Raw genomic sequence first — 67,172 nt, 5'->3', positions numbered from 1 at the left:
TGAAGTCCCCAATATGCTTGGTTCTGATTGCATATTAAAATATATCTATCTCCCTTTAGACAGAAACCGAAGTATTAGTTTCCATTGGAATTTGAGATCGCGATGCCGCGGCCGATGTTACTGCGAATTCCTTTGGCAGTTCCATTTTACGGTCAAGACGGTTTGAGAATCTTAATCGATTACAAATCCTTTTAAATATGAATCATATAGCTTTTAATTTATAGCTAAGCATTTAATTAATAAAATAGCTTCTCACCCTGGTTCTGTCCTCGAAGACAAAGAGAAAAATCGTTATTCGTCCATCCGTTTTTGATTTATGTATCTATTTATAATAATTAATGATGTACCTAACGTATGTCATTGCAGTTTTAACTGGAACTTGAAAAAGGATTCTTTTTTAAAGTACTGAACTGTTCTATCTAGTCTTGACTGGCAGAAGTTTTTCAATCTCCCTTACAACGGCTTTTCAGTATTTTACTTGGAAACTTTAACTTCGCATTCCGAAGCGTTTTCTCTTATGAATTTCTAAAATAATACATAATTTAGGACAATAAAAATTTTGAATACACAAAATAATTACTTATCTAGACACGTAATAAACAAAATTACATATTCCTTAAAAATATATACTTTAACATTGCTTTTATATTATACTAGCGGTCCGCCCCGGCTTCGTCCGTGGTACACATTTCGCAATAAAAAGTAGCCTATGTCCTTTCTCGGGTATCAAAATATCTCCATACCAAATTTCATGCAAATTGGTTCAGTAGTTTAGGCGTGATTGAGTAGATACGTAACAGACAGACAGACAGAGTTACTTTCGCATTTATAATATTAGTATGGATTAATTACTATGTAGACTAGAGAATGGCAATTATAGTCGGAACCTTCGGTTGCCATGGGACTAAAGAATTGTGAGCACGTTGTTTGATAATCACATAATATGTATAATAGAAAAAATATGCACAAACAAAAGATGTTAAAGAATTCAATCAAACATTTACGAAGTGGTTTCGAAATATTTTTTTGTTACAATCTTAGTATTAGGTACCTAAATGATATTAATTATAATTGATAGGTGGGTTTTGGGTAAACACACGCCCGCACTTTTATTTTTTAGATCAAACAAATGATAGATGATATGATATTGCAAAAAAGCATTGCAAATCATTTCTACAATTGTTTAAAATACTTTTCTACACAAATTGCAAGAATTCATTGCGGAATCAACATTCCAAACCGATGATAGATTGATCGACTATTCATAAAGTTGTTAAAGTCTGTACAAAGCATAATATTGGAACAAATCGAGCGTTACTTTTAAAATTGGCAAAGGCTGCAATAAACTTTAACATTAATTAGAAAGTGTAGTATGCATTTATGAATATATTAAGTACCTTCTGTTTTGTAGTCTTGAGCTAATTGGACTGTCAAGTGAGTGTCTCGTAGGTGGAATAATATCTTTGCTACGAATATTCTCATTAAGGGCCCTTAGTAGGTGAACACGGAAAAATGGACTGTTTTCTATGAGCTATAATTGAAAATATTGAGGTTTTTTCGCACTGAAATTTCTAATATGTATTACAGAACGTAGGTGTGATGGGATGACTGTTTCCAAAACACGATTGGAAAAATTTTGCTCGATAAAAAAAAATCCTGAAGTTACCTCTAAAATATCATATAAATGCTCATTACAACCGTATTTTACGATAATAATTCGTATAAAATCACAAGTACATAGGCATTTACCTTCTCGATTTCGTGACTGTTTTAGATTTAGAAAATACTAAATATTTTCAATCACTTTTTGATAAAAATGTGAATGGCGCTTACGATTTTTAGTTTCGAGCACGTTGATTCCATACTAAACGCGGACCCCCTCACCGCTTACCTCAGGCCCGAATAGCTGAATTTTCGCTGACCGCCTAACCCCCCTTAATTATGAAAACATTATTATTCATACAAAGCAGTACTTGTAGCTTAGTGACTATCCTCGGGTTTGTACCAAAAACTCGGAATAGAAGTTCTGAGACTAGTAGAGCCTGTGAAATTTTTGTGTAATTTATTTCTTTTCATCAGTACATTATCTACACCAATGTTTCAATCGATCGAGAAATCAAATACGGAAATAAGCATAATATTATGTCTTATTAAACAAGCATGATCTGAATCAAAAAGTTCAAGTTTTTTTAATTATCTGCCAACTCGACTAGGTTGCTGACTCATGGCTGGAAAAAATTATCCGTGTAAGGTAAATAGGTAGCTTATTTATTTATACTACACAAAAAGACAAAACGACGACGTCGACGACGACGACACAAAAAGACAAAACAGATTCATTAAAATTCCAACTGACTGTGCAAAGATAGCGGTCTTACAGCTCTCTATCGAGCACCCTGCACAGAAAGGTGATTAAATTTCGGAAAAATTTTGAACGATTGCAGACAATAAGATAACAAACAATGGAATGTGTGAATTGTACTGTATTATTCTAAGAATATTTGTGATACCGTGTTTCAATATTATACACTAACTTATAATTGATAGAAGTTATTGAGTACAAGCGGTCCGCCCCGGCTTCGCCCGTGGTACATATTAACGTTTTCTCTACATAAGAACCATCCTCGTACTTCAAGGAATATAATAAAAAAAGAATTATCGAAATCGGTTCAGCCGTTCTCGAGTTATGGAATTACAACGAAAAGTGGCATTGATTTTTATATATTAGATTCTACGCGTCGTTATGACTTGTGGTAATAAATCAAAATATCAACAATTGTAAGTATCTCCCAAACTAAACCTCTTCAGTGTTTATCCTTCAATATATCTCTCAAGCGTAAAGAAATAAACAAAGTGCGCGTTTCATTTGTAGTTCTATAAATATATGAAACTAATAAAAACACTATTTCATCTTGTATGATATGGAATCTATCAAACAATCCAACAATCATGAAGCAATGAATGATTTTTCACAGAAATGTGTATTTTCGATACCATTTAATGGGAGAAGGTCGAAAAATTCTGTTACCTAAATTTATACCGTACAAGCTGTTACCCGGCTCTCTCGGCTGTTTTCTAAAATATCCTTTGGGGCTATTTGATTTATTGGTTCAAGGAACATACCTTTAGCAAATAGATACACTATCTATAGTATTTTATTATCTGTGCTACTATAAAAGTTCAATAATTGCAAGGACATTTTGTTCATATCATTTGGTGGAATATTTGTTACGTTACTAATAGATAATTAATCTTTATTATTATTTAGTTCGATGAGTCTAAGGATGAGTCAATAGTAATGAGATAACAGAATCATGGTCAGTTAAAATATTTATTGGTTTTTAAGAAAAATAACTTAGTTACTTATTTGATAAAACAGTTTGATAAAATATAGTAATCCGATTATGGAATAGCCGATGATCAAACTTGTATTGCACCTGATTTTAATTTGTTTTTTTAAATTATTATGTTACTAGCGGTCCGCCCAGGCTTCGCCCGTGGTACATATTCACGTTTTCTCTACATAAGAACCATCCTCGTACTTCAAGGAATATAATAAAAAAAGAATTAAAGAAATCGGTTCAGCTGTTCTAAAGTTATGCGCTTACCAACACATTTTGGGATTCATTTTTATATTATAGATTGTAATTTAAGATTATAGATTTACGAGTAGGTAGAACCCAGCTGGTTATCCAACCTTGTCAATCAAGAGACTTTTGAGACTTTTGACAGTAAAAAATCGATTTTAGTTTCGTTAATTATGATATTTATTTTAATTGGCTAATTACTATTCAATACTAAAACCTTATTTTACTTCAAAGCCTAAAGTAAATATCTCGGTATTTTTATATTTTGAAGTGTATCTTTGAAATTTTGTATAAACAATTCACTGTGAATAAAACTTCTTACCAGATTGCACTGAATTTTAAATGAAATATACGTGCTTATAAAATGTATCTCTAGGTTGTATCCGACAGTAATTTGAAATATATAATTGATTTATTTTTCATAACATATCATTTCTATATAAGTCCAATGTCGGGATAAATAAATTCTACACTATAGAGATTGCTAGAGGAAGTGCAAAACCTACGTGAAAATGTTATCGATTCAGTGAACAAAGTGTTAAGAGCTTTGGAAATTCTTTGTTGAAGGTCTTTAGAAACAATTTAAATACTCATTGTTTCCAAGTGCGGTTTCGAATCTTTTGTCACAGGTTTAAATAATGATGGCTTTAATCATTAGATCTTTGCTTTTTGGTTACACTAATTGCTTTTTTATTGCACCGAAGATTCGAATTTCGACCCTGAAATTTTATGAATATAATGTTACATTTCGCTCTTTAGGTAACCGTGTACCATTTTCTTTTACAACAGACGAAACTTGCAAAGTTTTAAAGAGAATCTCCTATGATAAAATGTAAATAAACTGCAAACATTCTGGTACAAAGAACCGTGTTTTGAATATTTTGAAGCATGTTTTAAACTTTCAGTCTTACTCATTTCACGAGTATACTTCATGAAAGCTTGCTCAATTTATTTCGATGAAAGTTACATTAAAGTCGCAAAAGTTTTGATTCCTTCAGAGTTTAGATGTGTCCTGAGATTTGGATTATATATTCAATTTTAGATAGGTAAGTGAGATATCGTATTGGAATGTCAGGGAGAGCCGCCAGAGTGATTGATAAAGATCCGTAAATGTTGTCATGTGACGAACCAATTTCTGATTTCTGAGACCTTGCGATGGATTGACTGATCTGCCACATTTATAACTGATTAAACTCAATGTATGGGATCAAAGCAGGTTAATAATGTGAATACACGATAATGCTTTTATAGTTGGGATAGGTTATGCATTAAGGTAATGTCCTATTAACATGGGTGAATTAAGTGGCCTTAATTTAATGCGAGGAAATTTGTGATCACAGGTTCTTGAGGTCATGGATAATTGATGAGTGAAATGACATAAGAGTTTATATTGGCGTTACCTTAATGAGAATCGAATTTGTGTAGGAGTATCTTGTAATATTTTATGCTTCGATTACTATATTTGCTAATACACCATGTATGAGTGAATTTAGTAAGTAGTTGTAGTATTATTGTGCGTAGGATAGATAAATTCAATTATAACGAAATATGGGATCACACTTCAGAAAGTTTTCGATAAGTTGATTGATGAGTAGGTAAAATACCTTGGTACATTAGCGAGACCACATACTTAAGTGTTCTTAATTCTATTATAAGGAAATGTGAGACAATAGCCCTTTAGTATGTTTGTTGACGACGGCCATAATGAGTGTAGGTTACGACCCAGTCTACGGTGATGGAGTTTTTGTAAGGTATGTGCCTAATATCTAAAGGGCAGGAAATGTTTATTGCTTATACTTAAGGTCCCGGCCATTCACTGGCCCGTAACAGACCACGAGATTGCCTATTTCGAGCATACTAAACTTATTTTGAAGCGAATATTCTTTGAGGTAATGTTTAATGATCATTTATTTTCACTATTTTGGCCTAAGTGTAAATTTAATTAGAAACAAAAATGTTAAGGTTTCTTAATTGTTAAAGTAAGGTATATGTTCTGCAATGAAACAATGTTATAGCGTTTATTATCCATTTATTTTCATTATCACATACATCGATTTAAGCATGAATAATATTCACACCTAATAAATTACTTAGTTCGTTTGCTCAGACAAAGATGTTTAATATTTACAATACTTAGTTTAGACTTAGGTTAAATATGTACACACCATAATACGTTTACTTACATAAATATTCAGATTTCAGACATTATTATTAGTGTTGCCCAAATTCAGTCTTGGTCTTGCAGTCTTGGTCTTGTTCTTGCGTTTTTGCAAGACCAAGACCAAGAACAAGACCGCGTATTTTTAGCAAGACCAAGACCAAGACTGACCGTGCAAGACTTGAGCAAGAACAAGACATAGCCTGCAAGACTCTTGCGTCTTGCAGCTAGGACTTTGATTTTTCGAATTTCTTATCAAATCTTCAGTTATTTATTAATCTGCTTGATCTTTACCATGGCTATGTTAATTCAAGCTCACAATGTTCCAATTGTAATACGTTTTTCTAAGATTTAAAGTAAACTTTAATAAATAGTAATACCTAGACTAATAGGTAATTGCAAGACTTGCAAGACTCTTGCTGCAAGACCAAGACCAAGACCAAGACTGAGAGCGCAAGACCAAGACCAAGACCAAGACCAGGTGTATTGGCGCAAGACCAAGACCAAGACCAAGACCAGGTGTATTGGCGCAAGACCAAGACCAAGACTGGCTAAGTCTCGTCTTGTTCTTGCATTTGGGCAACACTAATTATTATTATTTAGGTATATTTTAAAACGTTTTATACATAATAATATCTATAAACTTTATATGCAACAGTATTTTCGCAAAATACTATAACAATTCATACATAAATGAAGAAATAATAAATATTTTCGTGGTACACCTGAAAAGCTCGTAAGCACCATTTAAATTAAATAATCTTTCATTCGAGGAATGTTTTTGTATTTACAATGTCTAGTAATATAATTATTTTTTTATGTAATAATGTCTATTCAAGAATTTAATTTTCATTCTAACCCCGTGGAAACCATTTGACTGGTCCTAAATGTTCAAGGATGATTTAGGTACGGTCTATATTAAAATAATTTTTAAATTATCAGTTGGCAGCGACGTCCACATTCTACAGAGTGGAAATGGAATGACGTTTATTAAATTCAAAAGAAAGTCTGATAATTCTTGAAATATATTTTTATGCTACCATTAAAAATATTGCACTGAATAATATAAAACTCTACATAACTTTATTATGACGTAATACATCTTCAAGTGTGTGACAATCTATACAAAATTATTTGCGGTCTTCTACACATAAACTTTACATAATTTATATCGTATAGAATTTACTAAAACGATTTACAAAATATGAGTATTACAATTTAACTATTTACACACAAAACATAGATTAAATGACTAGAAAGTTGCATTTATAAATTTATAATTATGTGGGTACTTCTACACTTTCCAAAAGCTTGAAAAAACTATATATTAACCATAGAGTTCTTGAGGGGTGGGCGCAGGACGCGGGGGGTTTGCTCGTCAAATCCACGTTCTTTCTTCGTTTGCGCGTGTGAGCTCAGTCGCGCCGCGGTCGCCGCGCCGGGCGGATGTGCCGCGCCGCTGTCAGATGCTGCTCATCGTCGTGTTGTTGTACGTGCTGTGCAACGATATGCGCATAGTACCTGCACAAAATATTTATTCAATTAAATCAATATTGCTGCCCGATGATTTGTTTATGGTTGGATTGTGAATTTTGTTTTTTGAATTTTTGCAATTTAATGGATGCTTTCAACATTCACTTGCTCGCAATAAGGCACAAAATAATGTTCAGAAAGCGCTAAACAAGAAAAAAGCAAATGATAAGCAAAGGAATGCGGCCAATGACCAACGCCAGCGGTACAGCGGTCCTAACTACGGTATCAAGCCAATCCACAGTGCAATGGTCGTTCTGTTTATAATACAACTATAAAGTTAATTACCAACTAGGATTGGCCACCGTTCAACTCCTTGTCTATTTTATTTGCATGCAGCAAATGAGGAGTGCCGGGTGGTTTTTTGGTACTCTTTGTAGTTTTGAATGTCGTCTTGAACAAACCTACGAAGAAGAATTGTACTTATTCGTTCAGAGGTACAAAGGAAGCGTAAATGTAGTTGCGGAAAGAAATAAAATAGTTAATAAGCGACTTTTACATATATGCAATAAACTATGAAGAATTAATTTCAAAAACTTCAAAAGATTACGTTAGGCAAGAATAAATATTGTTAGTTTTAACATACTTGTTCCGTTCTTTCGACTTGGGGAGACTGATCGCATGGACATATCGAGTCGATCGGGACCAAAAGCCCTGTGTCTACTAAAATCACCGTTACCAATTGCTCCACAACACCAGAAGAACTGCTTAAAGCCTCGCCGGAATCTGTAAAGGACCATATTATTATAATTAACCCATTTTGAAGACTGATTGCTAGTCTTGAAATATTCTAAAACAATTGGTTTTCAAACTAAAAGTTGTAAAGGTACAACGGTACAAAGTTTTTAAGCCGCGAAAAGCTCCGTGTCTGTTAAACATTGCAGTCAATAAATCTTATCTATTATTATTATTTTTATTTTACCTAAGTAGATTAGCGTAACATCTGCGTAGCGATATATTAGCGTATTGTTATCAATTACTATATTGTTTGTGTGTAACATATTCTATTTCCATTACCTAGATTGCTTTTTACCCGCAAAATAGCAAGAAGTCTCCAGAGTACTTACTCCAAGCATACATTAGTGTCTAAACGTTGCGACTAAAAGCAAGTGTGATTATTATAGACTGTCCTCAAGACATGAGAACTTCATATAACTACACTTTCAAAGTATTTAAGCGGTTGTTGTGTGAGCACAAATGTTTCTACGAAATGGAATGTTCAAATTATTCTTAGAAAACGTACGGTATGAAGCCTTTAAGTGTTACTTTTTTCTAACAATATAGATCAAAGGTTTACATTCATGGATATTTCTTTTCAAAATTTAGGTATGCTCCACTAAAATGCTCAACATCTGTATAACATTTTTAAACATTCAAAAAAATTGCCCAAGAAGTACGTATGTACAATAATGCAAACTTACTTGGAATTCATCCAACAGTAGATGATGGGGTTATACATAGAGTTGCTCATCGCAAGCCAGTAAATGCCGAGGTATATCTCTTGTATGTACTTGTAGTTGACTACATCTGGGTAGTATGACGTCACTATAAAGTACACGTGGAATGGCAACCAACAAACAGCAAATATAACCACAACGACTATCATCATTTTCACGACCTGAAAGTTATTCAGAGAACTTTTAAACGACATCATTTTCTCTAAGTCTTTGTTGAGATTAAAAATGTTTTATTCTTGTTTCAATAAATGAATGACTGAAATATACAGCATTGTAATTATAGCTAATAAGAAATTAATAAAGAAGATTCTGTGAGCTTAGCGCATATTATATTCGTATTGAGTAATATTTGCTAAGAGATTCCACAGGGACTCGTCAAGATCCTTTGTGTAATTATGCGGGGCCAAAAATTATTGAGGTCGGTGAATTTGCTTTCAAGTCGAATTAAGATGGTACAGAATTAAAACCGTCCAATTTTGTCGTCCGTTTTGTATTGTGGGCAATGACTGATCCCTCAAAGGGATTTGCTCAAGTTTAAGTCGAAATCATAGTAAAATTATCACAATTCTGTCTACACTGAAGTAACGAAAGTAGGATGGAAATAATTCAGTGAGAAGCACATTATCAAGATGAAAATTTCGTACATATCTTAATCATATTTTATAATGTGTATAAGGAAAAAGTAAGTACAATATTGTTTTCTGGAAAGCGTTAAAGACCTCGACATTATGCTTTCAGAGTTTCAGAGGCGATCGAATATAAGGAGCATTAACTAAATATATCCTGTCCTTCATAAATTCTCTATGACTGGAAAAAGTACATTAGGAGGAAGTATTCCTTTGTGAATTACCCTTCGTTTGCTTTTAACGTTATCCAACTGTCGCTGCGTGCATTCTCCGATGGACTTTGATCCCCACAGTTCGATTCCAACCTTCGCGTATGTGTAACTCATCGACATTATTGGTAGGAAATACGTCAATAACATAAATATCACATTGTACCTGAAAAACGTAAAAGCTCACATTTAAATCAGTTCCAGGAAAAATTAACGAGCTTGACAATATTTTCAAAGTGTGATAGTAATAAACGAAAACATATAATATAGTAATAACCCTATCTAATAATAGTTTCTTGGAAAGACGTTTAATAAAATTCTGTTATGAGTAAGCATTGATATTATATGAAATAGATTTATCTCGAAGGGAATAAAAATGTATAAAAGAGCCTTTATATGATATTTTTGTTACAAAGATTCCACGGTTTTATTAGGTTTTTAGAATAGAGTTTCATAGATTATTATCGATAAAATATATTCTAGGTATTATATTTAGAAACAAGAGGAGATAGCATTTTATTTGATTTTATACAATTGATGAATTAATAGGAAATATTCATCTTTCTTCTGGAATACAATACGTCTATTGATAATTGTAAAATCAAAATTAGTTAATAATAATTTTATTTTTTTTAATAGGTTTATACTTACATATATTCTAATTGAGATCTCGTAGTGATTCCATCCGGCCAGTCAGGAAAACATATTCGTCTATAAATGTAACAAAGTTATTTCAAAGAATCATATTCGTGTTATCTATACATATAATAAATCTGTAGAAGGGTCAATTCTGTACATTGAAAATATTGAAAAAATAACTAGCAGAGGGTGTTACTGGATCGATACCAAACCCAAATATGTGATTAAAAAAATTTTTGTCTGTCTGTCTGTCTGTATGTGAAGACATCACGTGAAAACTACCGATTCGATTTCGATGAAACTTGGTATAATTATACCTTATTATCCTGGGCGTAAAATAGGATACTTTTTATCCTGGAAAAATACGTAGAAAAAAAATTAATCTAAATTTTTCAGTTATCCATAGACGTTGTTCTGTAGTAGGTACCGCGAACACACGTTGCGTATTATTATAGACCTAGCCGTATTTGGGTCCAATAGATATTTATAAGATGTCATTGTCCGAGTTACTCAAAATGGAGAAATAAACCATCCACGCAAAGACCGACATCCGCGCGGACGGAGTCGCGGGCGGAAGCTAGTTGTTACTATAATTATTAACGTGGCTTCAAGAACCTTTCAAGCACCATTTTGAAGAAATTCACTTTATGGAAATGTAAAAATAAGCTAACATTTAATTTTATTTCACAGGACGCACTCTATTTTTAACTATAAAAGGATTCCCTTTCTGATTTGTAACTCTCTAGAAATATAAATTGTTGAAAAAATATATTTTTATTTAAATAACTGCTTTTAAATTTAATTCATATTATAGATTCACAATATAATGAGCAATATGCGATATGAAAAGAATTTGAAAACAGAAAAATTGATTTTTAAAATCATATTTAATGTGTGTAAATAAATATACATGTTTACATTTTGTGCTAAGTTTCTTACTTGTCTGGGTTCAAGTAAACTCTTTATTATATATATAATTTTTATAGAAACTAGATAAATAGGTCTTATTTATGCATATTATTGGTATACAAGAGTAATGTATGGCAAATGTAAATCGCTTACAAAGTTTCTATTAAATTTATTCTACATATTAAAAAATAAAACAAAATTTCATATATATTTCTAACGCCTTGTTGTTTCAAGCGCGTAAAATATCAATGCTACACAATACACATGCTATCAACGAACCATTGATTGCATCCACCTAAAACAACTTTACAAATTTAAAAATAACACCAACGTTTTCATATTACACTAAAACACAAAATTAAACGGGGTTTTATTATGTTTCCTTTAAAATATAAATAGGGGTATGTAATTACCTTATGCTTCCGTCGGGTAATAGATCAGTTTCGGTTGTAAAATACAGAAAGTTCGGGCTACTAATTATACAGCTGCCAGCCCAAATGGCAGCTGCTATGCCGAGCGTTGCGCGTTTTCCCAACCGCGGTTGTAGAGGACTCATTATTGCTACATATCTGAAACAAATTATAAGTCTTGCAAATACTATCTATATTCTATATTATAACGTAGACACTATGGCGTGGGCAGACATCACATCTGTTTCACTGATCAAACCTCTATAATATGGTCTTTTGTGCTCTGTTATAACTAAAATGTCATGGGTTTATCCATGCAATAATGCAGACGTGTGGGTGTAACAAATATATATTTTTCTTAGTGTTAAGAGCAACATTGAAAGATAAACAGCAGACAATAAAGATTTTCAAACAAATGCTGTAATTAAATAAAACATTCATTGTAAACAAACCCAAATAAATGAATGAACCAAAACAAATGTTGCAACGAAGTTATTAGTGGAATAGTTTAATCAAGCACGTGCAAAGCAATATAACGCTTTTAATATTCTCGTAGGAGGTGTCTGGGAAGGGCGATGTAAAGGTAGACGAATATATACGACCAATATAGTACGTACATTCGAAATGATATAAATAAAGGACTAGGAATATTAAAACATTAAGCTTTATAGTATTCATAGAACACTAATGTTACAAACGATGCAATCCGGAGGGACGAAAATCGAGTCATAAATCGCTCGCGGTCTATGGCCCCGCAAATTATTGCATGAATCGCATTTTGTATTAATACGCTCACATTCTAGATCACTGGTTGAATTAAGATAATTGAAATATTATAAACAAATTCAATTTGAATTCCTAGTGAAGCTGGAAACGAATTTAGTATGTTATACGCAACTTTACTTGTACTTAGATATCTAATAGACAAAACAAACTTAAATATATATTTTTGGTACAAGACCTATTGATTTATTCACAATAAAATCACACAGGTAAACAAATATATTTTGTAAGTTTTATTTGGTTTCTGAGTATTAAGATTGTTTATACCGAACACCGAGCATACAGAAAATTGTCTTTGTTCACAGATACCCCTGTTTCTCAGAAAGTTTCTAAATTATGATTCTAGCCTTAAGTAATAACACCTTTGTGTAACTATATGAAATTCAATTTGCGATTTTAAACACAGACTTCTTCTCACTTCAAAGGGTTGAATAAACTTATCAATTGTCTTTACTTTATCATCTTTCACGTGGATAAAAGGAGCATTTCTATATTTGCAAAGAACCGTCACGTATTTGAAAAGATTTAATAATGTGAGGAAAATTTAGAAATGTAAAATTTTTTTATTCTAGAGAAAGCAACATGGCGCACGTTTTGATGGGAAGTGAACAGCGTCGTACACATGCACCCTCAACATCAAGAGCATATATTTTTTTGCTTTCTCACTTTTATTTTTAGAAAGCTCATTTCTAGTAAATTTGTAAATCTTAACGTTTTTGGAGTGAGAAGACGTGTGAAGGAATATTGTTGTATCCGGGTGGTGTTTACTGTTTCCAAACAGTAGGCAGAGAAAGAACATATCAGGGGAGTCCTTTCAGCAAAGCGGAGTAAAATTGGTTTGCAAGATCAAATTTTTCATGTATTTGCATTATATGACGCTTTTAGAAAAAATAATCAATAAACTTCAAGATATTGCCTAAAAAGTGTGCTAATTTGTTACACAACCACGTGAATTTTGCTCGATCATATAAAATCATAAAAATAGGCTAAAATAAAAATCGAAAACGAATTATTTAATTATTAAATTTCTGATTTTTCAAATAATTTTTATATAAAGATATGTATTTTGATGTACTGCAGAAAACGTGCTTTGGTTTTCAACTGAAGCCCTGTAATTATTAAATACATATTATATCTCAGAACTTAACGTTTCCACGCGTTTTCTTGATAGATAGGGAGGCGAGGTAGCTAAATGGCGTAATTAAACGGCGCCGTCGAGACTTATCAAAATCGATAGATAAAATAATTTCGAAAATAAAAGCTTCTATGGTAAAAACCATTTTAGCGGTGGGTTTGGCGTGTACGGATTTTCAAAAATGTAAAAAAAAATAGTTACTTGGGCATTCTCGAGCGCGTCAGATATTCATACTACGTATGCCCCAAGTGCCTCTGATGACAACGGTATACTAATCTGCCGGTTTGCGTGGTGGGGCTAGGCATATTAATTCGTCAAAAATGCACAAAAAAAAAATTTACTCGAGCGCGTCAGATTTTCGGAAGGGGTGTTAAGTAGGCCCCAAGGAAGCTCCCCTTAAAAAAACTGACGATTTCGGCGTGACGATAAGTTACGATGAATTTTTGAAAATGCAGAAAAAAAAAGTCCTTTTGAAATACTCGAGCGCGTCAGATTTTCATAGGGGAGGTTTATCTCGGTCTCCTGAAAGCATATTTTCTTAATCTGACAAAAATGTTGGTGGGTTCTCTTAATCTGACCGAAAAAGGTTTGAGAGTTTCCTTTTTTTAATCATCGTTATTTCATATCAATTTTTCTTAACACCCTCAGTTTTCGAGATATACTCAAAAAACCGGGAGTTTGAGTTTTTATGATGCTTCAAGTCAAAAAGTTTTAACTTTGGACAAAAATGTAAAGATACCTTTTTTGTGTAAAATAAAATTACCTTTTTTGTTTATTCAAACTTTTTTTTTTGTAAAATGTATCGTTCGCGACTTATATACTGCAACGCGTTTTTCGGAAGACGAAATGGCTCCTCCAGGCTTCCGGTCACGCGGAAACCGGCAGCTTTTGTATTTTTAGTAAGTTTTAGATTATATTCTTCAAAATAAAAATAAAAACAATCGCGCTCGAGAATGCCGGATTAACGTTTTTTTTTTACAAGTTCGCGACCCTATAACTTGGCGGCGTCAAGGACTTAACGTCAGATTAGTTAAATTTAGTCTTAAAACACTAAAATCAACCCCCAATATCTTAATCTGACGCGCTCGAGTATTTCAGACTATCGATTTTTTTTTACTAATCTGATCGTCTATCCTGGGCGCGCGTCACTACTTAAAGAGCTAAATAGTTAACAAGGTGTTTCTATTAGGTCTAAGGTATCTCTCATATCTTAAACTGCCACGCTCGAGTATTGCAGAAAATTCCCCTCTTCGCCTCCCTATCTATGACAAGCCGACGCTAGAAGCGACTCGCGCAAACGGCGCGTTGAAATACCTCGCGCCTCGCGGCCTCGCGGCTCGCCTAAAGGTAGTATTTAAATTTATGAAGGCATCGTTGTTGAATTCAGCGGCTGATAATACTTCAAACCATTCTTCACCGCTCTTTCTTCTATAATACACATTTTTATTATTATGTTAATTATGAGTAGGAGCATAGAGCGTATTTTTATCGTTTTCATTACGATATATTTCAGCACCAGTTAATTAATATCATTTTTCTGTGAAATGTTTTAATTAAACAGACAAATTTTGCTCATCAAAATAGGCGAATGTTGACAAAATTGGAGTGCTAAAAGGGCAATCCAATAAAATATCACATTTCAAATGCCATTTATACTCAATTCGAAAACTTTGTTACATCGAAGTGGCTTTTCGCTTTCATTCGCCTAATTAATTCCTAAATTGTTTTAAGAACATCAATTTGTTCCAACCGCTTTTATACACTTTGGTATTTTTCCCTAATCTTCTTTTAATGTAGATCTCGGGCCAACATTGAAGACTTTTTGGTATGAAATTAAATACCTTTGTCGTAGCGGTCGGTATGATTTAAGATCCTATTAGAAGAAATCACGTTACAGGGACTGACAGATGTTCATTTTAATAGAAGACATCTTTTATAGAATATGCGATCGATTTTGATATAAGGAGCTCTTATCGAGGTTTCTTTGTTATCCAGGTATTGTGATCACAATGTCTAGAATTACATACTACGAAGACGCAGTCAATAAACACAATGGATGCCTAATGGGTTTAAATTTTTAGATGTCTTCAGAAAATTCGCAATTATAAGGAGAATAGCATTTTAACTTAAAACTTACTCATCTTACAATCTAATGCGATATCTGAGTCACTTCCATTTTTTTCAGCTCACATTTTTTGAATTATAAATCATCGAAACCTTCTAAAGCCTGGTTTAAGTGATATTAAAACAAATAAATTATAAAACTATACAACACAAACCAGCCTAAAAGCGCGAAAATAATAAGAGAATTTTTTACTCACCGATCGATACTTATCGCCATGAGAGTGAATACAGATGCCGATATGCTCAGTACTGCTACGAATTGGCAAAATTTGCAATAGAAGTGTCCGAATGGCCAATCGGAGTACAGCATATACGTGAAGTTAAAGGTAACATTCAGCGTCGACATCATTGTATCGGCTATGGAGAGGTTCACTGAAATAAAAACCTTTTTAAGTCGCGTTAAGAGACATTTTTCTAAAAAACATATTTTACATTGTTAGCATGAAATTGAATTCACGCCAAATTCGAATCTGTCGAACATTGATAATGGACACTGATTGTCTGTAAAGTTTTACAAACAATTTGTTAAACTTTAGCTTTTTACTTGCTCATCCTTTGTTAATAAGGGTTTCAAATATTCGTAATTTAAATATTCTGACATGAAAATAACAGTGTTAATACAGGTGTAAAGATAAAGAGGGTAGTACCGTAAGGCTATCATTAAAATTTAAAATTATAATAATGAAGTAATTATTTTGTTGCTTGGTTACGTGGCTTAGTTGGTATCATTTATTTCCCTATATGGTATTTTATAAACTTATTTGTTTGTGCCGAAAGGTATTTTAAATATCATTAATATGTATATGTTTCCGAAAGGGCAAGGAACACATACGCGACTAACCCGACATTGTAACAGCTTTGGCCTGCGGTTTTGTACCGAAACATACCATTGACTTGTTTTGTGAAGTTTCTATACAATATTTGATATGTAACATGTCCTTTTTGATATTATATTTAAGCCATATAATGATTACTGACATAGATAGTTAAGAATTTATTATGTTAAAATTAGCTATTGTTTTTTTTTGTATTCCTGGAACACATAGGGTAATTATATATTTGTTAACGACTCTACTAATAAAGAGACTTACCTAAAAAATAATTGGTCACGCTCCTCATCCGCTTATTGGCTAGAACTATCCATATGACGACGAGGTTCCCAACAGTGGACACCACTACCATGCCCGCAAATAGCACCGTCCATAGTATTTGCCGCCACCATGGTAGTATAAACGATTGGTAGACCTAAAACAAACAAAAAAAATTGTTTCAAGTACAATATAATAGAAGACATTAGGTACATTGATTGTGGACTGTCGGACGGATAGATACATCAACATTAAAGTCGTCTGGGGTTTTGGGCCTTTCACACTTGTTCCACTGATCAATGTTTCATTTATTGGTAGTTCTTATCATTCTTGGTAATCGTTGTTTTTGTGGTACTCTTCATTCAGGATAAATCCCATTTGAGTATGAATAAATTGTAGCTAAAGGAATATTTAAAAACTAATATTATTGCTATATAATATTTAACAAATAAATAAAATAGTCATATGTTTATTTGAAAGCATTAGAAACAGTATCTCAGAATAAACAAGTAATAAAGTATATTTTACTAGAGTACCTGTTTAAAGTTTAAACTCCTCATATGTGTAACATCGCATAATTAACAATTTATTAATTAACACACACCACAAGCGTATTCAAACAACTCTACGTGAAATTATCTAAGCTGTATAGCTTAGCATGATAAATTAATACTTTCTTTGTTTTTATTACAAGTAATAACTGCGTTAAAAACAACCGACTTCAAACTTGCACTTGCAACATTTACAAATACAGACAAAAATGGTCATAAAATAAAAACTACTGGGCCTATCTGAATAAAATTTTTATGGGACCAATTCGACACCATCCCGCATCGAACAAAAAAAGAATCACGTAAATCGGTTCAGAAACCTCGGAGTTATCGGTGTACATACATATAAAAAAACATACCGGCCGAATTGATAACCTCCTCCTTTTTTTGAAGTCGGTTAAAAATAAGACAGAAGGAATATATGAAGTGCTACATTATTAAATTGTTGTCGGAAATTCTTGTCTTGTCTGTATTTTAAAAAGAACAAAGTATCTAGTGTTTGTAGTCACTTTTATATTGTTGGAAACGAGGGAACATAAATTGACAGTTTGACGAATTTTACAACACTTTGGAAAATTCATTTTAAACTGGTGTAGTTATATAGTAAGTACCAAGTGCTGTTGTCACGAAATCTAAGTGCTCTGCGCTGAAATAAAATGCATTAAGTAGAAAGTCATGGTTGAGGTGGAATTGCGGTCTATCCGTGTTTTATTTGCAGTTTATTGAGTATCGATAATGTATTTGTAAAATGCGTGAACTAAATTGACATTGACCCACATCAAGCATTTATGAATGAATTTATCAAAACACCAACAGCATAAGTAGAGCGTTATTACTGCTAATAAATTATTTAATTGGGAAGTCGTTTCTGAATGAGATATAGTGCCAATTAATAATGGAAAACCTTGGATTAAATTTTTAAGCTATTTTTATATAACTAAATATTTAAATCGAAGCACTAAGTAGTTGAAATACAAAATACAAGTTCTAGAAATTCGTTCGCATATGAAAGCGCGCTTTGTTATTATAGTACGGGAGCTAGCAACGTTTAAAAAAAAGTCATTTTAGTATAGTTGGGTTTTTGATATACTGTTTCTCTTGCTATTTCGGTTAGAGTCCGGGCTGTCTGGCTGGCCGCAGTGGTTGCGTTTATTAGTGCGCATCTTATCTGCACAGGAAAATATCCCTAATTTAAAGTCATTTTTTAACGCGTAATTTTTAATCTTTTGCCTTTAGATAAGATCCATCAGACATAATTTTTTTATTGCAAGACGTTTTTTTCGTTGTAAAATAGGTGCCATACGCAATTTTTATTTCAAAATAACTAAAATGTCATCGAAATAAGTGAAATTACATCAACATGAGTCCGCTTAAAAGGTAAGTAATTACTTTATTATTTATATTATATTATCCTTTTTTAATACTTATATTGAATAATTAGTAAACTAATATTTTTAATAGATGGTTTCATATTTATTACACTTTTGGGTATAAATATGAATTTGATGATATTTGTATTTTCTAGTGTTTGATTTTACGCGAGTATTATACATTTTGAAATTAAAAACTTGGGAAAATAATACAATGAATAAATCGCGTTTAAAATCCGTTAAAAAGTCTTTAATTTCTTGATGATATTTGGTTTTTATCAAGTTTACATTAACGTCCTATTTGAGGTTCGTTGGGAAAAAGGAGGCGATATGGTAGATTGTTGCAAAAAAACTGTAAATAGTAAAATGAATATTATATATAGTATAAGTAACACAGTGATTAATTATCCTTCACTGGGACTCATGTTGATGGAATTTCACTTATTTCGATGATATTTTAATTATTTTGAAATAAAAATTGCGTCTGGCACCTATTTAACAACGAAAAACACGTCTTGCAATAAAAAATGTATGTCTAATGGATCTATCTAAAGGCAAACGATTAAAAATTACGCGTTAAAAAATGACTTTAAATTAAGGATATTTTCCTGTGCAGATAAGATGCGCACTAATAAACGCAACCACTGCGGCCAGCCAGACAGCCCGGACTGTAACCGAAATAGCAAGAGGAACAGCATATCAAAGAACCAACTATACTAAAATGCTCACTTGTCAACGTTGCTACCTCCTAGAATATTAAGTGCACGTCATTCTTTTAAAGCCTCGATTTCTTTTATTTGTTTGGAGTGTAGTTATTGCATAATCAATATATATTAAAGTATTTTATAAATTACTAGCTGTGCCGCGTGGTTTTACCTGCTCACCAACACGTGGACAAAATCAAGTATTTCTATGTTATTCTGATGCCTACTACTGTAAAGTTTCATGCAAATCCGTCGTTTACTTTTTGAGCTAATTCGCTGCAAACATACACTTTCCTGTTTATAATATTAGTATAGACAGTGTTCTTACAGCTTACAGATTACACCATATAAGGTGTGCTCCGCGGTTTTACCCGCATTGCTCCGCTCCTGTTGGTCTTAGCGTGATGATAATATGTAGGCTATAGCCTACCTCGATAAATGGGCTATCTAACAACGAAATAATTTTTCAAACACGTTCAAACAGACAAGCAAACAAACTCTCCAGCTTTATAATTTAGGTAGGTAAAAAATAAGCATAGCGCGATGTTCAGTGCCAATATAAATTATCCATACTAATATTATAAATGCGAATGTAACTGTCTGTCTGTCTGTTACTCAATCACGCCTTAACTACTCAACCAATTTGCATGAAAATTGGTATAGAGATATTTTGACACCCGAGAAAGGACATAGGCTACTTCTTACCCCGGGAAATAGGATAGGTTTTATCCCGGAAATCCCACGGGAACAGGAACTATGCGGGTTTTTCTTTGACAGCGCGGGCGACGCTGCGGGTGGAAAGCTAGTGTAAAATAAATTGAATAATAATTAATTTTCCATACTAGCGGCAATGAGTAAATCCGTCGCTGTTCTGAACTTCTGAGTAATGTTTTGCAATAAAATGAAAACGTGTTGTCAAAAGCCGCGCTTGGCTGAAAGCGTCGATTCAAGTGCTTTCGTTACTTTTAATTAGTTTAATTCTTTTATGCTTCCATAATTTGGTCTTGTCTCTTTGATGCTATTATATTCATTGGCATTTTCATTAAAAACAAATGAAGTAAATTATCCAGTTTTAAGTTTATTTTTGATTTCATTAAGAATTTGTGTCGCTATAATTGGAAGTACCGTGTAAATTTTATAAAGATTATGTTGATAAAATTTTATATTACGATTGCGATTTTATGTATCTTAAAAAAATGATATTGTATCATATGCGTTGAATAATAAAACGAGCCCAACGATAGAATGTCCAAATAGATATCTACTGATTAAGATGTGGTAATTATAGCTAGTTTTCATAATAAAACGTAGCTGTTTTTTATTCATAATAATTAATTGAAATTCCACTACTACAGTATACTTAAGTATGCAAAGTATCAATAGAATCACTACAAAGATATGCCTTATACATTTTGGAAATATTTACCTACATCATTGTGAAATCTTCACGTGGTTTAATTTATTACTTGAAAGGTAATTAATCGATTACCTACATTAAGTATAGAGTTAATGGGTGTGGTGTGTTTGAAGTTTATAAATGACCCGTAGAATACAGCTGGCAAACACTTCACTAAATACATTAACATTTTTTCACGCTTTATAGTAGACGAATGAAGAACAATCTGGCTGGTGACAAAACAAACAGGTGCACCATGAGTTTGATGCCATAAAATATAAATTTCTAGAAAAAAATAAATTTCAAGCAGTTCAGAAACATATTTTTATTTAATATGATTTATAATAATGAGTGTTCTAATCTTATGTTTTTGCTATGTTGATAAAGCGTTAGGTTGTAGCCACGTAGGTGTTAGTAAACACACAAATATTATTCTAGAATCTAGAGAATACCCAGCCATACCTATATCCTACACAGTAAGAAACAATAAGGCTTAAACTAACAAAGATAGGTATTAGCTATAATGTTGATCTTTATTATAATCCTGTAAAATCAACTATCATACCTGCGTAATATTATTTGTATGGTTAATGTACTGCTTGTTGATTTCATCGTAGAATGTTATGTAGAAGTCTTGTGTTCCCAAAGTTGAGCTCCAGTTTGAAACCGCAGTGGGACTGAGATCGTCTAGCATCCTTGTACCACACCTGTCGACAAAAACGGTAATGGTTATATAATATACTTCAATCTTGCAAGATCGTGCAACTATATTATTTCTTTAGTTCTTCTAATATTTGTAAAAAGGCAATTGATAGCATGTTAGGTGTGCAAACGGTATTTTACCAATGAAATGTAGTTTCTTTTATAATAAATACGTAATTAACAAAACCCTTCTATTCTTACTGGACCGCTTTGTATGTATAGTTGGTAATTCGCAGTAATAGACCTATAAAATGTCATCTCATCCAGAATTTGATGCCAAAATTATAGACCGCATTAGAATCAATACATGTATGCATGTAGTCGGCGTATTCATTCCCAAATTCCGGGAATGTATTGCATTGAATAAAATATAAAGCGTTGGTTTAATTTAACGTACTCTTTGTTTAACGTTTTATTAACGTTTAATGTATAACGTTATAAAAAAGGATTTAATAAAACAAAAAACTATGTGATATGAATATAGGTAATAATAGAATAATGATTACAGAAAATTAGAGTTTAGGTGGTATATATTGCACGAAGATTCGTTAATTATATTTATTTAAAGTGCCATTTTAATAAATTACATTAGCTATGTATCTATTAAAAATGTTATTTGAAGAAACAACTAAACACTAAAAGAAACCATTAGTCAGTATCTAATATGTGGTATTCTAATATTAGCAATGCCCTTGTTAATGTCTGTTAATGTAAATCATTTACAATATCCTCATACCGTTAACATTAACATAATAGGTCTGCAACGCACAATCAGTTTCTCGAAGCAAAGCAATTGGAGTGAAAATTAGTTGTAAACAATATTCTAGCTGGTAGGAAATGAATTCCCATATTTGTCTATTCCTGGTCTTAAATTATAATAAACTAGCTGCTCCGCGCGGTTTCACCCCCGTGGCTCTACTCTTGTTGGTCGTAGCGTGATGATATATAGCCTATAACCTTCCTCGATAAATGGGCTATCTTACACCGAAAGAATTTTTCAAATCGGACCAGTAGTTCCCGAGATTATCGCGTTCAAACAAACAAACTCTTCAGCTTTATAATAATAGTATAGATAATTAAAATTCCAAGCGAATGGTAACAGGGGTAAAATAATTTGAATCTCTGATAGCGATCTTCAGATTTAATCGTTTTTGGTATAATCCTATGACTGTTTTATACAATAGTTATTAAAGTTAGGATGTAGCATTCCTTTATGCATGCCTGACACAATATTGATAAAAGCTTACTCTATCATTATTTTGGTTTCATATTATCCATATGCGAGCGCGAGCGCTATAATATAATAATACGCTTAAAATTTATACTGCTCTCTTTAGAAGGGCCATTTGAAAAAATTTAATATCATTTTTTTATAATTCACATGCAAGTTTAAAACAGTATAATCAATATTATTATTGTTTTAGAGATTATAATTGTTTTAGAGTTGACACAGTACCGCCGGTGTTTCTCGACCATACACCATTACAGAGGGTCTCTCAATACAAGTATCTGGGCCACTGGGTCACGGATGAACTCGTGGATGACGCCGACATTGAGAGGGAGAGGAGGGCGTTGGCCGTCAGGGGTAACATGCTGGCCCGTAGGTTTGCACGCTGCTCTCGCGAAGTAAAGGTGAGTCTTTTTAAAGCATTTTGCCAATCCTTTTACACGTGCAGCCTATGGGTTAGTTACACCCAGAGGGCGATCAATACCCTCCGGGTTCAGTATAATAATATGTTTAGGATGTTGCTGGGGTTGCCGAGATACTGCAGTGCGTCAGGAATGTTTGCGGAGGCGCGCACTGACGGATTCCACGCAATCATGCGAAAAAGAGCAGCATCCATGATGCGCCGTGTCCGGCAATCGTCCAGCAGCATCCTAGCTGTCTTCGTGGACAGATGGGACAGCAATGTCTTGAGACATTGGGTCAAAATCCATGTCTCAAGCAGGTTGTAAAAGGAAATAAGATTGTTTTTAATATTAAATAGAATTATAATACTAACATAGTTTTTAAGGCAATTTTACTAACAAATATATGGATATTAAATTAATCTGAAATAAATGAAATAAATAAATAAATAAATAAATAAATAGTTACTTTATTTAACTAAGAGGTAGGTACATATGATAAAAATTGTTATAATAGTGGAGTCGTTTTCCTAGGAGCATACATATTGTGAATATCTAATTTGGTGTAGCATAGTATGATATTGTTCCGAATAATGGATCCATTATAATGTCAAATTAATTGTGTGTTGGCCAGTCAAGGGCGGAATAACTAAACGCAAATGGTCTCCCCTGTTAATTTTGATCTAATCAGTCTGTTAATGTAGAAGAACAAATATTGACATTTACATACATTTTCGTGCATATGAGTTTGATGTTTGAATTTAAATTTGACGGTATTATATTCCGTAGACGCTTTTTAACATACTCTACGACTGAAAAGAAGACTTCTGGATGTGCTGTATGTTTTCCTCAAAAAAGTAATTGAATAAAATAAATTTCAAGTACCTAGTTGAGATACGAAAGAAAGTGAGTGAATTCCATGCATGAGTGACAAATGTTTTATAACTTTTTTTAATTTGAACTCTGTTCAATATTGACAGAAACTATGTGTGAGTTAGCTAGTATGGTATTTTTCTATTGATTTTTTTATGGTTATTAAAAAATACTATTAAAAGTATTATTAAAAAATACATCCCTAATACGAATGATAAAAATAGCTGAAAATAATTGAATTTTTGGGCAAGGTGAAGTCGGACCATTACTTATCTATGAAGGAATCTGACGTACATCTACTCAAGTATTGACCGCCATAGGATAGGGACCCCATTAATTGAATCGAAGGCATTCGAACCGCCCACATCCACATCATATTGTCATGTGGAATCCACATTATATTCTCTTTCTAACATTTATTATGTACTAAGTTCGCTTTTTATTTAGTGAGTTCGTAGGTATATGTTGTCTATATAAATAATAAATAAGAGTTTTAAAATGTAATAAGTATATCTAAAGTTACGTTTGCACCAGACTGGATAATTCTTAAAATAGCAAATAAAAAATCAAACGTGAGTGCGCGTGTGTGCTACTGATTAAATATTAAAATTGTAGAATTTATGTCTGTAGAAATATTCTTACAGAAACGTCCTTATAACTTTTCACGCAAAATACAATTAACAGGAAAACTATCTGTTTATTAAATGTACAGTTTACGTCTTACGATCATTAATCAAAGTAGTCCAAAAATTTGGTATAAATTCAATGTTATTTTTGTGTTTTACCCATGTTAAAGTAATCAAAATGAAATGTCAACCCGAGTAGAGACTAATCCTTCATTTTAAATTCAAATTACATATCTTTGAAAACAGAGCGTTGTATAATTTTAAAATAGAGTTACGGTTATCGAATTCCGAGCATATCCCTGAAGAGATAGAAGCTTCTTTGATGAAAATGCAGATAATTGTGTTTGAATTCAACATTGGAAAATATGAATTAGATTTTATAGAGTTGCATTTTGTAAATGTAAAATGCATAAAATCTCCGTAGCGGTGTATCACGAATGTCAATATTGAGAAAAACTTTACAAGCGTCGTCCAACTTTACAACGTCCCTCACGTTAACGGAATGTTGAGATTAGTTTCAGTGTCCTGCAAAAGGAGATTAGACTAGGTTTGCTTCTATCTATTTAGACTCTGCCATTTTTAAAAATACTCAGATTTTCTTGAAAACCTTTTACAACAAAACATTAATTGAAGATAAGTCCATTAATGTTATTTGTAACACACATAAAATATTATTAATCAAGGAATTTTCACAGGTTGGCTGAATACAACCAATAAATAAAATGTAAAGCATCAATTTTAATACATTATTTAAAAAAAGCTCAATTATTAAGTTTCATTTTCGGATGAGCTCTGAGAATATAATTCTGTAAATAATTGTTCTATTAAGTGGAAAATAAATTATACGTGTTTATGGGTATGTAATAAAGTTCGCACATTCTTCACGTAACACTTTATGAGATGAGGTATTAGTGCCTTTTAATGTTCAACTTTTATGTCAAGCTAATAATATTATAAAAACGGAAACGAGTACTGAAATCAGAAAACGATAGTCCTCATATTATCTACTTTGGTAATACAAAAACAGAGGCATTATAATATTTCAGTTTCATGAATACATTTTTGACAGTTATTATTATTTTTTGAACCGGAACTTAGAACCGGAAATAATAAATACTCATGTACTTAGTATGTTATTGTTGAGGTTATTGTGAAAAATGTATTTTAAATGAACCGTAGCGTACCCATTTTAACAAAGTTGATAGAGCCACATGAAGTTATATGACTGGGCTTAAAAACTCAAATTCAACAATTACTTTAATTACTAATGTTTTATGTTATACGTGTTCTCTAAAGTACATGGATATTCTTTGTGACCCCAATACCGCCACATACGTCTTTATTTATTCCTTAATGCTAGAAATAATAGTCACCCGACATAACTAGATCAAAATACTAATCTAATAACGTATTTGTCTATATGATCAACTAGCTTCCGCCCACGACTTTGTACGTGCATCCCCGTTCCTGCAAGAATTTCGGGAAATCCTTTCTTAGGGGATGCCTACGTCCTAACATCTACCTGCATACCTGCCAAATTTCAGCCCGATACGTCCAGTGGTTTGGGCTGTGCGTTGATAGATCACTATATCAGTCACCTTTGAGTTTTATATATATAATTATATAGATATATTTGAGAAGGTCCTTGAAGTTAGCGTAATTACTTTTTAATTATCTTATTCCCCTCAACTTGTGTGAAGAGGCTATTTAACCTCTTCCCACACACGTCGTCGATCGGTATCAGACAGTCATTGAGACGAAGCTTCTCTGGACTTTTAAATAATAAGAGCCCGTTAATTGAAATTATTAAATAACTATTTATAATTATAATTTATTAATTAATGAATAAATATTACATACCTATTTCTGCCAATTACAAGAAATTAAAATGCAGAGTAAAGATGTGTATTGTGTAAACTATGTATAGTTTAGAAAGTACCTACGCGTTATCTTTGTCTTAAAATAGTGAATATAAAAAAAATATCTTATATAAACCATTGAGATAATATTAGTACGTATGGAGGAGACACCACGAACAAAATCTGTGCGCCAAGCGCGGCGGCGCGGGGCGCATTTTTTTGCTCTAAGTTTTAAAAATTATTATCTAGTTAGGTAGGTACTTACCGATGAAAAGTTATTCCTTTGCACTTTTCCCGTTTCCGTATTATTTGTATTTTTTGTGCAATATCGTAACACACACGAAGGCATATTTGATGCGTTTCACTTTGAAACAAAAAAAAAATGAGCGTGCAGTTAAGCCATATGGCTTATGGTGAGCGGAACATTAGTGATGTAGGCGGTGTCGTCTCCATATGTATATCTCAATGATATAAACCCTCATACGAGGCCTATGTCCGTGCAGTGATTATAATTATATCTTAAACTAGCTGTGATTCGCGGTTTCACCCGCATGTTTGTCTTAGCGTAATAATAATATATATATATATATATATATAGCCTATTAAATATATTTAGGCCTTCCTCGATAAATTGGCTATCTAACACCAAAATAATTTTGCAAATCGGACCAGTAGTTGCTGAGATTAGCGCGTTCAAACAAACAAACTCTACAGCTTTATAATATTATCTAGTATAGACATATTAGTACTACGTCACTAGTTCGTCAATTTAAAGTACACCACACTTGTGGGTGTACTGTTTAGTTGTTGTTCAAGCATTGTTTCAAGAAAGTTCTAAACCTCTTATACAAATCGAAATAAGATGCAATGCGTGTAGTATACTTGAGAAGCTCAATCCAGTTCGATAGATTCAACTTTAAAGTGCTCTCTCTAATGCAGACGTGCTTAGTGAAGCTTATTTGAAATGTATTATTAATAAGATTTTGTAAGAGCTTTTTTTATCACGGACCTTAGTTAGCTTATTAGATTTTTTTTAAATGTTACGTTGGTCTGAAATATAAGCCATGCATTGTAAACATTTTTAGTTATTTTATAACTAATTTTGTTCTTTATTCCATACTTTAAAATGTTTCAATTATGTACTTGTTCATTTATTCATAGATTTTCATACCATAATAACTAGATAAAAGGTACATACTCCTCCGAAACGGCTGGACCGATTCTCATGAATCGGGTAAGTCTGAGAATCGGCCAACATCTATTTTTCATATGTACCACGGGCGAAGCCGGGGCGGGCCGCTAGTCTTATAAATATAAACATATTTATGACCTAAGTTATTGCAATACCTGCCAGGAATTTCAAGAACAAAAATATATTATTTTTTTCTCAGTTCATTAATGTTCAAACAATAGCCGTGAAAATCTACCAATGTCTGTAATTATTGAAATATTTTTGTTCCCGCTCTGTATTAAAATAATCAAATTTGTGCCATATTTGCGAAGGCGGACTCATTTAAGTGAAAGGAATGGTACCTGTAATGCGAGTAGATAATGACATAGCTGGGCGTGTCCCATCGCTAAATATATGCAAATAGTATACAGATTTAATACACGCGATTCATTAATGACCGTCGTGTTTGTTCATAAACATTTACCCATCCATTACAGGCAATTGATTAAGTTATCATAGTAACGTTTTGTCCAATGAACCTGGATATGAAAGGTAAAAAGTCGTTTAATAAAAGGTCAATATTTACTATCTAATTGCCTTTATTTTTAAGTTATGCGGTGGCTTATTTCTTCACGATGGTTAACATAAATTTTTCAATTTTACTCATTTTTTATTATTCGAAAACGTGTGATTTGCAATTTTCTAATGTCATTGTTATTTGTACTTATTTAAACTTGTGTTTTTTTTTTATAAAATTGACACTAATTCATTCTTATTTAAATATTGGATTCCTATTTGTAATCCAAGCCTATAAAGATACACATAAATATGTAATGTTATTACTTATTATGTTTCACATTATTTTTACTAGCTGCTCCGCGCGGTTTCACCCCCATGGCGTGATGATATATAGCCTATTACCTTCCTCGATAAATGGGCTACCCAACACTGAAAGAATTTTTCAAATCGGACCAGTAGTTCCCGAGATTAGCGCGTTCAAACAAACAATCAAACAAACTCTTCACCTTTATAATATTATTAGTAAGATTATTAGTATAGATTTATCTTTCTTACTTTCTTGCTTATTGATATCATTTTATGTCCGATTCAATTCAGCGGTTCAGTTCATTAATAAGGCATCACGCGTCTTTGAATTTTGTCAACAACCCACTTCGAAGAATTCGACATGACGCACAAGTGCTAAAAAGTCAATATTTAATTCGAGTGATCCCCTGTAATCTCTAGTAAGTTGGTTACTTTGATTTATAAAGCTTCAATTTATTCGTGTTTTGTGGCAGAATGTTAATATACAATAATTGACCGTTAAGCTGATAAACTATGTGGTTTTAATGAAATAAACAGTTTAATAATCAATTATTCGACATGGATAATACTATAAATTGAAAACGTTTTTAATAGAGTATGTAGAGTCAAACGTAAATTTATTTGACCGAAAAATAGTTATGTAACTATTATCGTGGAAAAAGTCATGAAGTAAACTGTAGCCTGTAGGTATGTGAAATAAAATTTTAACATGCAAATGACTTCAGTGCTCCGCGATGTTACGAGAGGTGAAAAAAATTATTGACATCCCCAGACATTGCAATTTGCAATTTCCCAGCCTAAAAGGCTTATGTAGTATTCAAAATAAACCACAGATACACGTAAATACGGATAATGCATGGATTAAGCATTGTAAATTAGTGTTTTGTCACGCACAAATCCAAATTTTTGCTATTACCTACATTACCGTGCTATTGTTTGATAAACCGGTTAGTGTAGTACTATATAAGTAGTATATATAGTGCAAAATTAGAATTGTTCATCTTAAAATGTTATAGGTATACCTCTAACAACGTAATAAATAATAGCTAATTAGCTATTCATTAGTAACAGTGTTTACAAGTGAAGACGCGGTTACATCAACAAAAAAATTGTTTAGATACGGACAGACAAGCCTACAGCGTTTGCATATTTAGAGAATTACATTTGTAAGTCATTCACATTCCGTTTCAGATTATTTTTATCTCGCTGGAGCTTTACTGTTATTCGCAAAACGTAATGTAAATATGAAGTATTAATTCAGCTTTACTTTTTTCAAATTTGTGTAACAAAATGTATTTGATGGAAATAAGGGATATATGTATAATAAGGGAAGTATAGTCATCGTATTCGGATGACGTTGTATATTTAGATTTAAATGAAAAGGTCGTCCCATCATTAAGATGACAACCCTTGCCTGTTCTTATGTTCTGAGCTCCTGTCAGTTCAGATTTTCAAGAAAAATATTTTATAATTTATTTTCAAATAAATTTAATTAAATGGTACCCTACCTCTAATTCTTTGTTATCAAAGCATACAAATTATTTATTACACTTGGGGTTCATTTACGTACTCAAAATATTGAAGGACCTACTTTTTATGTTTTCATTTCACGCTTTCGCTGACTACTTTTGTGATAATTCCAATAGTCCCTTTTTGCACAAAAATAAACACATAAAAACGTAGTTAACGATGCGTAATTTAATGTCAAACTCGCTTCCTCGACCTATCATTTTAATTTCCTCAATGCAGTTCAGTTGCTTAGAAAGTCCGAAAATATTAGGTGAAGACTTGGTGAAGACAAGACAGAGTTTATCGCTTGTTGATTGTATTTACTGCTCCAATTGATTTGTAGATATCCGTTGAATGCACTATAGTTATGGAATATTAAACATTTGCTCTATACATATGTATATGCAAATAATAATTAATTCACCACCAGAAGCAATCAACCAAAATATTCCCAATAAAAAAAAGAACATAATATTATGAATACTGATTACTGACGTAGGTAAGTATGGGAGTTATTACAATCATATTTTAGAAGCACAACTAATGCATGTGTGCGGATAAAAATGTAATGTTTATGTTACGATAACGGGTGTGCCAATTGATTTATAACTTTTTAACTGTACAAGATGAACGTTCAATTTAGGCATATAACCTACGCAATGGTTATTAATAAAAAAATAATTAATCGTCCTGGGGAAACTAAATATTTACGGGTATTAATGTTATATTTATAAGTGTAGAACAGACGTTAACAGGTGTTTGAGGCTATAAATTTTGGTCTCTAATTTATTAAGTTACGCGTGGTTACGCACAGAGTTAGTTAACCGCAACTACACTATCTATACATTCTATCGCCATTAGGTATAATGATGCTTAAAAATATTTATAACATTGAGTGTGCTTGACGAGTGTAGTTTACCCAAGATGATACATATTAGAGAAACAATATATACAATTTAACACAAATAATTAATATAAGAAGGAAGAATCAATAACACTGTGCATAATAGATATAGGTATTTCAACTCCGTAATCAGGCTTCCAGGAAAATGATACGAACATTTACATTTAAAATACGAAAAACACATTTAATTTATTTGGAAATATAAATTCGTACATAACGTGACATGAAATTCATCATTAGACCCCGGAGCCACAAACAGCGGTTGAAGCGAACCCCGGCTCAAACTTTAGTACTCAGATTGGATCCCAATTTGCATTTCTATGTAGTTTCGTAAACACTTAACGCGCATTAGTCAGCCCTCCAGTCGAAATGATGTAAGGTGCTAGTAAGAGCTAGATAAATAATCCAGATTCTGAAGTATTGGTTTTTAATAAGACATTTGAATTGAAGTGAAAAGTAAATTATGTTTTGAGATATAAAAGGAATAGGCAATTTAGATTACTAAAAGAGCAATCATTGGAAATTATTATGAATATCATTACATAATTGTATAAAGATTACAAAATAAGTTTTAAGACTTTTTCAAAATAAATCTTACTCGTTTTATAAGTTTCTCTATTTGCTTTGTTTTACAGATGGAGATATACAATTCCTGAAAGTACTTACCTATTAATATAATCGTGACATTAAACATTCATAACAATGTATGATTAATAAAATTACCGTTTAGAAATATTTAATTATGATCGCTTTTTTATTCCTATAAGAAGTTTCAATCTTTATTCAGGAGGTAGTTTCATGCCTTCTTTAAATCCAAAAATAACTGCTGTGAATAACTTAATTAAAGGTTAAAACGCAGCGCAGCCTTTCAATACGCTTTGATTGGAATGAAAAAATCCCCCCAGTGTAATTCCAGAGATGAATGACGATTGGCCAATTGGATTTATTGAATCCGAAACTGGTGTGGTCCCAATGTGACAATATGTGTCTCCAAACGGCACTCGAACAACATAAAGCCTTTGAAATGTAAACTCGATACAGTCGGAACGCATACACTTAGCTTTATTAAATTTACTGAAGGTTCGCCAGACAGATAATGGGCTAGTTTCAAGCTAAGGTTCGAGAACAGAATCGAATTTGGACCTAATAATGAAGTAATTTATGTTGTTAATTGGAAACTTAGTGAGGTCGAGCGTGCTGTTGTACAAATTGATCATTGTCCCTTTTGGGTCTACATTCTGGGAGACGATTGGCATTAATGATTTTTTTTAATAATATTAGCTCGTTCTGACATCACCGGTTTTGACTGGGAATAAATTTAGTAAAATATATTAAAAACTGGTTATATAATTTATATTTTTTGGTTTTTATGGCATTCAAATGCTTTATAAATATAAATTTATAAAGATTAGAAAAAATTCGATCACGAGGCGGGACTCGAACCCGCATCCTTCGCGCCATTCCGGGGCGGATGCCTAACCAACTCAGCCACTCGTGACCCGCCTGAGCAATCGAATTTATCCTATTCTTTCAGTTTTATGTGTCTTAAGGGACACACCGCGCGCCATCTATTGAGATGATTTTAACAACCATCTCAACCAATATGAAGCACTTTTCAGTGAATACAATATTGTAACGATGGAACACGACCTTTTCTTGAATTTATATTTTTTGGTTTTTATGGCATTCAAATGCTTTATAAATATAAATTTATAAAGATTAGAAAAAATTCGATCACGAGGCGGGACTCGAACCCGCATCCTTCGCGCCATTCCGGGGCGGATGCCTAACCAACTCAGCCACTCGTGACCCGCCTGAGCAATCGAATTTATCCTATTCTTTCAGTTTTATGTGTCTTAAGGGACACACCGCGCGCCATCTATTGAGATGATTTTAACAACCATCTCAACTAATATGAAGCACTTTTCAGTGAATATAATATTGTAACGATGGAACAACGATTGGCAATCATTAATATAGATAGAAGGGATCATGTGGCTGACAGTGGATAAGTCTGCAATATGTTGGAAGATTTAACAAGTGGAAAATTGGACATAATTCAATTCTCTTAACAATGGCTAGCAATAATTTAATAAATTACGAATGAAGAATGATTTTGAGTCCCTAAAGTTTGAATCTCGTTGGTCTCAGGTGTTGTGAATTTTTCTTAACCCTCTACTATAAGATCCTTCACTATGATTAAGTATATAGCTACGCTAGCTTTTTACAATGTTGGAACAAAATTATAATTATTCTTGTTTTAGAATTACTATCAGACATGATAGAATAACTTTAGGTATTCATTTCGAACAATGAGTCGCATTTAAATCCGTATCAAAATTCATAAGACAATAATGTTTTGGATGACGACAAACATACAAAAAAATGCAATATTATTTTGCTTCTGGTGCTCTAGGTAGAGATCTCTTGAATTTTGTGATTTTTTGTCTAAGCTATAAGTTATAATACGTAATATTCATGTAGGTACGTAAAGTGAATAAATAGACCGATAATAGATTAAGTCAAATATATCTATTTACATGAAGAAAGTCACCGGCGTCAACTAATATAGAAATGTAAATAGACGAGAGCAAATAAGGGGCCCCAAAAATTCCATGATGAATAGTTGCGGATATATTGCTAATTTAAGATGGGGTTGAGGGTTGGGCCAGAGTATATAAATATACCGCGTAGTAAATTCTCGGTCTAAGCATGATTCGATTCTATCTTTAATAGGTACATCATTCTCTATTTATAAGCATAAGTCTACTCTCATGAATGGTTGGTCATGACTTTCATTTGTTGGACTTTGTCATGAAAGTCAAGGATTTATTTGCCATCAACTACACTATCCACTTAGATGACCTGAAAAACCTTTCTATACAAAGTTAGTGAATAAAAAGAACTTAATAAGCTTAGTGGCGAGTAATTTAGTAAGGGACACTACGTTATCCACGGGACGCGGGCTTAACTCCTGACTTTGATAAACGAAACTGGTTTTACGTAGCTAACTCAGCAAAAAATCGTGTTAACTTTTATCTATTTCTAAAGGAGTCTCTATATAGGTGTAGGTGGTGTAATTGGGTGGCCAGCAATTTACTGCAGCGGATATCTACCCATTTTCTACGTACTTGATTGCATTTGGGAAATCGATATTAGATACATGTACGAGGGTTTCAGCGGCTAATGCTAAAATTTGTTCTTATGGACTTTAGAGAAATATATAACATAAAAGGTTGCAAATTTTTAAAATACATAAAAAATCGTTTGTAAAGTAGCTGGTTTATCGTTAGCTTTCATATTATAATTAAATATATATAAATTATTGCGTACAGCAAGGGCCCAGACTTAATTACTACGGTGTTATTTATGATAATCACTATTGAATAACAATAAAATAAACAGTTTCACTTTCTCCTTTGTCTGTCTGTACATAAATACCGCAATTCAGGTTATATACACCAGTAAAAGAGCTCAATACAATTTAACGCACCATTTCGCAAGACTTTAAAATCGGATCCAATAGAATCGAGTACATTTACGAGTTCAGACCGCAATGAAATCAAGCTGAATGCTTGGACAAACAATTTATGAGTGAACACAAAGCTTAGTGCGAGTTTAGTTTTACTACAACGTTGGCTTATGCGGTGTTTGTTTCTTCAATCATTTTAGTTAACTGTTCTCGGTCTTTATGAGTTATATCTATTTTATTTCCACGGGATTATCCTTCTTAATTAAGCTCTTTTATATGGATTAATATTCAATTATTAATTGACAAAAAAAAACAAACAATCATTTAATTTACTGATAACTTTTTACTTATTTAGTAAACATCTTTATCCGAAGGAGAAATCCGTTCAGGAGATAGGAAAACAATGACTGTTTCAGTGTCAAACAAAATTTTCTTTACGCTCTTAAATTTTAATAAAGTTACTATTTTTAAAGTTACTAGATTTACTCAAATCATTTTCGGTTTAAACACAATTCGTTGTTGTCTGACGGTGTATCTAATTCTCGAATTATTTCCCAAAAGGCAGTTCAAAATCTCTAGTAAATCACGGAATAGTCTGAACAACTGTTTGAACGCTACGAACGCTTTCTACGCTATTTAATGTGTTTTTCAAGTTCTCATAACAAATGTTGTGATAATGTTTCAAAGAATAATTAATAAATGATACACATTCATATTAATTATATATAGGTGTATTATGCCATTCTATAAAAAATACGTAAATAACCAAACTTTGTTTGTTTTTTTAGAAATAATTATTTCTTTATTGTAACAACATAAACATCGTATTATATTATTCAATAAAATTCATATACACTGTGTGACATAAACATCACTGAAATAAATTATGGTATAGTTTCTTAATATACTTCTAATTTTTTGGTTATTCATATTGGTACGGTAAACAAACATAATAAAACCGACATCGAAATACAACGTCAATCATGTGTCATGTACTTACTGATGATTATATTATTTGCGTCGGTAGATCCTGGACGATAGCCAACATTAAAATCAATATTATTTTTCTATTTTGCAGTAAATTTTTTACATAAAACAACGGAAAATCATAAACATCGAGGACATGTGCTCATGTCAAGGTAAAATAACATCGTTAATTAATTATGTTAGGAGCGAAACTATATTTTAAGCATATTAAAGTGGCATGTCCGATATATAGGTAAGCAAAGAGAGAATGTTTATTAAATTACTAGAGAATTTGAATACTAAGCTTACTTATTTTTAGACTTAGAAAATCATGAAATGTTTAAAGTCTACCGTAATTAAAAACACATTGGCATAGGCATATAAACTTGACGATTTTACTTATGACCCAAATACTCGTTATGGCATGATATCCTTACCCTTAACCCTAATAAAACTATGTCTTAGAAGATAGTGATTTGGTGTCTAAGATTTTATCATTATAGTATTCGTAGCAGCTATATTTCATACGACATATTTCTATATTGGTTATAAATAAATAACTCTGATTGAATACTTTAATGTACGAATATATTATTACCTAATATTTTGTAATGTGCGTCAGTAAATTCGTGTTAGTTTTTTAGTGTTGGTGGAAATTAAATATGTACATTGGGTTGGCAAAGAATTGAAACATTAAATTATAAAGATATTATATTAATATTTTATTTGAAAAAAAAAACGACATAACTGATTCTCGTGCTTTCAACCACTTGTACTAATTACTGTATGGGCCGTAATGTTAGGATCCATAGGATCGATATGAATGATACTACTTCAATTTTACTCATATTTTTAATCTACTTTCCAAAACAAACACAATTACTCATTTCGAACTAGTAGTAACTGAGATTAACTCGTTCAAACAAACTCTTCCACCTTATTTTATTGGTACAATTATCTGTATCCTTATTGAAAACTGTTAAATTGACATGCTATTGGTTTGGATTTTTCGACAACTCAGATTTATGTCACCCTCGGTATACTCCACGATATTTTTCCCGTCATTGATAATATATGGGTTACAACGCCACCGTTGTTATCGTGTCGAGTAACTCAAGTGTATTTTCCATGATTTATATTATAATTATAACTAAGCGCTGTTGTTTCAAACCTATTTGTAATTTTGAAAGCAAGTAATCTTATAGCATACCTCTACTTTCTAAAACTTATAAGTTTTAATTGATCTGTACCAGTAGATATTTATCAATTCATAATAAATTATTATGTTTCGTAATTGCTCGAACTTACAAGATTTAATAATTATATTAAATACTACTTAGATACTGGAATTCTAACGGTCTTGAATCCACCTTGAAACGTAGTTGTCGAACGCTGTCTTATAAGGATTGAAATGTTACCTACGTCCGCGTCGTTGATCCAAAAATCTCGTACCCAAGTGAAAAGTAATTCCTATGCAACATACTCTTGTAAAATTTAACACAGGAAAATACAATTTTCATTTGATACCCCAAGGAATTTTAAATACATTAAATTTTCCATTACCGAACAGTAGGTATACAATAATGGATCTTGATTTTGTTCGATCAAGTCAAAATTAATTTTAATTTCGAGTTGAGTGAGGCTTTAATACAATTTAATTAAGCGCGGTAAAACAATGTAATGATATTCATTTCAAGTTCTGTATCATTGTCTTTGTCTCTTGAAATCTAGAATGTATAGGAGGCGTGCAAACACGCAAATCCCTCAACTAAAACGTGCGCTCAGCAATCCTTAATCGATTGTTTGACCTCTGATAATACCGGGGTTGGGTCTAAACAGGAATTTTATCATTTTCTAAGACGCAATTATCTTCGGATCTTGAGTTCTGACAGATCCTTAGTGAGTTTATTCATTACGATTCGAAAATTTTGGATATGTATTTTTTGTGTCAATCGCCCAACAAAATACTTTACTCTCCTATGTAGAAAAATAGGAGCGTATTTCAGCGTAATAATAATTAATTTGAAACTAACTGGGCACAATCGGCGAAATTCTTAAAATTTTATTTTCTTAAAAATTAAAAAAGACAGATCCATATTTAACAGCACAGCGGTAAAATATTGATAAGCAACGGATGTTTTTAACGCTCTTCTATCACAATAAATTTGTTGTACGTAGCATAGTATATTATGTACTGCTTTTTAAAACTACTCGATAGCTGTTGTAGGCGTTACCTATTGAAAAAGCACGCTATTTTGTAAGATTTATATTACCGAATAAACAGATCAGGGCATTTACTGATGTTTATTTAGTTTCTTTATAAACTGCAAATGTTTTGTATGTTATTTTCTGTCCTAGATATGTATAACAAGAAAATCAATTGATTGAAATTATTATTGCTTGAAAGTAATGTCTTTAGAGTTTAGACAGTCGAACAAAGAAGCATGTCTATTACGAAGTAGGTATATAAGTATCTCTCATAGGACGCCCATGTCCCAGCATTATAATGTAAGTACCGGCTACCGAGTAAGAGATAAAAACCGATACTCTACATTTAATGTATTGCACATACACCGTATATTAGAATACTTACAATATATCGTGACAACTTCATGCATTTTTTTTCCTTTGTGCAATTTCCATTGCGTAAAAAATAAATTCCAACATGTGTATCCGTGTAGAAGTTTCTAAATATAAATTTTATAAAAACCCACCACGCGTTTATAAATCAGAGCCACGATTACGTCTTAACTTCGCCAGCACTCTCATTCAAAGATGTTTTTAAACCACACATCGATATTTTTGCGTAAAATGTGTTTATAAATATTTGTATTAAACTTTGGTTGTTACATTGTTGGTAAGTACCATCAACCAGCTGTCAATAAAGAACGCCTGTAACATTTTCGGCTAATGGAGTTAGTGTCACTCGCAGTCAATCGCTCTACATATTTTAATATTTCTACCACGAGGCTCTTATTCCTTTTAGGGCTGATTTTTCAATCGTTGGTTAAAACTTATTCATCGAATAACGTATTAAACTACCATTTCAAAAATGTATTCTAATTGTCCGTATTTGACAGATTACAGGTGACATTTTGAAATGTTCGTGTAAAACTTTATTGGACGGATAAATAACCAAGGATTGAAAAATCGGCCCTTAACGATATTTCTGTAACAAGCAATCAATTAAATCTTTTGTGCTTTGTTTTTAGTATTGTACGAGTATAAAGCTCTTTGCTTTCAAACGGAACTAATGAGAGTGGTCGATTTATAAATAAAAATATAATGGGATATCGTTTCCCTTTGTATTTTTTTTTTATTATTAAATTATGTCTAGGAAATACATAATTCCAAAAGTGTATCAAATAGGTAATTCACGTGACCACTTAGGAGGAAAATTCGTGATTTTCACTGATCGATTTTCTTTGCGGACAAGTTAAATTTGATTAATAATAACTAAAGCAAGGTATTATTCTTGTGGTGATGCTTTCTGTATTATACCAGATTGAGACAACTATTTTTTTAGTATTAGTAACAACTACTACAACTGGTATGAGGAGGAGGACATAAAATTTTAAAAATTTGCATAGTTCCTTTGTAATGCGATTTAGGCTCGGAAAAGATGCAAAATTTACTTTCATCCTTATCAAAATCTTGTAACTCATTGGCCTATCTTGACATAATAATGCTGTAAAGTTTGAACTGTCTGAACTTTAATACTTAATCAACATGAATAATCATTTATTATTTCAAACACTTTTTGCAGTAAGAATTTTTTAGCAAAGTGATTTTTTACTTTATAAACGTAACATCTGCGAAAAAATTTGTACCGATCTAGTTTTTTAAACAAGAGTTTTGAAAAGTTGTTTCAGTTTTGAGGACATTAATATTATATGCATGTTTGCGTCTCTTATAAAGTTAACAATGATGATGAGAATATGTGATGTAATATTTTCCAAGAAAACTTTTGAGAAAAGATTTTCTTCATCCAATAATAACCCACGCTAAAAGGCGAGAGGGCAAGTATAGTAAGCCAATATATTGCTAGGTCCGCTTTGTGTATTCTTAAGCCATAAAGAAAACTTTAAGTGCGGTATGGGCCGCATAAATGATTCCCCAGGTCCCTGTTTTATGTAGCTAGTGCGAATCGCGTTCAATATGCTCATACAATGATAATAACACATGTTTATGGTTTAATGTAAAAGAATTTTTATTCATGGATATTTTTGTTCAGTTTTTACGATTATTGATCGACACTACAACCGATTTATCTCTGAATGTACCTAATTGAATTTATATTTCAGTCGTGAACAGACTGTACGGTATATTTTTATACGAATTGAATATTGGGATAAACATAACAATTAACATCGTTCCCAATGTGTATATCTCGTCCAATATTGTCAATCATGTACATGTTTCGTTTAAATAAAAAATATTGACGAAATGCTTCGTGTTCGTAAATACACATAAAGTACTACCTACGAACACTTGACTATGGATGTTTATCAAAGGGACTGTAATTCACTTTACGGATTCAAACAATTTTGCATTCCGTCACAACAATACAGATGCACAAATATTTCATTAAAATTACACTCACCTGAGTTCCACTACCGAAATTAGAAAATTAATTGAAATGTACATATTCGTGTTTATTTGGTTTGCTTTTCATAGTAAATTACGCCCAAAAACCATTTATCAACTAATTAATTGCTTTCGACGCACAAGCACAAATATTGGACATCACGTTATTTGAGTTGGAAAGTCGCAAACAATAATCCGACGATTAAGCCATAGTTAATAGCTGTTTTGATATTCTATTACCTGTAGGTACCTACATCATACATATCAGCAAGCATTTTGTATTAGTTAGACATTGTGTATAATTTATTATTACATACATAGAACTAATAGGTTTACGAACTGAAAACAATTTTCTTGAGAGTAAACATCTACAATCAATTTATCAACCTTCAAATACGCCGTGTGTTAAACCACATGGAAAAGCCAACACCGCTTCTGAGGTATAAAAACAAACGAATAAATACTGAATATTATTTTTATTTAATTGACTGCTATTGCCTCAAGTAATTTTTAAATTTATAGATCTTTTGACAGGGTTTTAAGCTAGCATCAGTTATCTACAGCGCCTACTCCAAAAGTTATAATGCGCATAGAAATCTTCGTCACTGTTCGGCAACTGTATATAGAGTGGTTAAATGCATTTTCTTCATGCAGAATTTAGTGTTTTGTAAAATGTTTTGTGCTAAAAGAGATTAATATTGATTTGCAAGTAACGATTTTGTTTTGATAATTCATTGTAAGTAAATAGCGAGAAAACCCCACGATTGCGAATATATTATCTTTGTTGGATTGATTTACTTCGAAAATTTTGTAGTAGGTAGGTACCTACTTTTAAAGTGTCTTACTGAAGCTGGAGTAATGATGAAAGAAAAGAAGGTTAAAATAACACAAGATTTATATTGTAAAAAATATGGCTTAAAACACAGAAATATAATCATTAAAATCTCAGTTCAAAAGTATTTACAGTACTAATCATTCCACAATATCTACAATTACAAAAAAAAAAAAAAACATTCAGAATCAGGGATTATCTTTATTTCTGACATTGTATATACATCGGAACTTTCGTTATGCTCTTCTTCATTTTCACTTGGCCTACTGCCATCACCTGTGTAAATAATCATTTCATCAATAAATTCACCTTTTAAAATAAAATCAAGAAGGGTACGTAATAGCAGCTCTATATAATTCTACACAGAGAGAACACGTGCAGTTACCACCAATAAAAAAAAAGACGACTGACGGATTTTTGAGTTTTTTGACTGACAGGCTACCGCCCGAATTGTTTTAGATTGTGTATGACTGTGAATTGACTTTTATTTCTTTTGAACAACTAAGGTGTAAAATGCAAGTGCATTGTTTAGGGCTCTTACGATTCAATGATTCGGGTGTTTTTGTAAATACGACAATTAGCGAAGAATTGCATGCGCATTATTAATTTTGGAATACTGTACATCCTTACACAATTTCCTGCAATTTCCAAGCTCAATAATTTTAAAAGATGAGATTAGTACCTGGCCAGGTATCATAAGAACGTTTTCGACTCAAAGTTTATGACAGATTTTGCATATTTATCCGTATAAAGTATTACAAAGTTAAGATACGTTTATCGTTGAGAAAGTGAAAAGTTAGTACTTAATTAAGAAGAGTTATCAAAAGCGAAGTACTAGGTTGGGAAGTTGATAATTAAATTAACCACAAGCTACTTTACCCGTTAAAAGATTGTGACTTTGTCGGAAGTTAGGGTTAAAAGATGTGTCTGTCTTCATTTAGTCTTCAATTTTAGCTTTTAATATATAGCATTCTCGTTGTTTGATTCGCAGTTTGATTATTGTGGATTAATTTATAAAGTTTTCCCTTAAGAAATATTTCACATCGTTCACTTCGTTCCAGAACCTTTAAGGCCAAGTATCAGTCGGTGAGAATCCTTTTGTATTTCATCAGCCTTCTCTAGCAGAAAAAACTACACCAGAATCTAAGCAAAAATTTTGCAAACTTCTCATCACTCTAAATTTATATTTGACCTAAATTAATAATAGAATATAGATAAAAAAGAACAGATTACCTATAGAAATTTATAAATAATATAAATAAATATTTAAATATAGTACGAAGTTTTTAAACCTAAGTTTACTCTTATAAAGAATATTATAGAGTATAAAATGAACAACATTAATAATGCAACACTTCCAATTTACGTACATCGCAAAAGTTCAGACTTCAGGCTTATCAAAAGAATAAAATTACTGGCATCCTTTGTCATATAATTTATGGTAATATTGAGATTGTTTGTACCATAAAATATAAATCGAAACCTACATAAAGAATTAAGTAGGTATAGAGTTAATGTAAGGAAACATCTACATTATATTTAGAATAAGGAAAATAAAGATGCTACAGGAATTCTCAATTTTAAACAAATTGTGTAAATTATTATTAAAGAAATATGTTTATGTATAGCGATAACAGAAACGTGTTCATTTAATAATGGATCGCATTTTAAAATAAGTTCTTAATGCAGAGAACGTTGCTACGTTTAGATACAAATTTAAAAGTTTTCGGACCCCTCCGACCTTATACATATTATGATACTTTCAGTTGGACACTTTTTCATCTGACATCACTTTACATGATGGAGGTTCGCAATTTAGTTTTTTTATATACCGCAACATTAAGAACAAAATCCTTATATCCAATAATCTATATCCTAATATCCTATATCCTATAATCCTATAATTTATATCTATATAATATATATCCAATAAAATAGGCGAGAATTATTTAAATGAACTAATTGATCAATAATTCGTCAAATTGATAACTGTAGAATCGCACCAAGCCGAAATAGCGGGTGCCTTCTACTACACTAGGGAAAATTTCGTTAACACAAAAATATCGATGATCCGTAATTATAGTGATCAGCAAAACAATGCACCGCGTACCTTAGAGATGATATATGCCGATTTGCAATACACGTGTTTTCGAGGGTCGGCGCTCGCGCACAGCAGATGAGCGACCCGGTCGAAGGCGGAAGTACAAGTGTCGTGGTGCATCACAGTTGAAAATACTTTGACAACCTTTGTTTGCATACTCTATGCCACCACTCTATACACACGAGCGAAACAATAACAAAAACTCTGTATTTGATTTTAAAATTTAAAATATCACCTTGACTAACTCGTATAAAGTTACGCATTCAAAACAAACTCTTATAACTTTCAGTGTAATTGGATCGCTTTGAAACATTTATAATTATTAAGAATGCGTGCGTTTATAAAGTTTGAACAGAAATTAATTTTAGCTGCTATATAGCGATCAAATGCTTCGTTATTGGGCATATAATATTATATTGCTGGCCTGGTTAATATAGTACGACATCTATCTTCAAAAATCCTTATTTTTCATATTTTTGAGTAAGAACTGCGGGCATAGGTATACCTACCTAAGGACCTGTAAGAACGTTGCTTAGGTAGGTACAATCTATGACCAAAAACTAAATATTTTATTTTGGGATGCTATAGTTTTAGTTAGTTTTGTTTATAGTTTTTTTTTTAATTTTTGTTTACTTGACGATATATGTATTATTATATGATTTTTTTTCAATTTCTAGAGACAACTCCCATAATATTAAATATTAATTACCGTTACATGCAATGTGTGTTATAATTAAGTATCATTTAATATCCCCCCTTGAATCTAGTATATTTAGATCAGCAGTAAAATAAATAAATGTATTTATATGTAATCCAGGAAAGCTGTTTAAACTTTTGTATATAGATCAAAGATCTTCACGGCTTAGAGTTATCTAACCGCGTCTAAGCAAACGGTCTTACATCCGCATAATCATAATATTTGTACAATGATTGCGCTATAAACATGCTACGGTATGTTTTAATATATATTTTGTAAATAATTTCACAATCTACGCATCTTTCTCTGTATACTATGGTTAATACTGTGTTATACTGTTCGCAAAATTCTGTATTTCTTGAATTTGGATTTAATACACTTGTCATTTATTTATTAGTAGGTAACGCGTGCGGCTTTGGTTTCACAGAACTAAAATTAAAATACAGTGCGCAAGTGTAATCCAGTAAACGTAAACCTCTCTGTATAGATCAGAATACGTATGAGCACCATTTCTAAAGGATTATCTATGTGCAACCTCAAATAATATAATCATGTAATTTCCGAAAACCACTGGAAAATTCAAAAAACAATATCATGATTTATATTTATTTTACATCTAAATTGAAATACATATTTAATGAATTTACTTTGTGTTTAAAACTTATCCTTTATTATATATGTATATTATTTTTTATACCTCAGTAATTTTTCGCAGTATCTTTCTTTTTCCTATATTAAACGTATTAACTGTGTTATATATAAGTATATACTTGGTCTGTAACTTACTCGTATAATAATGCCCTTGTCTACAGAGCATGAGTTGACCACCTAGACAATGGGTAAAGGAATTTGATTCATCTCTTGTCCGGAAGTGTTTGAGCATATGTTGCAATCTGACGTTAAATTGGAGCTACGAATATTGCATGTAATAAAATGGATATTTCAATATCCATTTGCGATGGTTATTATCAAAATAAAAATTATAATATTACATGTTTTGTTACAATTTGGTACGGGCTAAGGTTGCGGGTACATAATATTATAATAATAAACTTAATGAACTATAAAATTGCCTTTTACTTTTTAACCGACTTCAAAAAAAAGGAGGAGGTTATCAATTCGGCCGGTATTTTTTTTTTATGTATGTACACCGATTACTCCGAGGTTTCTGAACCGATTTACGTGATTCTTTTTTTGTTCGATGCGGGATGGTGTCGAATTGGTCCCATAAAAATTTAATTCGGATAGGCCCAGTAGTTTTTATTTTATGAGCATTTTTGTCTGTAGGTATTTGTAAATGTTGCAAGTGCAAATTTGAAGTCGGTTGTTTTTAACGCAGATATCACTTGTTATTTAAATGTTTGATTTGACGTTGAATTTCTTGAAAACAAAGCAAATTTAAAGTAATGCAATATGCGATATCTACTACAACAACTAAAGAATAGTAAAATCTTCTTTCTCGATCCACATGCCTACCAGTAGTATATTAATTCATTTCGGTAGCAGTGAGCTCGAAAATAGAGCAGTTTTATTAAGTTCAGGTAGCCGGCAGCGGTACGACAAATTAAAAAGAACTCTACAAAATGTCCGTTTCGCGTCACGGTGGTATTTGAGCTTATACGGTACATGCTATGGATGCTTAAAACAAAATGCCTATGCCAATTCTATAACAATAAAGTTTTATGTTATTGAGATTATGAGTGAATATAGTTCATCTCGAGTATTTAATTTTACTTGCTGTTCTATATCTATCAACTATGTATATAGATAACTAGCTTACCACCCACGGCTTCACCCGCTTTGTCTCAAATCTAATAAATTATATACTAAAACCTTCCTATTGAATCATTCTATCTATTAAAAAAACCGCAACAAAATCCGTTGGGTAGTTTTAAAGATTTAAGCATACAAAGGGACATAGGGACAGAGAAAGCGACTTTGTTTTATATACTATGTAGTAGGTACAGGGTAATAGATACAGGGTAATAGGGTCCACTCGCGTAGGTACGGTCGCAGATGATAAAAGTATTATAATCAAAACTGAAATGCAGTTCCTTTTCCAGCGATAATACAAATTTTAATTACAACATAGAAAATAATTTATCGAATCCTTTAAAAATTAATAAAGTAGCACTATCTTTAGTAAATTCAAATGTTTTAAATTCCTGCATAGTAAACAAAGCAATGAGACTGCATTTCGTGATCAATTGGAAGTCAATCTGAATATCGAGAATTGTTATTTCGATACAAATTCACCATTAAGTCAATAGCTTTGCCCAATTATCTGCATTTATCTGTGAATAGATATCAAGCCATAGTTACTTTATCAATATCTCATTCCAATAGCAATTACCATAATATTATCATCTACACTTACAGTAGAGACAAAAACCGATGTTTCTGGTGATTAATAAACTAAAAAATATTTTATGAATTTGTATTTCATAGGTTATAATTTAATTCACTTTTGAGCCCCGACAATCCAGTACAACACCATTATTTACGCTATGCAATTAATTTTAAAATTATTAATTACATGGACGTAAATTATTATGAATTAATTGGATTACATATTATTATAAAATTTAATATATTTATAATATTTACCACTGTTTATTTTAACCGTTTATGTTATTATCATATCACATTTTAGCTAAATAATATTGAAATAAATGAAATGATTTAATTCCTTTTTTACGTTCGTACACCACTAACTTTTGAAATAGGGTGTGCTTGAAAGAGATCATTTTTTTAATAATACCAAAATATTTAAAATAATATGATTAAGAATCTGTAGCTATATGAATTTCGTAATTACAAATTCATTAATAGCCCACTCGTAGCTTCTCCCTCGAGTAATGAGAGACCCTCTAATTTATCATTACACCAATTGGTTAAATAGCTCTAGCAAACGTCAATTGCATAAATTCCTAAAGATTCATATGTATTAAAATGGATATTTTGAGTGATATAAATTCTAAGTCGAATCAATAAACTGAACAGTAAAAAATAATTTCAAAAAAACAAGGCCAACAATCGTCAAAATATAGCCTTTTTTCATGTTTTACTGCGTGACAAAAAGATGAACTCAGAGACTATAAGAACTACTTATTGTCTACGGAACTTTAAAAGCAAATTCTCACCATATTTGGTTAGTAATAGGTTTTTTTTTAATTATTAATCAATCACAATATCAAATTAAATATAGGTAGAGAAAAAATAAATGCATATAATTTCTAATTGCTCTATAGTCTATTGTAATAGTGCCAATTTTCCGATACAGGTTAGCATAGAGCTAAATTATTCAAGTCTTATAAATATGATAATGCCTCTGTGTTAATTAATACGTTAAGTCTAAGTGGAGTTTAGTAGAGTGACATTTCCAGAGTGACTAACTGCGAATATGAGGAAACTGTGTAAAGTTATGCAAAGACTTTAGCACTAGTGCTGATCGAAATGAAGTTTAACATTTGATGTTGTTTGGTATAGTTGTCCTCAGAGTCGAAGCGATTGAGTTAATGGATAAAATATCAGAGAGAAAACCTCAGCTATTTAAATAAAAGCTATTCGCGTTGACTACAATAGATACGAAAGGAATTCTGAATATTTGTCGTTTACGTTTTTGCATATAAACAGATATCAAGGACAGTTGGGAAGTAGATATCAACTATTCTTAATAAAAGAGGAGGATACATCCGCAACTGATTGCGATATCATGAAATAGCAGTTTATTTGCATCGTACATCCTACGGCGTAATAAATATAATGCATTCTATAATGCAACACAAATACACTGGCTTATTTTCTTCCACTTTCAAATGTCGATTTTCGGTACCTACAACTGCTGACGGGTCCGCGGACGCGGTTCTACCGAATACCCGCGGCCCCGTCAATAAAGCGGCACGGCGGAACACAGTGGAGTTCGGTAGGTCCCTGCACTCAGCAGGGTGAGTCCGACATAACCCAGGGCTCTTTCCCCGAGTGCCCTGGGTATGCCTAAATGCATTCTCCACTATAAAAAAAAGGTACCTACAACTGCAATTCTTCTTCCTAATAAGAAGCCTGAATAATGTAAAACACATTTTATTTGGAAAGAAAATATCAGCTGGATATGAGCTAGCAGATATTACGTGTTATCCAATAATACTTATAAAAAATCGCTACTCGATGTTGAGAAGTTAGGAATATTGGCCGTTTGAAATTACTGCATTACAAAATGTTACATTTTTTAAAATTGTGTTACTTATAACGCAATTTGAACTATTTTTATATATTACTTTAAGTTATCCAAATTAAAGTGTATTTTATCACGTACATAATATATGAAAAATTACAACGAACTGGTATAAGCCATTCAGCCAAATATAAGAAGTTTATGATTGAGTAATTCTTCACAAATATCGTACTCGCTTTATCAATTGGAGAAATCCTTATTTATGAAAGCATTATTATCGACCAATCTTCAGTTTTATCACAGTACAGTGTACCCTATTAAAGATGGGGTTTCCAAGGCTCATTGCACTCGATCTCACACGATAAGTTGTTGAATAAAAGATACACTACAAAAAGATTTCAAGAGCTTCTCTCCATAAAATCTTGATAGTATCGGTCTTATTTTGGGTAAGTAATCTCTTTAAATTAAAAAGATTTACTTCTTATTTGCTTCTTATGGTAAGATTATTGGTTTAGTCTCTGTTCGAGATACCTAGTAATTGAACTCTCTACGAGTCGTAGACAGCTCTCCTATTAAGTAAATACTTTCCAAGTCCAGTCATAGTTCGAGAAAGATAAGTTTCATCAAATAGTATTATTCAGAAATGTAAATGATAAAATCAGGTTAAAAATAAGTAATAATATTGCATATAATAAAAATCTAGAGAAGTCAAATTACTAGAAAAATAAAATAATATGGTCGTCTTCATTGGCGTGACTTTAAATTTATGACGGTAATTCTACTTTATCGTCATGCTTCGCCAATGAAATCACGTAAAAGTAACCAACATTCTCTACAAGCTTATTATTCAGCAGACACTAGAATTAAGAGAAAGGTGTAAAAGTAACACGTTCAGTCGTTCAACCTATTTTCTGAAAATTAGAAGCGATTCTTTTTTTCCATTGAAATAAGGTATTGAAAAAAGGTTGAAAAATAACACATTTTTCATTTAATAATATAAGTAATATTCAAGTATTTTCCGTAGAAATGGAATTCAAATACCGCTTAAATTATACATTTTAACGAACTATATGAAAGGGTTATAAACGTTGTGTAAACAGGTTTTTCAATCCTCTATTTGCACGAGTTTTCCAGTATCCTGTACAAGTTCAAATAATATCAGTTCATAATAAATGGAAAGATAGTAAAATATATTATTTTACCTACGTACGAATTCAGCGAAAATTTCATTAATATAGGTATGTGTTTAACGTGTTAAAAGAACTAAATTTTTAATGAGCTTATAGCAATCATACCTATTCTACATTTATGAAATCTAGACAGTTTTTATTTAATAATGTTATAAATCAATTTTGTTCAATTCTGTTTCTTAAAAAGTTCATGTCGCTTAATTATAAGAAATTTATTAAGTTATAAGAAATCTAAAGTTATTCAATATTATCTAAGTTTATAATTGTATCGAGTACGCAATGAATTTGAATTGGCACAAACCGAGCATTAGCTAAATTGTCCAAGTTAATGGATTACATTTTGAGGCGTCTTTATTGAGCATGAGTTCGTATTTATATCGCTACAAGAAATTTAATCAAGAGTGAAGAAAAGTTATAATACAAAAATCTTATCTAATTTTATAGGTATTTAAATATAAGAAAAAGTTTGTAGCAATATGTTACTGTCGAATCCTTAATTTCTTACTAATATTATGACTGCGGAAGTGTGTTTTTTCGTTTATTTATATGCCTCTCTTTGTCAATGCAACGAAGCGATTTTATGACGATATTTTTGTGTCTGGGGATATGTAGGAGCACAGAGATCGAAATACGCTACTTTCTACTGCGGTGAAACATCACATTCCTATAGCAATTTCCTTTGATTTAGAATTACGCGGGCGTACTCACGGGCGGCAAGCAAACTAGCAAGTATCTAAGTTTCTAAGGTAACTTACTTTATAAAATGATCTAAATTTTATGCTCCGGTATACAAACTAAGTAGGAAATGTAATCCGTTCTTGAATCTCTTGATCACTGAATTGAAGTGAGGCGTATTGTGATGTCGAAAGGAAATGTGCTTAGCGAATTTCCTATCACCTAGAGATACCGATCTTCCTTATACCCCTGCTGTGAATGCATTCTGAATAAACTTTGAAATTCAATATGTTTTCAATTGATGCAAATATAAGTTTATATTGATAACTACTTTAATAAGAAATGTTATTGAATATCGCGTAGAGAGGAACGATCTACTCTACTACACATGTACACTCTACTACATTATGTAATACATCTTTATTGAATAACGACTAAAATGCATTAAATCTCTTGGTTTATACACAACAATTCTTCAGACTTTAAAAGACTAGGCTCTTGCCGTAGGTATTATTGCAAAGAAAAAACAAGAGCTTAATTTATTATGCTTTTCTAAAGATGTTACAGTTTCCTTAGCAAAATTTATTTTCTTTCTTTTATCAGATTTCTTATGAATAAAGTTTAAAAGCAATAAATCTAGGTTTGTTTTTAAATAATTTATATACAGTCTTCTCAACTTAGTGGCTTAAGAATTCATGTTATGTAATATGAGTTATCCAATATGTAAAAATTGAGAAAAATCTTGGTAAAGATTACCTACTCTCAGAATGTGATAACGTATGAATAACAAATTGTAATACATTGCTACGAGTTTAATATTATTGAATTAATTTTGAGGGCGTAATAATAACCTCTTTAGAAATGTGACTCATTGCGTGTCACAAATTCTTGATAACCACATCTACAAATAGCATGCATCATCTTAATACCAAAATTGATAATAGCAATTAATATTGTGCCCATAGATTAGAACAACTTTTTACCTATCGTGTTATCATAACGTCTCGTCTTGTAATACATAATTGGTAGTATGACTTGCTATTTTCCCTTCGAATATGTAGTGACATCAATATATTATTTAAGACTTTTACGGACGCAAGTTAACATAAAAATATCTAGTAGGTACAAGCTTCTAGCTCATAATATTAATGTTTGAAAATCACGCAATGATGAAAATGCACAATTTTAAAACACGAAGCTTGAAGGAACTTTATAAACATAACGATCGTTTGCAATAATTCAAGTGATAGGTACAAAAGTAATATTCAGACAATAGTTATTTGTGTAGAGTACATTATTATATAGCGTAATCTCCAGTATTGCTTTTTTATTTCTGCATACACCGATTTAGAGGTTTAATATGGTATGTAATACTAGAGAGGTTGTTCATTATGTCCTAAGATATATTAAATTCCTAAAGGTCTGGCCGGCTAGATATTTTATCCCCATTTCATTAATAAACATGAACCAAATAATATGCAGAAACCAATTCATTAAAAGCAGTAATACTGAAAACAAAATGATTAAATTTAAGGGAACTTTAAAGATATGCAACTAAATATAGAACATAAATTATTTTTACTCGTAAAAAATTTTATCAATCTAATATTAACTTTTATTATGTTTCTATTTTTAATTTAAATGAATTCAAAGAAAGTGTCGTCTGCAAATTGTATTATAGGTAGGTTGGTACTCACTACTATAAATAAAAGTAGAGAGTAGAACAGTAGATATTTTTATTCCTTATTATGATGAAATATTATTCATGTTTATATAAGGAGAAACAATACTAATCGTTTAGACAGTTCGATAATCATAAAATTGAAGATTAAATTATTAAATTAAATTAATGTGTCATAATATGTTATTTAACCATATCTTAACATTGGCAATTAAAGTTTCATCTATGTGTGAAGCTTCGCCTTTTTTCCTTCGCAAAACTTTGCCTTCATTTGCGTTAGTAAAAATCATCTTATTTCATTCATCATGCGAACAATTGCAACTATTAAATGAGACACGTGGACATAAATAACTGTTAATATAGGTACATACCACCACATTTTGCAGGAACAATATAACAATAGGATAGAGCCTTATAAGTCATGCGCCACGTAAAAAAAATTATGTGTAAATGGTTTGATAGACACCAAAATAGGAACACAAAAGGAGGTTTATCATATATAGCTCTAAAACGTTTAATTATTTGAGCAAATCGTCGACAAAATTTAATTTGAATACTTTTTGTAACCTTGATGGGATCAGGAGAGGCATAAATACTCTTATATATTTAAGCGGCAAGGGAATATTAACTCTAACGAGAGCTTTATATGTTTTTGGAAATTTAAACACATTATTTAAAAGACAGGTTAGGATTACACCCGTTATACAGATTCCACACATTTATTTATCATTAAATACGAATCTAATCCGCAAACAAATTAAGAAAATCATTATCACTATTTCTTATAGAAAGGTTCTTTCGTATTAGAAGCTATGAAGGATGTTTGGTTCTAATACTGGGGTAAATTAGTAACGGCCAGCGAGAAAATAGACATGTCATGTTATTGTTTTCAATGAGTGGCTCATCAGAAGACCGTTAACGTCGCAATCTTCATGAAATAATGGGCTTGTTATTCGATCATTTGTTTAACTTTTGGTCGTTTGGCTAAATATTCCGGCATTATTTCTAATCAGTGAACAAATCAAATTATTCTAATAGGCTATATCCAATTATATAATAATTCCGGTAATTTAATGCGCCCGTTGGCCCGCTGTATAAACTTTCCAATATGTTAAAACAGTTTAAACTATCTGCATTACAAATTTCATCGGAATACGTTGAAGTTGCCGCCTGAACTATTAAGAAGCATCCATCCACATTGGAATAGAGGTTTTAATATTAATGAAAGTTGTTAGGATCCATTTCTTTCTACTAAATAGAAGATACAAATATCCGGTAATTCAATTTTGAATTTATAAAAGAGATTTTTCATTGATTTATGCTTTTTATAAACAAGAAATGATAAACCTTTTACCATGTTGTACCCAAGTACTTCCAATAAGCTGTTGCAAAATGTGAATTATTATACGGAATCATGTAGACGCCGTATTAATGTCAAAAGAATGTGAAGCCTTCTCATACTTGACAGACTTATCCTATATTTATAAAGAAATGTTGTTGTTTGTTGGAATACCTACATTATACGTAACGTGTGTAACATTTTTTTTATTATAAGTATTTGTTATATTTAAAGCTAAGGCAATATAATTAATAATCATGACAACCAATAGCAAGTTTGCTATTAAAGAAAATGTAATATATTGTAATTTCCTATTTTCTTTCTTAACATACTAACAACATTTTCGGTAACACACACTTTCTATAGCAAAGGTTTAATTTCTATCAATACGTATTACGTAGATATTATATATACATTCAGACCAAGCTAAGATCTGAGACTCATTGAAATTGTCACCATATACCTGCGCCTTATCCGCCATTAAGTCCGACTCAAGCTTGGTCTCAACTAATTCTTCCTATCCCATTTAGTAGACCTTTCAGTAATAACGATGAGTGTTTATAAAATATTCAATCAATAGGTAATTACTTCGGAAAAAGGGTTCTCTACCCAGCAAATACTATAAATTATTGTAAATCTATTCTAACCTTTATATTTTGCATAATTTTATCCTATTGTATATCCTTCGTTATGGTAAGTAGGCACTATTTTCAAAATCATCCTACAATAGTTAAAAGTAACTTGTTAAATCTTTATTTCCATTCACATTTTCAATTAATTTTCGAAAGATCACTAAGCTTTTTGAATCGAAGTCAATGCACGTTATTCAAACTGTGTGTTAAATGAAATTTCCCTTGACACTAAATTGGTGAAAATGTGTTTCTAATATCGTTCACATTCGACAGACAATTCGATATTACGAAATAACAATTTCATTCTGCGGCACGCAAAGCTTTGATCACGTGTTAGCAACATGAAGAATTTGTTTGATAGACGCGTATTCTTTATGGACGAAATTGAGGTATTTTTAACTCTTTTCAAACTAAAATATTTGGTTTCAAAGAGTGAGAAAAAATCCTGCTTTTAATAGTTGCAGTTCTGAATTATATAGATTGATATTTATTTTATAAAAGGCAAAACATAACTGATACCTAGTAGATAATATATCTACTTAAATGTTATAAGCTTCAAATTTTAACGTTAAAAAAGACAACTAATATATTATAAAGGATACTCCAACAATTGAAAGAAATGGAAAGACATAAAATAATCTTCGGAAGTCGGAAATGATAAAAGCCGAACTTATAAAAGTATCAAAACATTTAATAACTTATTGGGGCGATAATGTGAAGAATGGATTCTGAAAGTAATTCAAAGCCTCTCAATAGGCTTAGCCAGCTTAGGAATCGATAAAGGATTTCGGAAGAAAACATCCATTTTGCGGATGACTGAAGATAAATTGTAAGTAATGTAACTTTCATGAACAAGCCTTAAGTTCTCATCAAAGCAATAAGATCACCTAGTTAGATAAAATATTATTTACGATGAAAGAACTCCCTAACGTTGGTATGGACACTGAACACGTCACATCATGAAAAGTATTTTGGGCTGCCTTTTGAGGGCCACTTACTGATAAATGACTCGAATATTTCAACGGCATTGTTTCGATGACGTCACTGGTCGAATGGTTTTTATATCCTTCAGTGTCTACGTATGCTGTTTTTATTTATTTCTTACTATTTATTAATTCGTTTAATCAATTGTATTTGTTAATCATATGCGACCAATGCGCGTTTAAAAATAATATAATAATAATAAATAAATACTTTTTAAGTTTAAAGCTTCTTTTCTTCTTCTTCTCGCTTACAAATCTTTGGCCCAAATAAATATAATAAGAAGATTATTTCCATATTAAATATTTTCCTAGCTTAAATAATTATGATAGTGCGATGACGAGTCTTAATAGAAAGAAATATTGATGATTATGATCGTATTCGTATAAAGTGATCAATAAGAAACATCTTTAACAACATTTTTAAGAAAATTGATTTTACTTTTGTATTTGGCAATCCGTTATCCGTTGCTAAAGGTATACTTATTTTCTTTCGTTCTATTCCTCGTTTATCTTTTAACAATCATAATTGTAACTACCTTTTTATGGTAAGATTTTACTGTCTGAATATCACTATCACTACATATTAGTATAAAACAAAGTCGCTTACTCTGTCCCTATGTCTCTTTGTATGCTTAAATCTTTAATACTACGCAACGGATTTTGATGCGGTTTTTTTAATAGATAGAGTGATTCAAGAGGAAGGTTTTAGTATATAATTTATAAGGTTTTAGACAAAGCGGGCGAAGCCGCGGGCGGTAAACTAGTAGTTATATAATTGAATAATTGATTAAGAGGCTACCCTTTGGTGGGACGAAACATCTGTTTTCCATGGGAATTCCCTTTAACCACACGAACAAAGTCACGGTCAGCAGCAAGTTTTATAATATTTAGGAGAATACTTAACACTGTTGCATGTTTAAGTTTGTCTTAGAAATCTTACATCGGTCTATCTAATACTCTGAATTCTATTGTTACATACGTATGAGTGATACAATTTACAACAAACTCAATTTTCTGATGCCATATCCTTTCATCTCAATATTGATATGGAACAACTTGAGGTTGAATTTGCTGTTACGAAGAACCAACAGATAACGATGTTTGCGAATATTCACAAGAAGTAACTTTAAAATAATTCTGGAAGTTTTCACAATCGCTATTGAAATAGACGTGTGTAAAATTGGTTTATATTATAGTATATTCTATCTATTTTGTTAATACACTCATCATCATTAATTTTGAAATGATTAACGGACAATTAAAAGAAGTAGCAGCCAAATAATGCATGATCAAATTCTAAATTAAACAAAAAATTCTAAATGTTAGCATCACGTATATTTTTAAACAAATGGTGCAACAACGACACATTAATTTAATTAAATCAACCTACACGAAAAAGTACTTTCAACGGTGGAAATAAAACAAGCTTTGTTATACGAATGAGGTCACGCTCGCACCACCTTCAGTAACGCTACCGTCAGATCGTATTATTGGCACTATATTTCCAGTAGGTTTGGTGTTTTGTGTGAGATAAGACAAACAAAACCCTTCTTCATTTGAATCCCTTCACACTAAAAAATAAATCAGTTTATATCAGATCTCCTCGTATAACAATTTTGTGACTGTGTGTGCGCGGTGTACATTCCAACTCAGTAAATATTAACCAAAATAACGTTCCTAACTTATATGAAGTCAAACACCAAACAGTTTGTAAGTTATTTTGATGCAAACTGAATTGATTGAGTTTACAAAACTTCCTACTGTCAATCCGAAATATCAATTCAATTTATATCCAATTGCCCCCAAAACAAATTGAAGATGTTGGCAATAACCATGAAATAATTCCTAGTTATTTCATGGTTCTCAAAGTTATAATAAAATGAAGATGATAAAAACATGAAACGTTCATGATGGACTATTGGTCCGGGAGCCAGAAGCAGATTTTATGACCAAGTTCCTCTCAAGCGGTAATTAGTAAAATGCATCAAAGTATAGTATTATGAAGCCTCGTGAACGTCAGCTGGAGCTCGGTTGGGGGGGTGAGCGGTTGTAGCCTCCCACGCACGTAAGAAAAAAAAGTATATTCATTCATTTCCTCTCAGCTAAAAATTTGTCAAATTGTAGCTAACCCAATATCTCAACGAAAAATAATAATCAGCTGGTTACAGCTTGGTGTATTATACGTCAGCTGGTGTCTCGAATATAATGAGACATTAACAAAATAATCGAGATACGTGGAATTCCATCAACATAAGTCCCCGTAAAAGATAGGTAATAACTTTATTAATTATATATTTTACTATTATTTTTTTAATAAAAATTATAGTTAACTAATGTTTTTAGTGGGTTATTTCATATTTGTTACACTTTTAGGTACCTAGTTATGTGAATTGGATGATATGATAGTTATTTATAAATTCAGTTTATAATATTTGTAAAAACATGTTTACCGATGTGGCTGAATGTACGTAGTACCCCGATCATGCGCACAACTAACCACCTCCAAGTGCCTTATTACTGTCTATATTATGCTAGCGTGTGTTGCTTGAATTTTTAAAAATAACGATAATAATTAAAGATACGTTAATTCATCTCAGATGAAAATTTGTGAGCTGATTGTTAATATCAGTCAGTTGATGCAAACCGATGTTGAAGAAGACCTAGTCAGTTGATGCATATAAATTGGCAATAGATGCTTCTGTCTAACTCCTATGTAATAACTTTCAAAGTATCAGCTGACGGTTTTTCCACCCAGATACAGCCAGCTGACCTATATATTTATCCACAGTTGCATATAAGCTATCATCAGGTAAATTTTTGTTTGAGAGGAAATCACGGAAAATAATTTTATTTTTTTCATGTTCGAGACACCAGCTGACGTATAATACACCATGTTTTAACCAGCTGATTATTTTTTTTCGTTGAAATATTGGGTTAGCTACAATTTGACAAATTTTTAGCTGAGAGGAAATGAAGGAATGTATTTTTTTTTCTACGTGCGTGGGAGGCTACAACCGCTCACCACCACCCCCCCCCCAACCGAGCGCCAGCTGACGTTCACGAGGCTTTATAATACTATACTCTGATGCGTCTGACGAATTATCTCTTGAGAGGAAATAATTAACCAAATTTGCACCTGGCTCCCTAACCATATGTCAATTTCTTGATTTTAGAGTTAGTACTTATCCTTACAGTTACAAGAAAAATTACAGTTTATTCATTTATTTTATCAACTATATTCTGAGTCGCTTGCCCGATACCTAAACGAAAACTGCAAATGCAACATGACTTAGGAATTTCTTTTCACATGTGCTACAACCTATCTACGTGGAAGAAATACATCCATCACTACTACTATCAACTACCTAGGGTAATTGCGCCAGTTCGCGTCCACTTAGTGCAGTTGTTAAGTCTGAAGGAGAAAATAAAAATGTTCCAGAACAAATTTCAACGCAAAATTTATGTAACGTGTTCATTACATAGTCTATTTTAAGATTTACTTTCAATTGTGTTGGAAATATCATGTGGTTTTTATTTATCTAGACAAATAGCAGAATTTGGCGTTTTACCCAGTTCGCGTCCAAAAATGCCTTTTTGCGTCCACCCGTGGACCAGTTCGCGTCCACCAGCTTAGAAAAGGAATTAAGAATGTATTGGGTGATATTTTATCAGATAAATGCAAATAAAAATTAGATTTTAATAAATTATTTATTTACGAATACAGTTATTTAATAAAAACCGGCCAAATGCGAGTGGGACTCGCATACCGAGGGTTCCGTATTAACCTGTCTTTTTTTATATGTTTTAACTGTAAATGATTATTTTTTCAATGTTTCCCTTATTTGTGCTATAAGACGTTGCTTCGCACCAAACTTCAAGTGTCTGTGTTCACGTAAAGTACCCTGTAGGTTTTGAATTTTGATTCCCTTGCGAATGTCGAAATTTGCGAAAATTGGCAGCATAAACGGCTGTATCTTTTGATTGCTTTGGCTTATAAGTTTGATTTTTTCACTGCTTCAAGGGACCGTAGACTTGAGTATTCAAAATAAATTTCAGCTTTATACCTCTACGCGTTACTGAGAAAAAGGGTCTTGACAGAAAGACAGACCGGCAGACGGACATACAGACGGACGGATATCAAAGTGATCCTACAAGGATTCCGGTTTTTCCTTTCTAGGTTCGGAACTTCGGAACCCTAAAATCAACATTATTATTAATATAATTCACTGTGTAAGGAAACTGGAAAAACTTAATTATATTTATCTTCTCATCATTATTAGAACCAAAAATTAACAAAAAACAAAGTTACGTTATGTAAATAAATAATAATCAGTTCTATTAAGATTACCTACCTACCCTATTTTTTAGTTTCTAAAGAATTAAATTTCTCTTTTGTATATTATTTTCTTAACCACAGACTCTCATTCTCAAAAATACTAGTCTCATTCTTAGAATACCCATTTTAAAATGAAAAATAGCATAAAAATTTGCTAATTTGAATGAAAATTTAAATTATCAACTTGTGGTCTTAGTCAAAAATTTACAATCTATTTTAAATTACATATTTTAACAAACAATTCATTGCTACGTAATGAAAAACAATGTGGACGCAATATGTTCTATTGTTATGCACTACAGGTATAGTTTGCGCCCACCGTGGACGCAAAATGGAAGTTGTACAAATTCGGTGTAGTAATTCGCGTCCACCTTATTTTAGCTATTAATTGTAAAAGAAATAAGCTTATTTATAATCCATACTATTCCATGTTTTGTTAGCAAAGCAAAGAAACAGTTACATATTCAAAAATTCACATTTAACAATAAGATACTTACCGTCAAACGCGACCCTGCGCACTATTTTTTTCTCAAAATCCCGCGCGTTTTAGCTCTCTCGTTTAATAGCCAAAATTAAATATTTTTTTTAAATAGGATAGGCGGTGCGCAGGCATATTTTGAATATGTGTGCATGTCTCTTATACATTGAGGTATTATCGGAAATTTTTCTTATTACAATTTTACATAAAGTATACTTATTTTCGTGAATTTTCTAAAAGATATCCGCAAAATGGACGCGAATAGGCAGGTGGACGCGAACAGGCGCAATGACCCTACATAGTTAATACCAGGAAAGACGCAATCAAATACTTCTTGTGTATAAAAATATTTTTGTATTTATAAAAGTGGATACAAATAATCTAAGTTATGTTACATAAACTATATTATTATATAGCCTAATTGTAGTTATGTATAGTAAAGTTATAAAATGTGTCTTCATATTATTATGTAAACATTATTTAGTCTTTACTTATAGGAATTGTTAATCAGTTAAACCGAAATTGTCATTATATAAATACGAACATCACTATAAACCTCAGTGGTTTTTTAAGTCACAACTGTACACTTATATTTTTGTAAACATTATTGTTTCTGATAATAAATAAAAAAAAACTAAGTAACGAAAACAGGATTTTCGATTGAACTTCTAGAGACCGATTACGTTTAATAAGATGCCAATAGAACTGTTATAGAGGTGCCTAATCAGTTGTTTTTTGTAAAATTAATTTATAATTAATTATTATAAGAATATTGTTTACATTAAGAAGGGACTACATATTACCATCTGATATACTTATCTCATCATAATCCAATCTATAATAAAACTTATATTATTTACCTATTCAATTGATTGGTTTTAATGTTATCTAACAAAATAATTATTCATGTGAAAGCGACTCTTAAATTCTAATAAAAATTCTTAGTACTCCACGTCCATCAGGAATCTCGTGATGAACCAATTTCTTTTGATAACGGTTTTTCCTTGTACGGAGTTCAAATCAATTATCAAACTCTTCCATTCGATACCCCAGTCGCCACTCTAGAATATTTTCTAAATTAGATTTTCAAGCACCTGATCCATTTATCGATTTCGTCCCCTTTACTTATTCCAACTCAAATATTTTGTTTCTCTTATAACTTTTCAAACTTTAAAATATCTTCATGGATTTATAACATCTAAGCCCTCATCGTTAAACTAACATTTAAATAGCGACCTAGTCAATCCGCTTGTCCACAAGACTAATAGTATCGATGAATATCCTAAGAGTTTAATTAAAAGTTAATCATCCCCGATCGTTTGTTTATCAAATAGGTACTCAAATGAAAATAGGTATTTTGTCGCAACAGTCTTCATTATTATTAGCTTCATATAAATATAAAGTTCGGAACTATTGTACCCACCTTGGTATTTATAGATGTATATAAACAGTACTCAATTTAAGTAAAAGAATTGACTTCCATCTACCCCTATTAATTCGTAATTATTATAATCTGATGAAAAGAGACACGCACGTGTTTCACTACAAGCTACTTAAAATCGTACACGTGATGTTGGTTCACCATGTGCGTTTAATATTTACGTAACTTTATCCAAACAATGCCTGTCTTATGTAAGTATGTAAATTTTGGGAGGGTTTTTACTTAAATAAACTACTTAAGATTTCTTCGTATCTTGATATCATAGCAATGTGAATAACTTTAGCTAATGTGTCAACAAAATTGTGGAGCTTCAAGCTCTCACTCAGCCAAATGGCAATAGTATGTTTGTTATCAAAACATATGTTTAATTGTTTATCTGTTTTGCTCCTAATTCTGAAATTTGGAAGAACGATAATATTTTAATATACATATTCTATTCATTATTATTAAACTGTAAGTGAAATGCATCGTCAAGAATTTCTGAAATAAAGCTTAATACAGAATAGGTATTAAAGGTAACTGCTCGAAACTAAGTAGTTACCTGCGTGTTAGGCCAATTAAAGGTAGAGTAATTTATTTGAAGAACGAATAAAAGTATGCCTACTTATGTATCAATTATTATCACTTGTTTCTATTCTGGCTCGAGCTTACGCAGCTTAAATACGCAGTGTAAACTTTAACGATGCGCAGTTTGGGTTTAGGCACGGCCTTTCCACAGAGCATGCTATATTAACATTAAAACAGACTGTGAAATATTACACAGACAGGAAGACACCTGTTTACGCAGCTTTTCTTGATCTGTCTAAGGCTTACGATCGTGTTTCTTACGAAAAGCTATGGGAAAAACTAAGATACCTTGAAGTTCCTTTTGAGATTGTTAGAGTGTTGCAATATTGGTATAACAACCAGTTTAACTCAGTCAGATGGGCGGGGGAGTATTCTGATAGATATGTGTTAGAGTGCGGCCTTAGACAGGGCGGCCTGACGTCTACGACACTTTTTAACATATATGTGAACCAGCTGATTGATGAACTCAGCAAGACTGGTATCGGGTGTTCTATCGATGGACTAACTATAAATAATCTTAGTTACGCGGATGATATGGTCTTGCTGAGTCCATCAATTGGTGCTCTCAGGCAGCTCATTAAAATTTGTGAGTCATATGCAGCTTCGCACGGTCTAGAATATAATGTAAAAAAATGCGAACTTCTTGTGTTTAAAAGTAAGGGAGTCCCTGTACATGACAAACCACCTGTGTATATTAATGGCAGTCCTCTTAAACAAGTAGGAGAGTTTAAATATCTAGGGAATATTGTGACAGAAGATATGAATGATATACAAGATATTGAGAGGGAGCGTAGGGCATTGGCAGTCCGCTGCAATATGCTCGCACGAAAATTTGCTCGTTGCTCGCCACAGGCTAAAATAACTTTATTTAAGGCGTACTGCCAAACATTAATTTATACTTGCAGTCTGTGGCTATCTTTTACGCGGCGGGCTTACAATGTCCTTCGTGTACAATATAACAATGGCTTCAGAGTACTGTTGGGGCTTCCACGCTTCTGTAGCGCGTCTCAGAATGTTTGCCAATTGCCAGACCGACGATTTTTTCGCGATAATGAGGAAAAGGGCAGCATCTATGATGAGGAGAATGCGTGAGAGTTCCAATGGTATTCTGAAGACATTAATTGAGAAAGTAGACGGACCATTCCTTAAGCGGTGGGCAAATTTACATTGTATGCAATAAGTATAATTGGATAATGGATAATTTGAATAATATTTAATGGTTTTAATCTGTGTTTGAATTTAATTTGTATGGAATTTAATTTTATAATCGTATTACTAACATAGTTTCTAAGATTAATGTATACTAACACAAATATGGATGAAATATCTGGAATTAAAATATTATTATGTATTTATTATTATTATTTAAATGCATTGAAATAGAATTTTATAGTTTGTTTTTTGTATTCGCATAAAAATGTATAAAATTTTCAGTTCAAATCGTAATCGTTTGATCCATTTTATTGTGATAAGATCCTTGGCCACATTTCAATGACCGCATATAAATTTGGCACGTCCACCTTTACATCATTCTTCGAGATTGCAAAATTACAGTACTTAGCCACTACTATTTTTTATCTATACACTAGCTTCCGCCCGCGACTCCGTCCGCGCGGAAAAATTAAGATTTATTTTTTTCCACGTATATTTCCGGGATAAAAAGTATCCTATTTTATGCCCAGGATAATAAGGTATAATTATACCAAGTTTCATCGAAATCGAACCGTTACTTTTCACGTGATGCCTGAACATACAGACAGACAGACAGACGGACAAAAATTTTTTTAATCACATATTTGAGTTTGTATAATATGTATAGATATAATAAATCTGTAGAAGGGTCAATTCTGTACATTAAAAATTTTGAAAAAATAAATAGCAGGGGGTGTTACTGGATCGATACCAAACCCAAATATGTGTTTAAAAAAAGTTTTGTCTGTCTGTCTGTCTGTCTGTATGTGAAGACATCACGTGGTTCGATTTCGATGAAATTTTGTATAATTATACCTTATTATCCTGGGCGTAAAATAGGATACTTTTTATCCTGGAAAAATACGTAGAATAAAAATTAAATTAATTTTTCAGTTTTATCCATAGACGTTGTTCTGTAGAACCGCGAACACACGTTGCGTATTATTATAGGCCTAGCCGTATTTGGGTCCTATAGATATTAATTAGATGTCATTGTCAGAGTTACTCAAAATGGAGAAATAAACCATCCACGCGAAGACCGACACCCGCGCGGACGGAGTGGCGGGCGGAAGCTAGTTCGTAAATAAATTCGCATTCAGAAAATCTAAAACAGAAAAATTTTAAATGTACATCTAAAAATCGCTATATTAGGATAAGGCTTAATTTTATTATCTGCTCATTATTTAATATTTTACTTTTTTCACATCGACGTATTTTATTTATTACTGTATAGATTGTGAAAAAATCAATTTCCAAATTTTAAACCACATAAAAAGAGAACATTCTCGGTAATTTAATTTATTTATTTAATATTATATATTTTATTCTTTGAAATCCTTATGGATGTTAATGGAAAACTAACAAATTTTTAACAAAATCAACGCTCAACTTAACTTCCGATAAAAAAATAAAATAAAAATAAAAATATATTTATTGAGTTAATACAGTATAATTACAGTGAGGCTCTGTCTTCCTAGATAGGAAAATCCTGTGTTAAGGAAGACAGTTCCTTCCCAGAGAACACGTGTACCTACCTATAACATGTGTAGAACGATAGAACGACTTAGTTCCGATTCGGATGAAAATATATTTAATTATTTTAATATCTTTTGTGTGCTAAATTTATACCTTATAGTTTAAAATCCATTTAGCATGAAAGCAAAAAAACTCAATTTATCGAGTGTGGACGGTTAAAACTATTTAATTTAAATTCCTTTGTTGAACTAATTGGAATTAGGTGATCGTAAATAAAATAAACGATCAATAAATAAGAATAAACAAAACACAGACGTCGTAAATCCGTCAGGACTGAAAAAACATTACCGCAGTGTATAAAAAATGTTAAAACCAATGTAGGTTCGTGATCTACATATAATAAAAAAAATGTGTGCGTGTACTAGTGTACACACGTAAGAAGTGAAACTTCTTTCTGACCTTATTTAAAAAAAATTAATATATGTAACTTTACAGAAATACCGCGTGGTAGGCATAAGAAAAAGATGATGCGTAACTGAAAAATGTCACGCGCAACGAAAAAATGTTTTAACTAAATTTTTTTCCAACCCCGATAAAGAAGTTTCACTTCAATTACGAACTGTTGTTACCTACTTATGTTTCCTGCTTTGGTTGGTGTAGTATCTGCATGTAAACAATAGATTATTTCAAGCTTTAACATCAAGCTGTTGTAGTACCTACAAAACGGTCATTCCTATCAGATTTGATAGGAATCCGGATTCCTTGTATTCTCGTCCAGTTTCCGTAATTTCTATTCATTTTAAAAATATGGCTTGAAGATAGATATTATAATTTTGTATACTATACTGTATTTTTAGGTTAGGTAGAACCTATTAAAGTGCTTTGGCAGAAAAATTACGCAAGATTGATCACGATATCTTATTAATAGTTATTTTTATCTTTTATAATTAATCGCATTATCTATTTTATTAATTCTACGTAAAATAGGTTCATTTTATCTATAAATCAATCATTTTGGATTCATAAATTGGCTATCGGACGACAATTTGTACGATTAGATTATTTTAATTAATGCCTTTGATTAGAAGCAAATGTGATTTTGTAATTGACTACCGCAAATATTTTGCCATTAAAGTACCTAACGTTCATCAAAAGATGGTTTAAAAAGTTTTTATTCATTTTTCTAGGTATTCTAGTTATGATAAAAAATGTACTGGCCTACCGACATAAAGTCCAATTTATTTCTTAAGACGCTCGTTTTTATATGAGTAAGAAGAACTTTGACCTTATTAATTAAGACTTTTCTGATAAAAATAGTAGTATTTTATGAACTCCTGAAGTCCTGACAAAGAAAAATAAAGCTTTGTGCGCTAAATGAACCTGAAAATTGATGATTATGTATTTTTCTATGAACGGTAAATGGAAAAGCTTCAAATATAAGAATGGCTGAAACATTTCTAAAAAGTAATAATAGTAAGAAGTGGTATGCTTTTTTTCTGCTTGTTTGTTACGATTTAAGTAAAAATCTACTTGATCGATTTTTAAATTAGAACGAGAAGCGAAGGTACTATAATTAATATTAAAAATTACTATGTATATAGAACGATGTGGAGAAGGCTATCAATTAGTTTTATTTTATACAGTTAAAATCTGATCAACTAGATATTACTTCTGAAAATCAGCGCTGCAGTTGTGTTTGGTACTGCAGTAAATTATGGCACATTTAACTCCACACTAGGTAGGCGCAAACATAGTATTTGACCTAGCTATTTGATTACAACGCATATTATACGTACGTAGATACCACGTCCAATTTCTAGAAATAAAGATTCTAGAATTAATAGACATTTATCAAATATTTTAAACCAAGTGAGTTGATAGATAATAATTTTTCAATTTTGTAGTTTAAAATATTTTTTAGCTTAGGATATCGGAAAGTTTTCCTAAGTATTTGTTCTTTAAAATTTCATTCAGTACCTTTATGATGAAAAGGATTTGAATTATTAATATTAACGCAATGTAAAATAAATGCTTTTAGATTTAATTCTTTATAATATATTATTAAACATGAAACAAATGAAATATAATCCGCTTCCGAAATAGGTGAATTTCCTTTATAAAACTAACCAAGGCCTTGATAAATATTTCAACCGCAACTTGTGACGTAGGTATATCGGGAGCGAACAAAGTTTCACATGTGTTTAGTGGCCTAATGAATACTTGTATGTTTGTTTGGAAAATAGACAATATATATCACATTAATGTATTAAATTGTAAACAAGGTTGTTCTGGAATTTATATTTAACTTCACTTTTCTTTATACTGTACTAGCTTACCACCCGCGGCTTCGCCCGCTTTGTCTAAAACCTAATAAATTATATACTAAAACCTTCCTTTTGAATCACTCTATCCATTAAAAAAACCGCATAAAAAACCGTTGCGCAGTTTTAAAGATTTAAGCATACAAAGGGACATAGGGACAGAGAAAGCGACTTTGTTTTATACTATGTAGTGATTATTTAATAATTTAAATGTTTCCATGTCATTAAGATTAATGGATAAATATGTAGCTTAATGCTTAAATAAGTAAACAATGTTTTTTATTATTATTATTATTGCGGAGAAATTCGCCCGCTGATTCCGGACAATTTAAACTTTCTTCAGTTTTCACACTCGCGGAATTTTAAATCTTAAACGAAAGTACCTACTCAACGATCTTATTTTATTAATACATATATTTCGCGCCGTATAATTCAAATTATTAATATTCAGCATTCTTCATATACCTACCTCTAAAGGAATTCCGCTTTTTTTACGACTCGCGAGTATCCGGCTTTACCATTATAATATGTACTTTAAAAATTTATCCTAACGAAGAAGAAAATTTTTAAAAAATTCATTATACGAGTAATTATTTGTTTTTAAATATAATATTTATTTCAATAAATGAAAGCAACTTACCCTTGGGTGTGAACACTATATCTTCTTATACAATCATAAGCAACTAATTCATTTTAAAATTCAATATTTAATTTTTATTAATACAACAACAACATTTTACACGCATGAAATACCATTATCAATACTGAAACTTTAAAACTATGCAAATTTAAACAACACTAAACTTTATTTAAGACGTACTAATTTCAAAAAGTTTACTACTCGATATGACAAGTAAACGTGAAAATAAATTGTTTTCCCGCCATTAATTATGCGCCACAGATAATGTAAGTTTATTTTTTTAATTTGCTACGACAGCGCGCAACATTTGCAGGCAGCCTGTGTTTGCAGCCGTGATCGCGTAAAGTCGGAGAGAAACTAAACTGTCGCGGGTACATGACGCACCCGGCACCCGCCAACGGCTAGACGGCACATTTGAGATTCTTCTCTGTTTGTATGTTTCGCGCAAACGTAAATGCACTTGAACTTGAAGGATACTTCCTGATAAATAACTCGGCTGTGCATTCTATTTTGAACATATCATAATATTTATTTATTTTTTGACTGAAATATTTAAACAAAATTTACATCTTATCTAATCTCATGTCACTTGTCTTTCAAGTTTATTTATATTATTTTA

The 67,172-nt window shown here is 31.8% G+C and overlaps 1 protein-coding gene across 2 annotated transcripts; it reads right to left on the bottom strand.

Moving 5' to 3' along the window:
• Positions 1-7,291: 7,291 nt before the first annotated feature.
• Positions 7,292-66,886, bottom strand: LOC123692990 (tachykinin-like peptides receptor 99D). 2 transcript variants are annotated; one of them, XM_045637855.1, is made up of 10 exons: positions 66,554-66,886; positions 21,242-21,383; positions 16,659-16,812; positions 15,765-15,939; positions 11,529-11,684; positions 10,219-10,278; positions 9,583-9,733; positions 8,697-8,893; positions 7,862-8,001; positions 7,292-7,679 (listed from the first exon to the last, which is right to left on the bottom strand). In XM_045637855.1, exons 2-10 carry the CDS (start codon positions 21,368-21,370, stop codon positions 7,567-7,569), a joined length of 1,275 nt encoding a protein of 424 aa, XP_045493811.1. In that variant the 5' UTR covers positions 21,371-21,383; positions 66,554-66,886; the 3' UTR covers positions 7,292-7,566. The 2 variants fall into 2 exon arrangements, with proteins under 2 accessions (XP_045493811.1, XP_045493812.1); XM_045637856.1 differs by lacking the exon at positions 66,554-66,886 and adding an exon at positions 42,742-42,771.
• Between the last annotated feature and the right edge of the window lie 286 nt (positions 66,887-67,172).

The sequence above is a fragment of the Colias croceus genome, chromosome 7, assembly GCF_905220415.1.
Source record: "Colias croceus chromosome 7, ilColCroc2.1".
In the NCBI taxonomy this organism is placed as follows: Eukaryota; Metazoa; Arthropoda; class Insecta; order Lepidoptera; family Pieridae; genus Colias; species Colias croceus.
Note: the sequence above shows the minus strand (reverse complement) of the source record. Positions and strands in the feature narration are given on the sequence as shown.

What these genes read in the sequence shown, in the direction of transcription:
- LOC123692990 (XM_045637855.1), bottom strand. Translation starts at nt 21,370, where the DNA reads ATGCTAGACGATCTCAGTCCCACTGCGGTTTCAAACTGGAGCTCAACT. An exon ending in AGATCTCAATTAGAATATAT is followed by an intron (nt 9,734 to 10,218) that starts GTAAGTATAAAC and finishes TACGTTTTTCAG; the next exon opens with GTACAATGTGATATTTATGT. An exon ending in AAGTCGAAAGAACGGAACAA is followed by an intron (nt 7,680 to 7,861) that starts GTATGTTAAAAC and finishes TCTTCTTCGTAG; the next exon opens with GTTTGTTCAAGACGACATTC.